This window comes from Aotus nancymaae, unplaced genomic scaffold (genome assembly GCF_030222135.1).
Source record: "Aotus nancymaae isolate 86718 unplaced genomic scaffold, 86718_ANA_hifiasm-v0.15.2.pri h1tg000057l, whole genome shotgun sequence".
NCBI lineage: Eukaryota > Metazoa > Chordata > Mammalia > Primates > Aotidae > Aotus > Aotus nancymaae.
The window spans coordinates 36,168,115-36,240,203 of record NW_026988471.1 but is presented as its reverse complement, the minus strand read 5'-3'; the positions used below and the strand labels follow the sequence as shown (position 1 = coordinate 36,240,203).

General features: G+C 39.8%; 1 protein-coding gene and 1 non-coding gene across 2 annotated transcripts; one reads left to right on the top strand and one right to left on the bottom strand.

Annotated features, from left to right (window-relative positions):
- Positions 1-21,210: 21,210 nt before the first annotated feature.
- Positions 21,211-49,798, bottom strand: QPCT (glutaminyl-peptide cyclotransferase). Its single transcript, XM_012475547.3, has 7 exons — positions 49,439-49,798; positions 42,217-42,363; positions 35,941-36,219; positions 28,083-28,259; positions 25,796-25,895; positions 23,018-23,134; positions 21,211-21,848 (listed from the first exon to the last, which is right to left on the bottom strand). The coding sequence occupies exons 1-7, from the start codon at positions 49,556-49,558 to the stop codon at positions 21,703-21,705; spliced, it is 1,086 nt and encodes a 361-aa protein (XP_012330970.2). The 5' UTR covers positions 49,559-49,798; the 3' UTR covers positions 21,211-21,702.
- A 17,465-nt stretch (positions 49,799-67,263) lies between these two features.
- Positions 67,264-67,366, top strand: LOC135269776 (U6 spliceosomal RNA). Its single transcript, XR_010338035.1, has one exon. It is a non-coding gene; the product is annotated as a U6 spliceosomal RNA (small nuclear RNA).
- The last annotated feature ends 4,723 nt before the right edge of the window (positions 67,367-72,089 follow it).

The window sequence follows — 72,089 nt, the reverse complement described above, 5'->3', positions numbered from 1 at the left end:
GAAGATTTAATATTGTAAAGATGGATATAGTCCATAAATTGATGTACAGACTCAACATACTCCCATCAAGATACCAACAGGCCTTTTTACAGAAATTGATAAGCTAATCCTAAACTTTACACAGAAATCTAAGGGATCCAAACTAGCCAAAGAAATCTTGAAAAAACAACAAATTCAGATAACTTATACTTCCTCATTTCAAATTTCATTAGAAAGCTATAAAATGAAGAGAATGTGGTCTAGCATAGGGAGACACATAAGCAATGGGTCAGAATTAAGAGTCTGAAAATAAATCTTTACATCATGGTCAGATTATTTTCAACAAGAGTTCCCAAACAACTCAACAGAGAAAAAACAGTCTTTTCCACAAATGGTACTGGACCAACTGATATGCACATGTAAAAGAATAAAGCTGGACCCCGTAACATCATACTGCATATACAAATTAATTCTAAATGGATTAAAGATCACTTAATCCAGTTGTTTTAGTAAGAGCTAAAAACAATAAAACTCTTAGAAGAAAATATGGAAGTAATCCTCATGACCTTGGGTTTGGCAATAGATTCTTAGATATGACACTAAAATAAGCAACAAAAGAAAAAAATAGATAAATTGAACTTCACCAAAATTAATAAATTTTCTGCTTCAAAAAATACCATCAAGAAGGTGAAAAGACAACTCATGAAATGGGGAAAAATACTTGGAAGTCATGTATCAGTTGTAGATTTTGTACTCAGAATATATAAGGATCTCCTGTTAACTCAATAGTAAGAAGCCACATAGTGCAATGAAAAAGTAGGTCAAAAAGCTGAATGGACACTTTTCCAAAACAGTTATATATAAATGGTCAATAAGTACACGAAGATACTCATCATTAGTCATTAGTAAAATGCCGATCAAAACCACAGTGAGATTCTATTTCTCGCCTAGTAGGATGGCTATCATCAAAAAGACAGACACTAACAAGTGTTTGTAAGAATATGGAGAAATTGGAACTCTCATACCTTTCTGGTAGGAATGTGAAACAGTACAGCAGCTTTGGAAAACAGTTCGGTTATTTCTCAAAAAATTACATAGAGTTACTATATTACCCAGCAATGCTATTCCTACATATATACCTAAGAGAACTGGAACCATACACTCACATAAAAACTTGTACTTGAATATTCATAATAGCCTTATTTGTAATAGGCAAAAAGTAGAAACAATCCAAATGGCCATCAACAGATGCATGGGTCGACAACATGTATTACAGATACATCCCAATGTATCCATACAATGGAATATTATTTAGCAAAAAGAAAAGAACTAATGATGCATGCTACACCATGAATGAACCTCAAAAATATTATGCTAAGGAAAGAAGCCAGACATTAAAGATTACATACTTTATGATCCCATTTATATGAACTGTCCAGAAATGGAACATCTATAGAGCCAGAAAGCAGGTCAGTGGCTGCCTGAGGCTAGGAGTAAATAATAATTGACTGCAAACAGGCAAGAGGAAGCCTCTGGTATGATGGAAGTGTTCTAAAACTGGGTTGTGGTGATGTTGTGCAACTCAACAAATATACTAAAAATTATCAAACTGTATACTTATGATGGATAATCTTTATGGTATGCATGTGATAAATAGATCTCAATAAAGCTGTTTTTAAGTAACTAGAAAAAAGACAGTTACCTAGGTTTAATATTGCATTTTTTTCTCCCTGCTACTTAATTTTTAAAAATAACTATTCTTTTGTCATTTCCTGAACAGTTACTATGTGATAGGTGCTGGATGTTACCGTTTCACTGTTAGTGTCTTATTTATATTCAACTCAGCCCTATGAAGTGACTATATTTATACCCATTTTTCAGAGGAAGTTGCTGAGCCTTAAAGCTTTGGCAACCTGGCCAGTATCAGAGAGATGGTAAGTAGCAGAATTAGAATTCAAACTCAGGCCTGTTTGACCTTTAAGCACAGGCCTAGTCCCTAAACCACACTGCTGCTCTGCTAAGGAGTGAAAAGGGTTTCAAAGAATCTTTTTAGCCAAAGAAAGAAGAGTAGTTACCAAGGCCACAAAACTCTCCATTTCAAAACATATCACATGCTCTCTCAAAGCCAGTTCTAGATTATTTATTTCAAGACCTTTGTTGCTGACCTAAAATGGAAACTGGACAAGTGACTTCAAGACTCAGACCACCCAAGGTCAACCCAGCCTCTCCCAACCTCTCATGGTTTCTAGTTGATTCAGCTGGTCGCAGAACAAATGAAATGGGTACCTCTGTTTAGTGCACAGACAAATCTCCTAAGATCATTTAAATGGAAAATCTAGGGCCCCATACTGAAATATTCTGGTCCAATAGGCCTGGGACCAGGCCTCAGAATTGGCCTTTTTTTTTTTTTTTTTTGAGAGAGGGTCTCACCCTGTTACCTAGGCTGGAGTGCAGTGGTGCAATCACAGCTCACTGCAACCTCCATCTCTCAGGCTCAACCAATCCTTTCACCTCAGCCTCCCAAGCCAAGTAGCTGGGACCACAGGTGTGCACCACCATGACCAGCTAACTTTTTTTATTTTTGGTAGAGATGGGGTTTTACCATGTTGCCCAGGCTGGTCTGGAACTCCTGAGCTCAGTGATCCTCCTGCCTCGGTCTCCCAAAGTGTGGGATTGCAGGTGTGAGCCACCATGCCCTGCCAGAATGAGCATTTTTAAGAAACATAGGGAAATTGTTAAAATAATAGGCTTTACAGATCAATGTACCCAGGTCTGAATACTGCCTTAAACCATTGGCACCTTAGCATTTAGCATCTCTGAGCCTTAATCCCCTTATCTAGAAAAGAGTGTTGATAATAACTATCTTTTAAAATTGCTCAGAATTCTTTATTACTAGATGCTTTGAGGAAGTCCTCAGTACGCAGCTTTTTTCACGTGTGTGTGTGTGTGTGTGTCTGTGTGTGTGTGTGTTTCCTAGAGAGCCTGAGAGGATGGAGTTTTGCCAGCAGACCAGATTCAATACTTTTTCTCAGAATCAGCTCAGCAGCAAATACTGCTGGGCTGGACGAAATCAACCCCACACAGAAAGCAAAATAACCAGGTCCACAGCCCTCAGGCACTGCTAATTTGTACTCCTTATAAGATACTTTTAATATTTGGAGCTGAATCTTATTGACTCACAAATTTATTCTATTCTTGGCCTTCAAAAAGGATCCTGAAAAAAAAAAAAAAAAGAAAGAAACCATGAGGCGAAGATGACACCTACTGGCAGCGTGGGGGCCCTGCAGAGGCCTTCCCATTGCTCAGCTGCCTCAGAGGGGATTAATCCTCCAAGTATTCACCCTGCTGCCCTCACAGGCAAAATGCTATCAATAAGGAAACGAGCAGAGACATAGCAAAACTTTACAGGCAGAAAGTTTACATCAAGTATTATTTATCAAAGTGAAATATTGGAAAGACTCTTTAGTGTTCAACAGTAGGAAACGGCTTAAATAAATTTTGGTACATCCATACAATGGACTATGAAGCAACCATTAAAAGCTTGTTTTTAAATCATGCTAATAACATGAAGAAATACTCATATTAAAATAAGGGCAAAAAGCAGGTTATAGAACAACACAAACAGGATGATAATAAAGTGAAACTGACATATGTATATGCTCATAGAAAGAAATCTAGAATGAATGTAGAAAGTGATCATCTGTAAGATTAGTGTTTTCTTCTTTACACATTACAGGATTTTTCAATGTTTCTATGACAGACATGTATAGGGAATATAAAGCAAAAGAATAAAAAATAATTCTTGGTTGGGCGTGGTGGCTCATGCCTGTAATCCCAGCACTTTGGGAGGCCAAGATAGGTGGATCACAAGGTCAGGAGATCAAGACCATCCTGGCCAACATAGTGAAACCCCGTCTCTACTAAAATACAAAAAATTAGCTGGGTGTGATGGCATGTGCCTATAGTCCCTGCTACTCGGGGAACTGAGGCAGGGGAATAGCTTGAACCTGGTAGACGGAGGTTGCAGTGAGCCTAGATCTCTCCACTGCACTCCAGCCTGGCGACAGAGCAAGACTCTGTCTCAAAAAATAAATACTTAATTAAAAAAAAGAATTCCTATGACATTTTAAGAGAAAATCAGAACCCCAAAACAGACACTGATAGAACAGTGGTGAAGATCAGAGGTGAAGAGTAAAGACTCAGATCTCAGGGACTATGATCAGAGAGGCCAATGAGAAACAGAGTCTGATCTATGCGATGACATTAGTGGAATCGTATACAGCCACTTTGCAGGACAGTGGAACAAAAGAACAAAAAAACAAGCCATGTCATTGTCCAAGAGGCAGAAAGTTTTTTATTTTCCCTGGCCTAATCATCAGACTCTTACAACAGCCTCTCCTTTAATCTCTAGAGAATTTTCGTACGTAAATAATTGTGATTAAAAGGTCTTCCCTGCTGGGTAAGTGCATACAACCATGTCTGTCTCTTCAACGAATGTCTGATTGATGTACCTCATTTCTTCCATGGTATGAGGCAAGGCCCTGACTCTATCACACACCAACTCTGTGACCAAAGAGATATCACTTGACTTCTCTGAGCTTCACTTTTCTCATCGATAAAAATAAAGATAACAAGAGGCACCAAGTGACCACCCACAATTGAAATTTTTACATGAAATCATATGCTTTGAAAGTAATCCCATGTGAATCACATGCAGGGTCATAGTAGCCAATATCCCTCACTGAACGATTAGGTGCCAGACACTTTCCAAGGTGTTTTCTTATGCATTAGTTCATTTAATCATCATAAAAAGCCTATAAGTGAATATAATCCCCATTTTACACATGAGAAAATTGAACTCATAACCTGACCAAAATTGAACATGTTTTACATTGCAGTCTATCTCCAAAGGCAAGGCTCTTAAGTACTATGCTACACTGCTCCATAGACTCATAGAGCTCAAAGGGACCCAACAAACCATTAGGTTGAATCCCTGTAGTTTGCAGATGAGGACACCAAGGCCCGGAAAGGGAAAATGACTTGCTGTTACAACCAACAAGAAACACCACAAACATCTCTTCACAGTACACTAAGATCCATGCCATAGTCTTCCAGCCAATGTGGTTCCTGGTCACTCAAACTCCAGGGAGTGGGCTGGGGTTTCTGTTCTCATTTAGCACCACTTCTCCATTGCTGGTAACTAGAAACTTCTGAATCCACCCTGTTATTCAATGGCCAAATTACATATTCTGAACTGTACTGGGTGAACCTTTGAACTTCTGTGGAATGTGAACTTCCACACATTCAAGTTTTCACCATCACCAAAGCCAGTGGGAGGGAGTGGAGGGGTGGGGGGCAGAGAGTCCACAAGTTGGAGGAGTCCAAGGTCACCACCAAGCTAAGCCCTAGATATAGGGTACTCCCCAAATTTTATCATCTTAACTTGAACTCTTAAGAGTGAAAGGGGTTGCTACTACTAATCATTAGAGTCACCATCTCCATAAGGTGCTATTGTCAGAAGCACCACCTTGAAGGAGAAACTAGCAAGAAACAGAGGTACCAGAACCTAAGTCAAAGGTTATGAGACCAGAGGCAGAATGATGAAGTTAGGTTTGAGCATCCCTCAGGTTGTGGTCCTGAAAGTGTCAGATGATTTGCTTTTCATCATTACCAAGGTGTCACTTCTCTGGTGCTGTGCCTTAGCACAGGCAGTGATAGCAGTGGTTGTAAATGCCAACATCCGAAACAACTTAAAAGTCAGCATACCCACTGAGTATGCATGGACGTAAGATTCACTACAAAAATGTTCTCCAGTTAGCTCACTCCAGCTGCAATTCTATGAACAAAGCATTTCCCCCTGAAACTTTTCACTTTGCCTACCATTTTTTATGCCCACATAAAAGAAGAAAAACAGAACCAAGTATTCATTCCCCTTTGCATCATGAAATATGATGTAGCCTCCCAACAACCAAGGCAAAGTAAAAGAGAGTAATCCAGAAGTCATGCCTATTCGTGGGGTCTAACTAATTGGATGCCTGGTTTTTCTTTTAATCAGATTGGCTTATTCTCAATGACCACGAAACAGACCCCAGAGGATGTGTGGACTGACAATTCTGGCCCACAGTGTTATCTCCAGTTACAACCAAGAATCTCTCTGGTCCTCAACCATAACTAGCCACAACTTAAACTCTGGTGCTCTGTGGACACTTTCCCACCTTTCATTTGCCCTCCCTTGTGAGACTATCCCTGATTCCATTGCTGTTAATCCAACTCCTTTAACAAACCCACCATTGCCAGCCTCTGTTCAAATAAGCAAAACAAAGATCTCTGCCTTTGTGGCATTTATATTTCAATAAGCAAGAGCAAATAATAAAAAACAAACTTTTTTGTTAAGACAGGATCTCACTCTGTTGCCCAGGCTGGAGTGCAGTGGCATGATCATAGTTTGCTGTAACCTCAAATTTCTGGGCTCAACCAATCCTCTCGGCTCAGCCTCCTGAGTAACTGGGACTACAGGTGCACACCACCACACCTGATTTTTTTTTAGTAGAGACAAGATCTCACTATGTTGCCCAGGCTGGTCTTGAACTCCTGGGCTCAAGTGATCCTCCTACCTCAGCCTCCCAAAATTCTAAGATTACAGGTGTAAGCCACCGAGCCCAGCCAAAAAGCAAATACATTAAACAGGTAAATTTTACCATATGTTAGAGGGTGATACAGAAGTAAGTAGAAAAGAGTAAAAGAGCTCAAGTTTAAAACTTTAAACTGAGGGATCAAGGAAGACATCATTGAAAAATTGCATTTCAGCAAGGACTGGAAGGAGATTTTTAAAAGTAGCCATGGAGGTATCTGGGGAGAAAATATTCCAGGCAGAGAGAACAGCCTGTGCAATGGTCCTAAGGTAGGATTAAGAGTAACATGTTCAAGAAACAGCAAGTAGGCCACTGTGGCTAGAGAAGAGTGAGCAATGTAGGAGACCAGTCAAAGATGAAGTCAGAATGGTGTTCAAGGACAGATCACAGGGGACTAAGCAGACCACTGTAAGGGCATTGGAATTTATTCTGAATGAAACAAGAAACTATTGCAGGGCTTTGAGTAGAGGAGTGACATGGTGGGACCCAATTCTTTAAAGAACCACTCTTCCTACTGCATTAAGAGTAGACTGAAGGGGGTGAGGGTAGAATCAGAAAGCCTTGATGAGATGCTGTTAAAGTAATCAAGGCAAGAGATAATGGTGGCTTGGACCAGTGTGGCAGCAATGGTGTGGTAAAAGGTGATTGGATTCTGGATGTATTTGGAAGATAGACCTGCTCGGGCTATCTTCTGATTAATCGGGTGTAGGATGTGAACTAGAAGAGTCAAGGATGACTCCAAGCTTAGGCGCGGTGGCACATGCCTGTAATCCCAGGACTTTGGGAGGCCAAGGTCGGTGGATCATTTGAGGTCAGAAGTTCAAGACCAGCCTGGTTAACATGGAAAAACCCCGTCTCTACTAAAAATACAAAAATTAGCCGGGTATGGGGGCACACCCCTGTAATCCCAGCTACCAGGGAGGCTGAGGCAGGAGAATTGTTGGGCAGAGGTTGCAATGAGCCGAGATTGCACCACCACACTCCAGCCTGAGCGACAGAGCAAGACTCCATCTCAAAAAAAAAAAAAAAAAAGAATGACTCCAGGAAGGTTGGAGCAACTCTCATCCGAGATGAAGAGAATGTCTGAAGCAGGTTTGTGGGAGCAGACCAGAAGTTCAGTGGGAACTTTCTGAATCTGACCTTCAGGTGAAACTGTTCAGTAGGCAATTGTATATACAAGTCTAGAAAACATTTGAGAGCTCCAGGAGTTACCAACATATATGTGGTATTTAAAGACTTGAAGCTGGATGAGGTCAGCAATGGACTAAGTGAAATGGAGAAACGAAAAGGACCATGAACTGAGCCCTAGAGCCTTTCAACCTTGACAAGTCTGAAGATGAAGAGGAATCAGCAAGAGACTGGAAAGTAGCCACCAGGGTGTTGGAGGAAAATGCTGTACAATTCTAATATCAGTAGGCACACAAGCCAGAACATTCTATTCTCCAATCTTTTTTCTTAAATTCCACACCTCTGAGTGCTTTTTTCTTTATACTTCATGCACAACCATTTCAAGCCCTCTCCCCGGGGTTCCTGTGTAGCTCTGGTAACAGCCAGTGCAGTAGCCATGATATCAGGAAAAGCTCAGATGGGCAGCCTGTTTCCTGCTTTCATACATCCCATGTCCAGAGGGAGAACTGTGGATCAAAACAGAACCCACAGATGGTGCCCTCCCTAACACTATCGAAACACAGAAAGAATGAATGCTGACACAAGCTGCCTGTCATGGTGCTGTGTCGCTTTCAGGAGCCCAGCAGCATGTAGAAGATGATGTGTGGAACTCAGGGAAGAGGATAGATAGACTTGAGGGCCAGAGCATCCTACAACTTGAAACATGTAGCCTACTACCTCTGTATGGATCCTGGCCCTATATCCTTGGGGACCATGTGCCGAAGTTGCCCTAAGGAGGAAGCAATGTCTAGGAATTGACTTCTGAGGTTCTGAGAACACAGAAATATCTTCAAACCTTCATCTCTACAATCAGATTTATATACTGACTCATGTTTGAAATTCCACCATTAACAGAGTTTAATCTCTTGATTTAAAAATGTTTTTAATAAACTCTGCTGTTCCTTACTCTCAGCTTAAAATGGGAGCATAGAGTTTGACAGAGAGGAACAGGGAGAAGACAGAAGGCATGGGATCATGAGGAGGGAGAAAGTCCCCTCCACTTCCGCCTCACCTCCCGGGAAGGAAAATAGTCCATAACAGGGAGGCAGGAAATGTAACCTCCCACCTGGAGGTTCCCCTGTTGACAGATGGGGGAGGAAGTCATGGGATGAGTCAGAAACTCTCTGAGGGAGGCTTTGCTTGAGAGCTGCCTATGCAAATTGTCTTGGGCTTCCTTTTCTGCCACAGAGGAAACGACTAAACCTAAAGGCCTTGCTGGTACACAGAAGCCGAAAGGAGATCAAGTGTCAAAAGGAGATCAAGTGTGATTATTCCGAGGGCAGGTTTCTCGCTCAATGCCTGAAGGAGCCTCAACACCCCCTCCTTCCTCTGCCTACTCCTTCTGGCCTTCTGCCCTCCACCCAGTTCTCTGTCTCACCCACAAATCTTACCCAATGCAGAAAAGTACCCTATACTGTGGTTCTTCATATCACTTTGTTTCATATCCATATTTCTCATCTCTCTTCCCTGGGATGTCTTCAAATGTCCTTCTTTTGAAGGGGAGAGATGAGAGGAGGCAAGAGGCAGACCTAGGGAGTTCTCTGGACCCACTGAAACTTGTTGCAGTTCTGTTTCTAAGTCACCATTTCCCTAAGGGCAGCACTTTCAGAACCTACTGGAAACTGAAGGCTAGATCCCCATCCTGGATCTCAGAGCCTCCCTTTGGCGGGCCCTGGGAAAGAAGGACAGGCAGACAGCTTACACCCAGCATCTGGCTCCTGGCCGCAAGCTTGGATCTCTCCCTGCATCTGTTCCCTTGGTGCCTAATTCCAGCCCTGTGGGTAGATTTGGTCCTCAGTAGTAGTCTGATGCTTGAAGTTTTATCTGTCTAGCTAGAAGCTTCAATTCTGATTTCGTTACTTCAAATAACCATGTACTCCATAACACTTGGAGTACCCATCTGAAAACCCAAAATGAGTCACTTTGATTTGAAATAGAGATACAAGATTAGCATAATAGAGTGAAAAAGCGTTAGACTGGGTGGAAATCCCAAAAGCTGACTTCTGGCCCAATCTTCATTATTGCATAAACTTGAACAACTTGCTGAAGCTCTCTGTATCTCAGTTTGCCCCATCTCCTCCAGGATGAAGCAGGGAAGGCCTTGAATGAGGACAGGGCCCCTGAGAGCTGGAGCTGGGAGGCTTAGATAACCATGGCAGCCAGTAGAGCCAGAGGACAAACCAGGTTCTTAGAGAACACCAAAGGCCCAGACCAAGGATACCAAATCTCTCACCAAAATCAAGTGTCAAAGCCAGGAGATACACTGTTACATTTTATATAGGGTGGTTGGAGAAGGCCTGTGAGAAAGGGACATTTGAGCCAAGTCCTGAAGCCAAAAAAATAGAAGCTGGATCAATTCTTGAATATTTATTTAATCACCATATATGTATTAAACCTCTGCCACACGCAAATCTCCAAGGTGAGAGATCTCCAAGGTGCTGGGAATACAATGATGAAAAACATAGACATAGTCCTTGCCCTCATGAAACCTACAATTTGATCATGAAAACAGGTCCCCCCATAGTGATAAGAATAAAGGAAGGAATGAGCAGAGTGCTGAGATAGAAATATACAGGGAAGGACCTTTTTTGGATAAGGGGATGTGAGAAAAGTCCTCTGTGAGAAGGCCAAGAAAGAGACAGCCATGTGAATCGGGAATAAAGGAGAATCCCATGTGGAGGATAAGGATGTCCAGAAGCCTCCCTATGGCAGGAGAGAGCTTAGCAAGTTCAAGGAACAAAAGAGGGTCGTGGGGTTGTAACCCAGAGAGGGAGGGAAAGAGTGGTAGAATGTTGAGTTTCTGAGTGGAAAGGGCCTTAGTAAGGAGTTCATATTAATTCTCAGTGCAGTAAAAAAACATGAGGAGGTTTTACACAGCATAGCAATGAGATCTGTTAATGTGTTTAAAACATTTCTCTGACTATTACATGAAGTCTAGAATGGAGCAGGATGGAACACTTCAGAGAATCCTGTTGCATACCACAGATGAGAGAGGAGAAAGCAGGAACAAGATCAAGAGCAGATTCAAAGCAAGAGGTGTCAAATGATTGCTACAGATGAGTGGGACTTACCAGGTGACTTACAAGTGAATCATCCAAGCTTAAGTGAATCATCCTGGCTTAAGGGCCAGGATTAGGAAAGACAAGTTTCCTCATGGTGAAGTTCAACAAGTGTCTCATATGCATCTACCATGTGCCAAGTACTAGGTTGGTCATTGAAGATATAGCAGTAAATGAAACAAAGTCCCTGCTCTTCTTCTGGGCTCACATTCTAGAGAGGAGAGAGACTGAACACACAAATAATCTAACAGATAACAGTGCCCTAGAAATCAGAGCCTGAAACAAAAGCTCATGGCTAAGACTTTATGAGAGAAGGTGCAATTTAGGGACAGTAAAAGTGAAGGAAAGTAGGAAGTGAGACAGGAAAGGAAGAATAGCAAATACAAGGGTTATGTTACCAAGATGGCCAGCTTTGCAACAAATACAGCTTGTTTCTCCATCTCCATCTCTTCCAGAGAGGTCAAATAAAATCACTGCAAGGGTTATGTTACCAAGATGGCCAGCTTTGCAACAAATACAGCTTGTTTCTCCATCTCCATCTCTTCCAGAAAGGTCAAATAAAATCACTGCAAGGGTTATGTTACCAAGATGGCCAGCTTTGCAACAAATACAGCTTGTTTCTCCATCTCCATCTCTTCCAGAGAGGTCAAATAAAATCACTGCATCTCAAAACAATACACTGGAGGGAGGAAGGATGAGCAATTAACCCTCAGTCTCTTCCTATCTCCTGCTTTTCATTGATTTGTCTACTGTGCAGGACATTAACTGTATGTATTTCTGGGTTGTGTCACTGGCCCCCTGGGCAGCTGCTGGGGAAGCCAGAGCTTCCCTGGGTTCAGTGGTCAGACTTCAGTGCTGCAGCTGCTGCAGCTCCTATCAAAGATGAGTCTAACCCTCATCTCTGGCGGAAGAGGAAGCAATCTGTGGCATTAGGGCATGAAGTGATTGATGGTGGTGCCTTTACAGCGTAAGTTGTCCCTAAGACCTCTCCAGGATGGAAAATGGACAAGCCCAGGGGACAGGATGAAGGGGATCAGAGAAGGGCCCTCCAATGAAGTATTAGTTAAGCAGAGCTTCAGATGAAATGTGGGCACATGCCACGCAAATATCTATGGGAAGGCATTCCAGGCAGAGGAGCAGCACATAGAAAGGCAATGATTCAGGACTGTGCTCAGCTTGTTTGGGAAAATCCAGAAGAGCAGTGTGGCCAAGGGAAGTGAGGTAGAAAGAGAGACATAGGAGAAGGGACCAGAAAGGTGGAGGAGCCTGGTCACATAGGACTTTGCCAGCCATGGGAATGTCACTGGATCCTATTATGAGAGAAATGAAAAACCATTTCAGAGCTTTAATATGACCTGATTACAATTTTTTTTTCTTTTTGATACAGAGTCTCACTGTGTTGCCCAGGCTGGAATACAGTAGTACAATCTCAGCTCACTGCAACCTCTGCCTCCTGGATTCAAGCGATTCTCCAGCCTCAGCCTCCCAAGTAGCTGGGATTACAGGTGTGCACCACCATGCCCAGCTAATTTTTGTATTTTTAGTAGAAACAGGGTTTTGCCATGTTGGCCAGGCTGGTCTCAAACTCCCGACCTCAGATGATCTGCCCACCTCAGCCTCCCAAAGTGCTAGGATTACAAGAATGAGCCACCACACCCAGCCCAACTGCAATTTAAAAGGATTATTCTGGGCCCTGTAAGAGGAAACTGCAGAAGCAAGGGTGGAACAGGGGGGCCAGGAAGAGATGATGGTGACTTGACCCAGAGTGGAAGCAGTGCTCAATGTAGACAGATTGAGGGTACAAAGGAGAGCCTGCAGAACTTGATAACGTCCTGAACTGAAAAAGAAAAGTCAGTACCTGGCTTAAAAAGTGTCCATTTACTGAGGTAGGAAGAAGATTTGGGAGGATGCATGGACCTGGGAATTCAGTTTTGCATTTCATCATTTGAGGTGTCTTTGGGACACCCCAGAGGAGATGTTTGGAGTTTGGGGAGAGACTGAGACTGGAGATACTAATTTGGAAGTTATCTGAACATCATCTTCGAATCGTGGGGCTGGATGTGATCAGCTGGGTAGTGAGTATAGCTGGAGAAGAGGTCCAAGAACTAAGCCCCAGAAATATTCTGATTTCTAAGAATCAGAAAGACCAAAAAAAATAAAAGACATAGCAAAGGAGACAGAAGGAGAGACTGGTAAGGTAGGAGAACCAGGTGAAAGTGGTGACCTAGAAGCCAAGGAGTGAGTGATCCACCAAGTCATTGCCTCTGAGAACTGACCAAAAGGAGACTGGAGATTAGATCAGAGCTCTAAGCTAAGGTCTGCAGAACACCAGGCTGCAGGGAGGTGCTGAAGAGTCCCTGCTGCAGTGGGTCAGGGTGAGTGTGCTGGGGGTTTGGATAAGATTTTGCCAGTAAAGATCTAGGCCACTCCCCTTGCTTCAACCAGATCTGCACTGCTTTTATCTTTGAGATTTTCATGTGAGGTATCCTTCAAAGAAAGGATACAAAAACTTTCAAAACTGTTAGAGTACATTGAATCACTGGGAAAGAGGCAAAAATGTGGACAGGGACCATCTGTGCAGTGCAGCCCCAAGGAAAATCTAAAGCTGAGGGTGAAAATCATAGAGTAGATCAAGCTTGGACAACTCATAGCCCATGGGTGGCACACGACCCAGGACGGCTTTGAATGCAGCACAACACAAAATTATAAACCTTCTTAAAACATTACAGGGTGGGCACAGTGGCTCACACCTGTAATCCCAGCACCTTGGGCGGCTGAGGTGGGCAGATCATCTGATGTCAGGAACTCGAGACCAGGCTGGCCAATATGGCAAAATCCTATCTCTACTAAAAATACAAAAATTAGCTGGGTGTGGTTGTGCATGCCTGTAATCCCAGCTACTCAGGAGGCTGTGGCAAGAGAATCACTTGAACCAGGAGGCAAAGGTTGCAGTAAGCCGAGATTGCACCACTGCACTCCTGCCTGGGCAACAGAGCAAGAGCACATCTACACACACACACACACACACACACACACACACACGCACACACACATATCATGGGATATTTTTGCAATTAAGTTCATCGGCTATCATTAGTGTTAGTATATTTTATGTGTGGCCCAAGACAACTGTTCATCTTCCATTGCAGCCCAGAGAAGCCAAAAGATTGGACATTCCTGGAGTAGACGGTTTATAAGGCCTGTTTCAACCCTAAAGCACTTGGATTCTACTCTTTTGGTTCCAGCTACTGAACAACCATCTCAGTTCAGACTCCACCCCACGGTGTGGTCTGATGATGGCCTTGATGGAGACCAATGACCTGGCTGGCCCTCACACATTGGCCTGATAACATTTAACAACCTCTGAGGAGTCATGTAAGAAGCTTATATTTGATCAAAGTGCTACCTTGAACTCTGACTTTGAAGAGAACTGCTGGACTGAAACGTTCACGGTGAGTCAACAAACCCTTCCTTCCTTCTGCCGACCTCGTCATCCGCTTCACGGTCAACCTGGCTTCAGGCTCTGTCTGAACAAGGTCTTGTCCATGACTGCCAGCCTCTGGTAGCAGAGAAGTTTACTTGTCCTGGTCAATTCCTAAATAACCTACATTTTTCTTGGTTTCCTACATACTGTAATCCCTCTGCCTCCTGTCAAGGTGAAATGTTAACAAGTTTAAATATCCAAAGATGTTTCTTCCTTCCTTGGATGAAACTTTGTAAGCTCTATCAACTTGTTTGTACATCTGGGGAAATACAATGATCTTGAAGAAAATCTGAGCTTATGTGAAGCAACTTTGTTTTCCTTTAACAAACTCCTATTTCCAACACCAGAGTCCAACTGCAAGGAAATGAAACATGAACGGCTCAATTTACAAATCTTCTAATTCTCATTTTTTTATTTTTGTTTTTGAGACGAAGTATTGTCCTGTGACCCAGACTGGAGTGCAATGGTGTGATTATAGCTCACTGCAGCCTCGAACTCCTGGGCTCAAGTGATCCTCCCACCTCAGCCTCCCAGGTAGCTGGTACTACAGGCTGGAGTCACCATGCACAGCTACTATTTTTATTTTTGTAAAGATGGGATCTTGCTATGCTGCCCAGGCTGTCTCCAACTCCTGGCCTAAGCAATCCTCCCACCTTGGCTTCCCAAAGTGCTGGAATTATAGGCATAAGCCACATTCCCAGCCTAATTCATATTTTTAAGCAGGAAGCATAGTCTATCCTTATAACTCCTATGCTCTTCTTCTAAAACTTTCACACTGTAGTTTATGAACTGTGATGAAGGACCAAGTACATCTCCATTCTAACAGCACATTATAATGTCCACACAGTATATAAATAAAAGAAAGGCAGGCTGGGCACAGTGGCTCATCCCTGTAACTCCAGCACTTTCAGAGGCTGAGGCAGGTGGATCACTTGAGGCCAGGAGTTCAAGACCAGCCTCGCCAACATGGTGAAACTCCATCTCTACTAAAAATACAAAAAATAGCCAGGTGATGGTGGTGCATGCCTGTAATCCCACCTACTTGAGAGGCTGAAGCAGGAGAATCACTTGAACCCAAGAGGTGGAGGTTGCAGTGAGCCGAGATTGCGCCACTGTACTCCAGCTAGACAACAGAGACTCCATCTCAAAAAAATAAAAAATTAAAAAAGAAAGATAACGTGGTACCATGCCTTATATCATGCATAAGTCACCCAACTCACTTACCTACTATAATGGATATTTGTTGCTCTCGCTTGCACAGCACTCTTTTTCTAGATCTTCCTTTGGACAACCACCTCCTCCCTGCCTTCATTCCTGTGGTTTGGTAAAGCTGACACTTCTCCCAGCTATAGGTAGGGGCATGAGCCACAGGCCAAAGTCAATCAGTGCATTCCATCCACCAGCCCAGAGGCTGAATCAGCAAGGGTCCCAGAGCCCCACTTGGGCCAATGGCAGTAAGGCCAAGGACTTTGTGGAACTATTGCTCAGAGGACAGGTAATCTCCTTACACTGAAACTGGAGTTATGGGGCTACGAACTTGGGGATACTAGCAGCCATCTTGCCCCCAGAAGGAAATACTTACCTAAGTTTCATGCCTACCCAGAGGAGGGCAGAGCAGATAGATAAGAGATAGGGTTCTGGGGTCAACTAGGTCTGAAGTCAGAGACATGAAATAAATTTCTCTTTTTGCTCAGGTAAGTTTGAATTTTCTGTCACTTGCAACCAAAGGAATCTTAAATGATCCATCCTCTCTAGATCTTGATAGCTAAACCTTTAAAATGAGAATGTTGAAAACTAGTCAGTGCTGTGGAGGCACCATTGGCATTTGGGGTGAGACGATTCTCTAGTGTGCAAACTGTCCCAAACATTCATTTTTGCCCCGACCACTAAATTTCAGAAGCACCCCTCAGTCTTCATGACAAGCAAACATTCACCACCCATTTCACTACATACACACACACACACACACACACACACACACATTTTCAAATGTCTCCTAGAGGGTAGCTGAAAACCAGTAAGCCAGTGAACTAGAAATCTCTAAAGTCCCTTCTAATCGAGCTGAAATCAGCCATGTCATGTATCAGAAATTAAGTTCCCTAAAGGCTAGTCTTAGCATCAACTGAGAATAATTTAAACTCTCTTTTCACTTATTTGTAAAATGAGGACACTAATATACAGCTCTGTGGGTAAACCTATGAAGGGATGATCACAAGCAGTTAGTTGATATGGAATCATTCTGACATAACCTAAAATGGAGCTTTAACAATTCTCAAGGAAAATATCCTAAGTGGTTTTGAATACCATTGTTGCATATAATTTTCCCTATTAAATAAAGTTTAAAAACTGAAATTTTGAAGTCATTTTTTCGTAGTACTAATTCATCTATTAGTAAAGGATTAAAATCACTCATAAAGCTACTCACTGTAGCAAGCATTTTTCAAGACCTCTCAATAACATCTCCAGCAAGAGCAGTTGGCTTGGAGGAGGGGTTCATTTTTACAAAGAAACAGAGTTTATCAAGTCCCAGGTGTTACTGCAAGGATGACTAGAGAACAGCAGTGAAGTTGATGGCTGGTAGTCAGCTATGCTCATTTACTTCTCCACACCAATCTCTTAGCTCGTGTAATTTACTACATGTCCTTCTTTTTAACCAAAACCACAAATGTTAAATCTGTGAGTGCCAAGGACCACACAGTGCTCAGTAAGTGTAAGAGAATAAAGTTTCCAGTGCTATTTATAATTTATGAGTTTTTAAATCTATTTTTACATCACCTGTGTAACCTTTGTGAATTTGGGGTGTCTGTTTCTTTATTTTTATTTTATTTTTGCTTTAAGCCATGCTATTTTCCCTTCTTAGCAATTTTGTGCTCTTAATGCTAATTCTCAAATGGTCTAAACTCTTCACTGGCAAATTCAGATATGTCAGGAGAGTGGGCTATGTTCCATGTGTTGCCTTTGAAATACGAGCACAGTAAGATGACTTCACACTGCATGCGTACTCCAACCAAATTCCGGCTGAGCCATGACACAAGGCAGTCCTTTCATCCCAGCTTTCTTTAAAACTGTCATAAATTATTGCAGCTGGATGTATTGCCAGGAGCCTGGGGCCAATGTTCATATCTAGGAGCATGTGAGGGGTATCCTATGCCACCCTCCTGGCTCAACCAGCTAACAACCTTTTCTCTCCACCTCGGCACCTTGGAACACAGCAGTAGCTTGACACAATGCTATCTGCCCCTTGCCACAAAGCAGTCATTTCATTATTTGAGAGATGGAAAAGATGTACCATAAAAGACACAGAAGCGACAGACAAAAGGGAAGTAAAGGGAGGCAGTTAAACCACTTCAAAGCTACTTTTAGAATTTCAGGCTGCGTAAAGAGTGGCCCTGAAACTGAGAGTGAAACCTCAATCTTTCGTACATTCATCTTTGAAGCCAGAAGTTAGGGGGAAGGCTGGCTCTGAAAGCACAGCCTCATGACTTCATGAATAGCAAATTTAAGTCATTTCCCCCAAATTTTCTACATTAGCTTTGCTTTAAATTACTGCAGCTGCCCTGAATAGTCTCCCTCATCTTCTCTTTATTTCTTCTATTCCCCTCTCCCATCTTTGTTCCTCAGATTCAAGTCTTGCACAGAAACTGAGACTTGATTTTCAGCAGAATATACGGTGACCAAGCCCCCTGAGGGGCTGTCTGTACATTAAAGAAATGGAAGTGTCTTGAATTTTGTCTGTCATCCCTCCTTGACACAAAGTAATCACCTCCAGCTGGGCCAACTTGATTGAGGAAACGTTCAGTTTTCACATGATTTTGCTGCAGCGCCGCAATGAATGTATTTCTTTGATGGAAGAAAGAAGCTTCATGAAATAAACTGCTTAAAGATTTGGAGTTGGAGCTGAAAACATGAGCTGCTTTGTTCTTATGACAACTGCTTTGCCATCTAAAACACTTCTCCATGTTGAAGGATCTGTCTTTTCTCTTCCAGCCACAACCCTCAAGCTACAATAACAGGCTCATAATTTTTTTTTAGATGCCAAGGTTATGAATACTCTTTTATGAATATTTTCCTTTGAACTCATTTCTCTTGCAGAAGAAAAATAGCCCTTCGTATTGCAGGGTTGACAGTAATAGACAAAACATACAAATTGTTCTCTTAGGGGCAGTAAAATGCTCCAAAATGCACATAGAAAAATTCCAAATGGAACCTGATGTTTATGGAGCACTGTCTTTGCAGCTATAATTTGTAAAAAGTAATATTTCTGACTGGCATGAATTATAGAGAATATATTTCAGAGATTAATATCCGGTTAATGCCTTAAAATGTCTCCATTTATGACATCATGACTGCTTTTCCCATATCAGTGCAAACTCTTAGTGAGTAGAATTTGAGGATATGTCTTTTCAAAGGAAGAAAACCTTCACTGAATTAAGCTGTTTATGGTTTTTTTTTCTTTTATCCCATTTCAACATATCCACCAACCTCCTGTAAAAATAATTAAACTAATGTGAACTCAACAGATTATAGTAGATCTCTTATTAATTTCATTTTGCCTCCAAAGGAGCTTATCATTTAGGCTTATAATTATGTATGCAGTATTGTCAACTAATGTTTAGCTTCCTCCTTAAAACTTCATTTCATTCTGTTTTAATATCTTCAGTCTGTTAGACCATTTCTTTACTTTTTTTTTTTACTGTTAAAAAAATGTGTTTTCTCTGAACTCTTTTCAAATGTTTTCTCTCATCCAAAAAATTAGTCCAGAAAATGTAGCTCCCTTTAATCCTGCTTTGTGTCTTAGATACTTTAGTCCAAAACCACTCGTGTTGATTTCTATATACCCATGCTTATGCAAAAACAGCCTTCACTACAGCAGAGTAATCATTCTGCATGGAAATGATGTGTCTCTGAAGCCTATGTTGTCAGGTGAATCACGGCAGCAATGACCTAAGAATGCATCCCCAGGTTGAAATGACCTATAAAAATTTCAGGCTGGGTGTGGTGGCTCATGCCTGTAATCCCAGCACTTTGGGAGGCCAAGGCCGGTGGATCAGCTGAGGTCGGAAGTTTGAGACCAGCCTGACCAACGTGGAGCAATCCCATCTCTACTAAAAATACAAAATTCCCCGGGCATGGTGGTGCATGCCTGTAAACCCAGATACTCGGGAGGCTGAGGCCTGAGAATCACTTGAACCCAGGAGGTGGAGGTTGCAGCGAGCAGAGATTACGCCATTGCCCTCCAGCCTGGGCAACAAAAGCGAAACTTTGTCTCAAAAAAAAAAAAATTCAAGATACAACTATTGCTTTGCATTTGGCATTAGGAATATTCTGCATAGTTCTTTTCACATAAAGGGCCAATATTCTAGGGTGGTTCCCAAGCATAAGCTTTAGAGCAAGACTGCTTGGGTTCAAATCCCACTATTACTGCTAACTATGTAATCTTGGAAAATACACTTAACTACTCTGAGCTTCATAAAGTAAGCTTACTAGTACCACCAACCTCACACGATTGTTGTGAGGATTAAGTCAGTAAAACATACAAAGCACATGTTACTCTGTCTAGCACAGAGTTAGAACTTAGTATTAGCTCTTAATATCATTAACTCACAAAGGCACGACATCCCTTTACATGACTTTAGAAGGACATTCGTAAAACAAAAAGAAATACTAGAGAAATCTAATTCTGTAAAATTTACTAACATGAAATTGTAGACAGGTAATGTTATATATAAAATATATATTTATATATAGCATAGAATACATCTAAATATATATATATAATTCTGGCTATGTTCTTCTATATAATTTACATAGTTAAACAGATAAAATTATTTTTATCCTTTTCTTACCTGAAAACTTTGTTTTAGCAAGTAAGTTACTTTCCCAATGACTTCCATTGTCATTCAGCACATTAATTCACTGAGTATTTACTAAATATCTTGTCTGAACAAGGAACACACAGAAGACAGTGGCCCCAACTAACTTCATCTGTATGCCAGGATCGATTTCCTCATTATTTAATTGATCAAGTTAGTATTTCTAGATAATTGTTTCCTGTAGCTAAAGACAACTTATGAATGCCTACATATCTTCAAAAAACAATGCTCTAAGTAATTAACCAAACTTGAATACCATATAATCTACCTACTCAAAAATTGTCACAACTACTGCAATACTACCGTGTTACCTTAATATTGACTCTAGAGTTCTGTCCTCACCTCAATCCAAAACTAAAACAGCAAATATATGTCTAGTAATTACATCGTTTAACAGGAAACAACAGGCCAAAAAACTGTAATACAGTTTGATTATACCTTTATAAGAAAAATCTGCAGTTAAGAAATGTGAGAAGGCTAGGTGTAATGGCTCATGCCTGTAATCCCAGCATTTTGGGAGGCCGAGGCAGGAAGATTGCTTGAGCCCAGGAGTTCAAGATCAGCTTAGGCAACATGGAGAAAACAAATCCATACAAAAATACCAAAAAAAAAAAAAAATTAGCTGGGCAAAAAAAAAAAAAAAAAAAAATAGGTAGGTGATACAAGCCTGTAGTCCCAACTACTCATGGGGCAGAGGTGGGAGGATCACTTGAGCCCAGGAGGTCAAGGCTGCAGTGAGTCATGATGATGCCACTGTACTTCAGCCTAGGCAACAGAGTGAGAGAGACCCTGTCTCAAAAAAACAAAAAAGGGCGGGAATATAAAACTAAAGAGCGAACTAATGGTGATTCTATTAATATAATGGGATTATAGTTTTCTTTTCTCCATTTTCCAAAATTTTTGTTCTTCACTACTATTTTTATAATGAGAATGTTAAATTTTCAAAACCCTATAAAAATTGGACTATGTGTTAAATTATATTATTATTCTTTTATATATAAAAAGACATCACAACATAGCATTTAATTCTGATTTTAATTTCCATAAGATTAACCCTACAAAGATTTCTCAAAGAAATGAGAGCCTTCAAACTACATCTTTGTTTTGTATTACATGTAATTGATTCCCACACATGAAAAATCATAAAATGAAGGCTATATTTTGCAACCACCATTTAAGTTGTTTAGAAGACAATGATATTGAATAAATGAACCTGATTTTGCTTCATAGTGTTTATCTAAAAGAATTTTTGAAAGATATTTATTTTCCATTTTCCTTACATGTTCCCTCTTTTTCAACCTGTAAATAAAACTTAATGAGCAATTTAGGATGCAATATCACAATATAAGTATTCTATAATTCATCTGATAACCCAAAAACACCTAAGAATAGGACAATCTATAGGATAGAAGTTTCCACACAGCATTTGTTTGAAATCAGGTTATTTTAAATAATGCCTTGACTTTTGAATTAAATTCTAGAAGCAATTTCCATAAACTAAGTCAGGATTACAAATGAAGATACTCCAGCACAAAGACTTGTAGGATTTTGTTTAGATTGTCAATGGTTGATTCATCCAGATTTTCTTCATTGTCATCCATGGTGTGCCAGACTTCAGGGAAAGGAGATGGTATCAGATGCAGAATTGGAACACCTTAGTAAGAAAGAACCAACTTGTAACTATGTGCATTACTCCAGTGAGTAAACTAGAAAGTGTCATTCTTCAAGCAGAGGGAGATCTGTACCATATAAAGACAGTTGATAATTCATCATCTGTGTACTTTCTCATATCCCACCGTTGTACTCCAAAATCACTCACTCATTAAACAAATATTAAATAATTCAGTAAATAATTTAAAAGCCCCTACTATATACCAGTTCCTGTTCTAGAAGTTGACGTTTCATTAGTGAAAGCGCAAAGCCCTGCCCATATACAGTTTATAATCCAGTAGAAAAAGAATCGAATAAACAAATATAAAACATAATTTTAGGAAGTGATAAGGCTCATTAAGGTAAGTGCTACTCTTCTAGTCTTGCCTTTGTCAGTAAATGGTCTGCGTTTATCCAGGTGCTCAGGTCAGACTTCTGGAAATCATCCTCAACTCTGCCCTTTCCCCATGTCCCACGTACACATCTCACACACAACAAGTTTTAGATTTTCAATGTAACATCTAAATATCATACTGATAAGCAGCGTTGAACCTTAAAGCATTAAATGTTGTGTCTGAATCATACCTGGTGTCAATAAAGATCAAATGAAGGACTTCTTCCCTATCATTCATTTTGGTTTAAGCATCTGACTTCTAGCTTACCAGCACATAATCAAAAGACACATATTGGTGAAAGCTTATTTATAGCACAATATGTATATCTCTTTTTTAAAGATAGGTATTCATTCAAATTAATTTTTATTTTCTGATTCAGGTCATTCAAAATAGTTTTAGATTGGTTCAGATCATTAGTATTTAAACTTAGCATAGTCGATCTTTAAAGAATGATGTTCTTAATGAATCAAAACATATCAATTATTATTCATATTTAATTTACTTCTCAAATATCTGCAGCAATTAAAGACCTGTTAAGTTTCGCTATGCAAGTGAGCTGTCTAATGACACCAGAAAGTTAAATAAGGTTTGGGGATGAGCAAAGATTGAAAATATTGATCTTGATCTCCTCTTGTGAGTGGATAAGTGATATATAGTCTTGGACTTTCAAAATGAACATAAAATACAATAAATACAATAGGTTAAAATATGTGCATGCACACACACGCACATGTACACACACACCACACACACACACACACACACACACAAACATTACCTCTTCTTAAAAATGGAATATGATCATCCTGAATCACACCTCCATAACTGTAATTCTGGAAATACTGCCTCTCCAAAGAGTGATCCTTGAGCAAACCCAATTCATGAAGTTCATGTTCTGTAGATGACAATTAGATGAACTTCTATTTTTATCTGATTGAGACTCATACTGTATCCTTAATAAGTTTGAAATCTTACCATGTGTCCATAATTTTTAAAAGATTATGCAACAGCAAGCATGGCCACACCCATGACAATAAACATCTGGTTGAACACGAGTATATACATTTTGGAGCAGGAGGAAAGAAGAGTCACACATGGCTCTAAACTGACAGATGAGAACCTCCTTAGAGGTAGAAACTCAACAGAACAATGGAGAGATAGAGAATGAAAAAAACAGAAGACAGGTGGCTGAAACGGGGGAACACAGGTGCAAGTGTAGATGCTTATAGGTCCAAGATGCTGCATAACGAATGCCTTAGAGATACAGAGCTTAAAAGGGGAATACTCAAACAGAATAGAGATGAAGTATATCAAGTGACCATTCTATGGAAAGGGATACCTAGTGTGACCTACATCAGTGGTTCTCAAAGTTGTGATACCTGATCAGCAACATCAGCAACATCTAGGAACTTGTTAGAAATGCAAATTATCTGCTCCTACTCAGGCTTACAGAAATTCTGAGGCTGGAGTTTAGCAATCTGTGTGGTAAGAAGTCCTCCAGGTGATTTTGATGCACTTTAAACTTTGAGAACCACTGGCCTGCATAAGTCATGATTCAGGTCATTTAAAATAGTTTTAGATTGGTTCATATCATTAATATCTAAATTTAGATACTAAATGATGAATGATCTGTCATTGATTCAGATCATTAGTATCTAAATTTAGATACTAAGTGATGAATGACAGATCATCTAGGGTCTGGAATTCGAGACCAGCCTGGCCAACTTGGTGAATCCCGCCTCTACTAAAAATACAAAAATCAGCTGGGTGTGGTGGTGGATGCCTGTAATCTCAGCTATTCAGTAGGCTGAGGCATGAGAATCACTTGAACCCAGGAAGCGGAGGTTGCAGATGACAAGAGATCACATGAATATTACAAGAAAACCAAATGAAATTTCCTAGGATAGCTTTTTTTAATTGCTAAATTTAAAGGGTAAAACTAAACCAACTAGTAAGCAACCATATGGAATATGATTCTAGGAGCATTAAGAAAGCCCTAACCACCACCAAAAACAATATTCCTGTCTGTTTATTGGTACTTATAATTCCTTTACCGTGAGACACTTTTTCCTATACAACTAGAGATATGGTTTGAAATGTAAATACCAGTAGGAGGGGCAGCACAATGGGTTAAAATTGCAGGAAGGTGCAAGTCATTGGCATAACTTCATTCTGGTACAGGAAATAATAAAAGTACACAAAATCCTTGAAAGAAAGCCAAACTCAGTTTTTAGAGGCGACCATCAAAGTAAGGAAAACATGCTGCAAGGAAGAAGCCCAAGAAGTTTATATTAATAATACCATCATAGTAATTCCTTCAAACTAGGAAATGAAATTTGCCAACGATGAGTATCTGAAGTTCAGATACAAGTTTCTATAAGAATCTAGACAAATTATTTACCAATGGCAAAAGTGTGAGTTACGATGGCAGTGTTTTTCCCACTGCTTAGAAGTAATGCAAGTCTATCTTGCTCCAAGAAGTTGATGTGGCGAATAAGGAATTTCTAGCATGAAGTTCTTGCCTTCAACACAGCCCCCTGGCCTGGATTCTACAATAAAGATCAATCTCATTTTCATCTTTCCTTGATGTCTGAAGGGTTTGTTTTGTTTTGTTTTGTTTTGCTTTGGGTAGGGTGGAAGCACACAGGTAAGAAGTTATTCTCCTTCTCTTACTCCAAGCCCCAAGCCCCTCTCCTCAGCCATAGATACATACGTTTCCTGGCCTGGCCTGGTCTGGTCTGGTCTGAGCTAGTCTACTCCCATTTATTTGACTCTAAATCTTGAAGGATCTGGCTTTCTCTTCATCCTGATCTCTTACTTCTTTGGAAAATTGGCAGAGATTGTACTAGATTTAAAGGAAAATAATATCTGGATAAGGTAGAAAATAGAAGATGGCAAAGACAGAGATGGAAAAGAAAGAAAACTGAAGAATATCTTTTGGTATCATTGTAAAGACTTCATCTTCATCATTAGCCAACATGCTTTGTTGAGTAAAGTTTCCTCTAGAAATACATTCTACATGCTTCAAACAGGACTCTGGGAAAATATTCTCAAACCATTTTTAAGGATGTGCAAACATAAAATATAGTATTTTAGTTTCCAAGTCAAAATACAGTTTCATGCAGGAAAATAAGCTGGGCTCACTACAAAGATGAAAAGAATAATAAACTAATCAATCAAGCAATTTTTTGAGATGGAGCCTCACTCTGCCGCCAAGACTGGAGTACAGTAGCGCAGTCTTGGCTCACTGCAACCTCCGCTTCCTGGGTTCAAGTGATTCTCACGTCTCAGCCTACCAAGTAGCTGGGATTGAGGGCCCCTGCCACCACACCCACCTAATTTTTGTATTTTCAGTAGAGATAGTTTTTCACCATGTTGGCCAGGCTGGTCTCAAACTCCTGAACCTAGCTGATCTGCCCTTTTGGCCTCCCAAAGTGTTTAAAATTATAGGGATGAGTCACCGCACCCAGCCAAATTATAAATTTTGAATTTTAAAATGTAATATTTGTCAGTAGGAAGAAACTATGTTTTCTTTATTAATAACAGTGGTGCTTACCAATTGCTTGAAGTCTTTCAAACCATCTGGCTGAGTTTAGAAAAAAATTGGGAAATGTTGGGTTTGGAGCGCCAATCAAATCCAATAAGACCAATAAATCCTAAGGGAGAAAAAGTATTGTTTAATCACCATCATCAAAATGTGTTTTATGTTCATCAATAAGGAAATACAATCAGTCAAAATTAACTGCATTTTAGTAATTGAGAATAATATGGAGAGCTATATGAAAAGATTTACTAACATTTTATGCTAATTATTTTGGAGAACTCTTTAAATCTTGCTGATGCAATGTGGACAAATAGCAAAAATTGATTCTTCGTATATGTGACTCCAAAAGGATATCATTAAGGATAAATTAGAAAGAACTTAAAGTATAATGATAAAAAATTTAAAAAAAGAAGAAGACATTTGGATAAATATTTTGTGGACTTTAAAAGCATACATTTACTTTATTTTCAGAAAGGAGTCCAAGCCCGTCTGATCTTCTATTCCACTCTGTTTAGCCATTTTATCCTTAATCTGTAATGATACAACTCCCAAAGGAAGGCACTTGGATATAACTATTTATTAATCAAGCAGTATCTAAGAAAAGTTCCTTGTACAGGAGCTATATAACATCGTGTCTCTGGATCTCCATTTCCTTGTGTATCAAATAAGAAGCTCAAACTAGCTGATCTCTAAGGTTTTCTTCTGGTTATAGCTCTCCATCATCTCATCATGAGGAATCTCCAAAGACTACTCACTAGATTAAGGTCTCCTCCTGATTTATCTAAGTGAAATAATGTGTGGGTAAATATTTAGCATACATTCTAACACATAGTAGACAAATATTTTCAGAGTCTGTGATCCTAAGGACATAGCATGAATAAATTCATAAACAAAAATTCAATATATTCATTGTAAGAAAAATAGGCTTCTTTGGCTTGTTACATAAATAAGTAACTTTGTTCTACTACTGATCAACCAGGCCTCTCCTCTTTGTCTGAATGTTTTTTGGCCACTTGGGGACAAGTGAATAAATGAGATGCTGACCACATTCCCCTGGCCCATTAGGAGCTTCCAATGAACAACAGGAGGAAGCAAATGCCAACATGAGGTATATTAGGGTTATAGAACACACAGAATTTGACCATTTGGACTTTCATAGGGTGAAGGTCAGTGATAGGACAAAAGACAGGAATGAGTATGGGTACTGGGAATAAGCTATCAGTTCATAGATGGAGTGAGGGTCAGGAATGGATGGAGGCACTGGGAAGAGTGAAGTCTCAAAGGTAGCATGAGGTTCCAAGCTGGGGTTAGTGAAGATGTGGGGACAGAATAAAGATCAAATATGGGAAGAGAGCCGGAGTCAGGAGAGGATTCAGGGGTCGGGGGAAGGATCAGGGATGGAGTGTGGGCCCAGGAAATGGGAATGAAAATGAGGCTGTGTGTTGCATCCGTTACTTAGTAATAATAGCAGGGTTTTAAGGCAGCATCAAAATATCCCCACCCCCATGTCAAAAATGCCACATCAAAACCAACACATCAAACTGTCTAGTCACACTGGAGGCATGGTATAGCTTTGAAGCCACCAAGGAAATTCTTCACCCCTACCCCTCTCTTATTCCATTTCCCAAAGCCCCATGTTCTTCAGACTTATAAAGCCCTCAAAGAAAGGGGTTGCCCTCTCCACCTCCATACAGTACTGAGGGAATGTGCTCCCACTGGGCCCAACTGAATCTGATGTTCCTGTAATCCATTACATCATTTTATCATTTTAATTAAGCTCAGTCAAACATGGTTTCTAACCAGGAATTTTTGTTTGTTTTGTTTTGTTTTGTTTTTTTGACAGGGTTTCCCTCTGTTACCTAGGCTGGAGTACAATGGAGCAATCATAACTCACTGCAGCCTCGAACTCCTGGGCTCAAACAATCCTCCTGCCTTAGCCTCCTGAGTAGCTAAGATTACAGGCATACACAACCACACCCAGCTAATTATTTTATTTGTTGTAGAGACAAAGTCCCCTTATGTTGCCCAGTCTGGTCTCGAACTCCTGAGCTCAAGTGATCCTCCCTCCTTGACATTCCAAAGTGCTGGGATTACAGGTATGAGCCACAGTGCCGGCTCAGAATCATTCTTTTTAGCTCTGGGATTCCTCAAAAACCCAATGCCTGCCAAGGAATGTTCTATCATAAACAGTCTGCTCCAAGGATGCTGTGGCATTTTTAGGTCTTAACTTGGCTTTTGCAACCTTTTTCTTAGAGGCAGAGCCTACAGCTACAACGCCATGGAAATTGCCCAGACTAACCATGCCATGCAGTTGGCTGGTGCCTCTCGCTCCAGGTGGGTGTGGGGTTGATGCCATCTTTGCAGCTAAGTGTCGAGATCCATAGAGAGAATCTTGAGGAGACCAGTGAAGAAAAGCCTCTTCCCCATCAAAGAAAATCAGCTGAAGTGACAGATCTGGCTTGGAGTCTGAAACATTCTGGTAAAAACAACAATAAAAAGAGAGCAAAAAAATACTGTGATGATGGGAAAAAACAGCATGATTTTCAATTAATTAGGCAAAAAGATAGATGTGCCACGAAGAAAGGAAGATACCAAAGCAAGTGAAACTATGCCAAAATTTATTCCACACCACTTCCTCTTCAAATGTCAGCACACCTCCCACAGTCTTCACCCATATAAACCACGTTCTTCCACCCCCTCTGAAAATGGAAGTCTTTTATATTTTTTCTTACTCCTCATAGAATTTTGAAACAATGAAAGTGCTGTGATGAACCGTGTGACACACCACCCACTTCCCCTACAGGAGGGTGTGTTGCCTCAGCTGCTGGGAGAGCTGTCAGTCACTTTAGGAATTGCCTCAGCTGCACCTCCTGGGAGTGTCCTACATCCAGTGCTGCGGTACTGGGGGCTCTCTAAGGAGCCATTGTATCTCCAGAGCTCCCCAGGGATTGGCTGAAGCTGTTGTTGAACCTGCATTACAGCTCAACTTCTCCCTCTGTCCAATACCATTTCTTTCCCCTCCTTGATACCCAAGGCCACTCCCTAATAAGTGACCTGAATGTTAAACTCCATATCAGAGGGTGCTTCCTAGGGAATCCAACCTGAAACAACTGTAAATCTTTCTTGCTTCTCACCTTATTTAAGTCTTCAATTTTGTACTGAGTCTAGCTTCAAGAGTCTGCCCCAGGAATGCTACAGAGACGCAAAGAATAATAACTATAGCCCTTCCCTTGAAATAGCCTATACTTTAGTTGGGTTGGGGAGAGATAAAACACGTGAGCATGGCAAAATGTGCCAATAGCCACAAATGTAACATAAAAGTCCTCTGGAAATTGGATAGAATGAGAGGCAAAACGCTGGGGGTGTCAAGGAAGGCTTTATGAAAAAGATAGTATTTGAACAGAACTAAAAAGAGTGAGTAGGATTCTGAATGACTTTACACTTTACTCTGTCTGACAATAACCCCTGTCTTTCAGATTAGTCCTGGTACTCTAAACTCCAAAATCCTTCAATCCCACTAGAACCTCTAATCTATTAGAATGTTTCACCTTTTCACAGTCCTTCACCTTCGTAATGTCCTCACTTGACTCTATATTTGCTTAAATTCCAGTCAATCATTCCAATCACTCCTTAACTCCATTGCCCCTCTCTGCCTTGGTCAAATCTTCATGGCAAAAACATAACATTAAGTCCCACTCTCTACCTACTTTGTGCCAGTACTCATGCAGCTAAACCACGCCAGAGAAAAAATATATAACCACACTGTCTGGCCTTGCTTAAAGTTCATGACCACAAACCTCATGTTGGCCTTTCATGTTGACTGGCAAGTCATACTGTATTTTCTTAGTTCAGTCACTCTAGCACTCTTCTAGTATTTCACATTCCTCCTCTCCCTGCCACCTCACCCAGCTTCATTCCCAACCAATGACCTTCATTTCTTTCTGTCATGCTCATATTAGATGCCAGTCTCTGCTTGTGCACAAAATCTTATCCCCTCTCATCTGCTCAAGGACATTGTTCTAGCAAATACCATTACTCTCCTTCATCATCAACTTTTTTATCTCTGCTGGATAATTCCCATCAGCCAACAAACATGCTGCTGCTTTTCTCATCTTAAAATGTTTGACCTCACTCACTATCTCCACCATCGACTGCCCAATGTTTTAATCCCATTTATAGCAAAACCCTTGAAGGGGTTGTCTATTCACACTGTCTCTAATTCCACTTCTTAAACTTAGCCCGGTTGGGTTTTACCTCTATCGTGTACTGAAACTGCTCTTGTTGAGAACACCAGTGACTCTACATTGCTACATCCAGTGCTCAACGCTAGGTCTTCATCTCTCTTTACTTACTGTCAGCATTCAACATAGTTAACCACTCCCTCCTAGCTACACTCTCTTCATTTGGTTCCTAAAATACTGTATTCCTCCTACCATAGTTAGCACAATGGTTCCCTTCATCTCCCTTCTGTCTTAATGCTAGAGAGCCCTGGGGGCTTGCTCCGTGGTTCTCTTCTCATCTCTGTCCACACTCACTCTCTTGATATCTATTCTTGAGCCTTTAAATCATATATGTGTGGTTGTGTGTGTACTGTCTTGTGTGTGTATGTGTGTATGGTGTTGTGTGTGTGTCATATAATACAGAATTTTTAATATAATTATTTAAAATAATAATAATATTGTAGAGATGGAGCTTTAGTATGTTGCCCAGGCTAATCTCAGTGTATATATTATATATAGTATAATATTATATTATTATAATACACACAACACAACACACACATACACAAAACACAACATACAAACACAACACACACATACACACACAAACACAACACACACAAACACACATACAACACAACACACACATACATGTACATATCAATTCCAGTATCTCCAGCCCTAACTTCACTCCCAATCTCCAGACCACATATTCAGTTGCCAAATGAAGATCTCCACACAGACATTAATAGATACCTTAAACAGCATGTCAAAACTCAACTCCTGAGGTTCCCCCTGAAATCTGTATTACCAACAGTCTCTTCAACCAAATGGATGGCAACACCACCCTTGTGGTTACTCAAACCAAAAATCAGTGGGGATCTCTCTCTTTCTGTCTTTTTTCCATATACACACATACGTCCCCATTGAGTTCATCCTGCCTCTGCAAACTTGTTTTCCACCATTCCTCACCACAGGCCTCTCTTTCATTTGCTTTGTTTTCTCTGAACCTAATATGTCTTCATCATTATGTGGTCAAGCGTTCCCGACACTATCACACCTTTGTTTCTCCTGTGTCTGTCTGGTTTTGTTTTTTAAGAATGGGCCCTTCAGGAGCCCTCTCCTGCCTGTTCCAGTCTGGACTGACCACTAGGTCTTCTGCCCATCTGTTATCTTGGGGCTCCCCTCACCATCACCCTGCAGACTTCTGCCTCTACTACATGGGATCCCCAGTGAGCTGACCTCCAGGACTCCCTCTTCCTTGATTTCTTTCTTGATTTTACTAGAGCACAGCTTTAAGCAACTTCTGAAGGAAAAAAATACAGTACATGGGAGCGAAAATTGTTGAGATTTATCTCTGAAAATGTCTTCATTCTATTTTCCTATTTAATTTGTCTGAGTCTGAAGATTCTGGGTTGCAAATTATTTTTATTTAAAATATTTAAGGCATAATGTTATTGTTTTCTAGCTCCCAAACTTTCCACTGAGAAGACCAATGCTATTCTCATTCACAATACTTTTTATATGAACTACTGGAATTGTTACAGTTATTCTCCAGAGGTCATAATCATCTCCTTTTTTGTCATTCTTCTTTCTAAAAAAAAAAAAATATTTATTCTACTTTAGGATCCAACTATTTTATTGATTCTTTTTTAATTTTGAAAATAGAAATTTTAATTTCCAAAAGCCTTTTCTTATTGACTGATTGTTCTGTTATTGCAGCATTCTGGTTTTATTTCATAGATATAAAGTCTCCTCTTATTTCTGTAATAGTAGAATAGTGTCCTTTAAGTCATTTTCTGCTCTATTTCCTCCAACTTCATTTTTAAATTTGTATTATTTGTTTTGCTTTCTTTCTTTTCTTTTCTTACATTTTTAAGAATTTTTATTTATTTAGACAGGGTCTCACTCTGTTGCCCAGACTGGAGTCCAGTGGTTCAATTATAGTACACTGCAGCCTTGAACTACTGGGCTCAAGCTGTCCTCCTGCCTCAGCCTCCTAAGTAGCTAGGACTACAGGTATGTGCCACCATAACCAGCTAACTTTTTTTTTTTTTTTTTTTTTTGGTAGAGATGAAGCCTCACTATGTTACCCAGGCTGGTCTCAAACTCCTAGCCTCAAGCAATCCTCCCACCTCAGCCTCCCAAAGTGCTAGGATTACAGGCATAAGCCACTGCTCCAGGCCCTTTTTTTCATGCTGGAGTCTGTCTGCAAATGTCTGGGCATCCTTTGTGTTCATTCATGTTAAAGAATAAGATATTGAAATGCTGGTTGGAGACACAAATTGGTTGGCTTCACTGAAGGGCAATCTGGTGCCTAGTCAGTGTTTTCACTGAGGATTACTGAATGTCACCCTCTGGAATTTTTTGGTGAGGTGGTTCACATTCTATAGAGAAGAATCCTCCAGTTTCCTATCTGATGGGTATAAGCTGGCCATTGGCTTTCTGGTGCTGAAGATGGGAGAGAAACTGTAGATCTCACTGTTCGATGTGTAGGCTTTCACCTAGTCTCCCCAGTTTCCATGGGGTACCTCACTGCCACCCTCCTCTATACTTGCTATTCTCAATTCCATAACCTCCATGGTTCAACTTCTCTAGAAAAATATTTTCTCATCTCTGGCAAAGACGCAAGGAGCACTCACCTGCCTGCCTGGTGTGGGGTGGGAATCTCTACATCCACGTACTCCTTAGACAGACTTACAAACGCTCTCCACTCCAGCCCCTTTCTCATCTCTGCCTTCCTCAGCTTGTCACATCTCAAATCTCTGAGCCTTTTTAGGATTCTGTCAGGGAAACCACTGACTTCTTCCATTTCCTTCCTTCTCCAGGACAGTGTGACTTTTCTCCACTCTGATATGGCATCTGCCATTTCTCCATCCAACTTCTGTCTTCATACTGTGGTTCCCATTCACAGATGTTCTCTAGTTTCTTCAAAAAAATGGAGTTTCCACAGGGTGCAGTGACTCACACCTGTAATCCCAGCACTCTGGGAGGCCAAGGCGGGCAATCACAAATTCGAGACCAGCCTGATCAACATGGTGAAACCCCGTCTCTACTAAAAATACAAAAATTAGCTGGGCATGTTGGCGTGCACCTGTAATCCCAGCTACTCAGGAGGCTGAGGCAGGAGAATCGCTTGAACCTGGGAGGCGGAGGTTGCAGTGAGCCGAGATCATGCCACCGCACTCCAGCCTGGGTGACAAAGTGAGAATCAAAAAAAAAAAAAAAAAAAAAAGAGTTGCCTTGATTGTTTTAACAGTGATTTCAAAGGAGAAAAAAATTGTCTTCATCATCTGAAAACTAAGTTAATTTTTTATGCTAATCATTTCATATTGTTCCTTAATTATGCCATGAGGAAAGGACAGTTTATTTTGTTTTGTATCCTCCATAATTCCTGGAGAGCATTAAGCAAAGGACATGTTTGTACAATATAAAGGCACTCAGAGTTTAATAAGCATTAAATAATTAAACAGATTTTCTCATTGGCAAAAATTGTAAGATGCTTACTTTCAGTAGAGACATTCTAAGCCTTCAGTTGTTTAAAGGGCCTTGAAAGTTCTAGTTCCAAATCAGACAACATAATCACAGAACAAGAGGCCAGAATGGGTCGGGTTGGGAAAAGAGGCATTCTGCTCATGCCCAGGGCAGAGGCAAAAGTCAGTAGTTTTTATCTCTTGAAGCTTCACAGTTCAAGTACCTCAGTGAATCTTCAACAGCTGGGTCACTCCAACGATCAGTACAATAATATAGTCTCATTCTGTTCTCCTGATATCCATTCATTTATCCAGCAATAAACTGTTGTGGACATTTATCCTGAGTCCCACAAGGCAACCTGCTTTTTTTGCTTCATTTCAGGATTGACAGAACAATAGCCATGGCCTTCATTTCTAGTAACTCAGCCTAGTACCTTGGAGCTAGGAGAATCTGACTGGCCTGATGTATGAAGGTCTTCATGGTAATCCCTAATTACCAGTGTTAACATAGTGGATTACCTGCAGTCTTTCCCCATTCAAGGCTGTTACCAGTTAGCTAATGCCACAACAACAGAATGGAATAAGCCACCCCAAACACAGTGGCTTACAATACCATTATATATCTTCCTGAGATACATAACCTCTGTTGGTCAGTGAGGGAGCAGCTGATCTAGACTGGGGTTGGCTGGGGCAGCTCTGCTTCATTCTGCAGTCAGCAAGGTTGGTTCTGCTCCAGGTGTCTCATCCTTCTGCTGGGACTGGCAGGCTAGCCAGGGCATGCCATTCTCATGGTTATGGCAAAGACACGGGAGAGCAAGCCCAAAGGCACAAGCATATTTCTAGCCTCTGCTTGTGTCACCTCTACTAACATTCCATTGACCAAGGCAAGTCAAATAACCAAGTCCAGAGTGAGGGGATGAGGAAGTACAACCAACTGCAGTGAGAGAGCATAGCAAAGTTACCAGTCAGAGGATGTGGATGTGTAATTACTGTCCTATTACTGGAGAGAAGAGGGGCTAGGAGGAGTTGGGAATAATCCAGTCTACTTATCCAGTGCTCTTTCAGGTCACTTTCTACCACCATCTACCCAATTCATGACAGCTGAAGAACTTAACTCCTCAATACAAATTTAGTTACAACGTATAACTGGAAGAATAAGTTTGATACTCTCAAACTCTGCATTCAAAATAGCCTCTTAAAAAAATTCCCACCTCACCATTTATCTCTAAAAGAAAGGATTACTATGAGAATGTGTATGTTGATTCAAATTTTTTTAATCATGACACCAATCCAATAACTCATTCAGAGCTTTCTATTAATATTTCTGTTCACCAAAAGCAGGTATGAGCTATCTGGGAAAAAGCAAAGGAGTTCACTCAGAGAAAATATATCCATTACACAGAACAATGTCTTCAAGTCATACTTCATTTTGTGTCCTTATACTAGAAGAGCAAACATGAAAAATTAGACTTTTTCATCAGCTTCTGAACTCACTCATCCAATTGCGTGGGGAAGGAAACTAGTTAAAAGCAGGGCAAAGCATGGGACAAAGGCATTGTAGAAGGTTCAAAAAACAAAACAAACCAAAAAAAAAAGTGAAAAGGAGACTGAGAGGGTATAAACAATTCTTGCTTTCTTCAAGTTCTGCATATACAGCAAAAATAGAACCAAATATCTATTACTTCCATTACAAGATAAACCTTCTACTTCATTACCCGCATTGTATCAAAAGCTGGACCCTCATAAAGCTCTGTCTGAGGAGGGAACAAAGTATTTGTTACCTGTGAACAAAGTTTTTTGTTTTTGCTTTGTTGTGTTGACTTGGTTATGAGTGATATCAGAACAAAATGTCTTCATCTAGCTTAGCACTTTTTTCCAATAGACCCTTAAGAACACCAAGACTAAAATAACATCTGAGAGTCCCAGAAGTATTTTGAGCTGAGAGCATAACAAAAGCTCTGCTATGCTACATAAAATGGAGCTGAGATTCACGGATAATAACAATAATGCATTTCTGCTTCCTGCGTTTCATCTTGATAGGCCTGAATTACCCACTCTCCACTTCAGAACCACTTTGCCGAAACTCCCTCCTCCAACCCAAGAGCCACCATCTCTCAGATCAGAAGGTTGTGATGTCTCATGGCCACAGAAACAAGAACACTTCTCATACCTGAAATAAACTTCCTCCTTCATTTTGCACAAAGAAATGTTGCATTTAATTTAATGTGCGTTCACGGCTGGGAAATCAGGTGCCAATTAATGAATGCATTGCCACGTATCTTAGGTTTATTGCCCATGGTTGATATGTCAAATCATGTAATCTTTCAATTCATATTCATAATAAAAATATACCAAAAGTCTCCATTTCTAAATGGCCTTCTCATTCCTCCAAGGATTCTAGAATTCACTCTGAGTTACTGCTAATATATTTGATCCTAGGAATCAACAAGCGGAAAATAGATACCTTTAAGGAAAGGAGTTGCTTGTCCAAGGCACGAGCAAGTTCCAACATCATTGCACACGGCACCGCTGAATCAGTGGCTCCCACAAACACTGTGTTGTACCAATGGGAAAAATACTTGGAGTCATAGTGGCAGGCAAGGACCAAGTGTCGTTTAGCAGTGGGATTGAGGGTGCTGATGATATTTGAGAAAGACCGGTACCCATATGGTGTCTGACTCAAGAAGGTGTCTATTTCCAAGACCCAGTCAGCCTGAAGCCTCTGAATTCGCTGCATGATGTGCTGATCAAAACAAAAACCAAAAATTTAGATCTAAATGAACAGCTTTCATTTGTTAACTGTGATTTTAAAACTTAAGTAATGCCTTTCAAATTAAAATTGCAATACACACTTATTGTATTAATAGCAATATTGTTGTAATTAATAATTGCTTTGTATTGTTATTGTAATTAATAGCATTTTTCCTGTTTAAAGGAGAAGCTAATCCTCTGCCTCTTCCCTAAACTTCCCCTAACTAATCAATTTCAACCAATTGTTAATATTAACCAATGTTAATACTTTGATGCAGATCCTTTGACATATCTTCTCCTTGCTTATGCAAACCTACAGTAGCATGCAAACACATATCTTTGGCAGAGGAGTATATGTTTTTATAGGAAAAGAATCCTACTTTATATATTACTCTGCCCTTGCTTTTCTCATTTAACAATATATTATGGACATGTCTACAAGTCAGGAGATAGAGATTCAGTTCGGTAGTAGTAAAGTACACTTTTAATATTTCCAGGAGGCTACAAAGGCATGTTTGAAAAATCAAGTAAACCAGCATCCTACAGGTCTCTATCTCTAAGCTCTTCAAGGAGAACTGCAAAGGTAGCTCTTTCTGTCCCAAGTGCATAGCATGTGTCTAACTTCAGCAAATGCTTTATATGTAATGAACACTAATAAAAGACAGCAATGCTCACCTAAGGATAATGTAGAAAGCTCCCATAACTAGGGGGTGGTTGGGGATATTTCAGCTCTCTGCTCACTGTAAGAATTAGTAAGCAACTCTGAACCATAATAACATATCAAGCAGCTTTCCCTCTGCACCCAAGGCAGGTCGAGACACACTGCAAATGCTGGCAAATATAAAAGAGACTCTTTTTCCCCATCTCTGCTGACCACCTTGAGCCTTATAAGGCAACACAGTGACTGACAGAAGAAAGCAACAGGTGGAGAAAGTAGCATCACTTCAGGAACTAGAAGTATTTTTTAAAGAACATATAGAATTTGTGATGTGAGATGTTATAGGTGAGTTCTTTGCTGGTTCACTTGCCTTTTCCCATCCTTATTTTATCTTGGCTTCATTTTCCTATGTTCCTTGTTTTCTGTTTTGTTTTGTTTTGTTTTATAGGGCTTTACTCAGTCACCCAGGCTGGAGTGCAGTGGTGCAATCTCGGCTTACTGCAACCTCTGCCTCCTGGGTTCAAGCAATTCTCTTGCCTCGGCCTCCTGAGTAGCTGGAATAACAAACACATGCCACCACAAACACATGCCACCATGCCTGACTAATTTTTGTATCTTTTTTTTTTTTTTTTTTTTTTTTTTTGTAGAGATGGAGTTTTGCCATATTGCCTAGGCTGGTCTCAAACTTCTGGGCTCAAGTGATCCACCTGCCTCAGCTTCCCAAGGAGCTGGGATTAAAGGTGTGAACCACCATGCCCAGCCTGTTCCTTTTTTTCCCCCCTCAAATATCATATACATCATCATAAATTGCCTTAAATTATTTTTATAAAAAATCAAATGACAAACTAACATCAAAATAACTATTTGTCCCTCAATTAACATCTAACCAAAAACCAAAATTTCAGATCTGAACAAACAGTTTATTTCTGGGATGGACCTTAAGATGATAAATAAATAACTGGAAATCAATGTGAGGCTTTCTTTTTCATCCTCCAAAGAAATACAGGATTTTCTGTCCTAGCCAAGTCCCATGTGGCCTGCGCTCACTAATGACATGACACGTAGGCAAGAACCTCAAAAAAACTGCAGCAGGAAGCTTCCAAGGAGAGGGGAATTTAAATGGGAGAGGACACTGATACTACAGTCAATCCCGCAAAAGCCAACTAAACAAATGATTCCCCAGCTAGTCACTGCTTGCTTTTTACAGTGGGTGGACTTTGTCCTAAATAGCTTTGTGTATGCAGTACCTTACCTTTCCTATTGCAAATTTGCATGCTGTGTTATCAGAGAATCTAAAGAAATGTTTATAACCTTTTTTGAAATCAGCATTCATAACTCTCCGCAATTCTTAGTACTGTGCTTTGCTCACAGTAGGCTATCAGTAAATATGCATTCATTCTAAGAATAAATATGAATTGATTTAATGAGAATATATAAAATTATATGACACAAAGAATTAATAGTTTGAATAGAGAGAAATCACTCTGCATCTAACATAAGTTTTTCTGAAGAATATGAAAATGACTTATCCCTAGACTGTAAAAAAAAATTTTTTTTCCATAAAAAGGGTCATTTAAAAAAAAAAAAAAACATATACTCCAGAACATCTGGTATCCAGATGATGAACTGCTACATAAAATGGCTTCTTCAACACCAATAGCAGATTGCAAGTGTACAAAATGAATTAGAATTTTTAAAAATATATCTGTTAGCATTACTCAGAAGTTATACACAAACTTATTTCTCAACTTGTTACCAGGTCTTGACCATATCTGATGATCATGTTGACACTAAAATCCACAAGAGAATCAGCAAATATCCTCAAAAGAGTTTTTCCTGAAGGAACTTTTTTATTCAGTGTAAATATTTTGTGTTTATCTTAGCAGCTAAGATAAATCATCTTTATAAACAATCAAATTGGCTGCATAACCTAATTAGCTCACCAGTATCCCTTGTTGTTTTGTTTTTGGCTTTCAGACTTACAAGTCCCCACTACAAGTCCCCACTACAAGTCTCTAGGGAAACTCCCCAAACTACCGCTACTATCATTCGAATACCCCAAAGCAGGGAGTGTGTGGCTGTGGCAGAGAATCTAAAGCAGCTGCGCTTCCCAACACCAAAGCAGCCAAGGGCTGGGCCCTCCAGGAGTGCCAAAAGGCAATTTAGAATATAGATCACACTTTGGGTTGCTGTACATCTATGTTTTAAAACAGAGAGGAGAGAAAAAGGGAGAAAGAGAGTGAAAGAGATGAAGATAGAGATGAAGCAGCAATAGATGGAGACAGAGCAGAGAAAGAAAAAAATACAAAGATGAAGACATGAGAGCGAGAGTGGCTATTACATGATATTCTAATTACATGATATGCTATTTCCAACAGGTGGTAGGGGGATTTATTCTAGGTTAACACTAGTAAATGATCCTGGGTCTCATTTAATTAAACGTAAATTCTAGTTTCCAGGTTCTGAGAAACAATGACATCAGTAGACCAGATTTGTTTGGAAGACACCTATTTTCCAGTATTTGCACTAAGTCTGCAAACACATCGTCATCAGCATGCTGACTTCTGCCACTTGAAGATGACTTCAGGTACCTCTTCCCTCTTGAGTGCACCATATGTGAGTCCCTTGGGCTCCTCCTCTTAGGGGGCTGGCCTGAGGGTGCACCTGGGATCTATGTGCCTGATGACGTTCAGTTTCAGTGGCTCAGATGCACTATGCATCTGTGGGGGATTTTACTCCCTGAAGTTTCTAGTTTGCCTCTTTTAGACAAAGGACATTGCTTACCCATTTGTAAGACTTTATCATCCTAATTTTTTAATTTTTTTATTTCTATCTTATAAATCAATGAAATAGCTCCAAATGTAATGCCTTCAAATTATTTATTTTACAAATAAATCATCTCCTCAAAATAAAAATATCCTAATCATCCAATAGGCAGCTTTGGGCTCATTGATCAGAGACCATGAAAATGCATAATACAGGACAGGGTTTCCCCAAAATATTTTCTTTCTGTAAAAGAGAATCTATAGTAATACACATCTTTATTGATAACTACAAAATTTAATTCACAAACCAATTTTATATCAAGTTTACCCTTTTTTAATAGCTGAGGATCTTCTCTAGTTACATCCTTGAAACTCTAAATTATAAAACATCTCATCTAGTGCTCAAACAGGCCTCAGGAGGAAAAAAAAAGGTTCAATCATTTCTGTTTAAATTCAGTTCTGCATGAAAGGATCTAATCCTAGTCAAATTAAGACCATTAGTGTAGTTCCCTCATAATTATACTGTTATCTACCTCACTTTCGAAATGAAAATTCCTTTGTCTTCCACAGTTTAGGAGATAGGTCTCTAAAAATTAATGGTAATTTTCTTCTCAAAAAATTCTAAAACAGAATCTAAGTGAGATATCTAACACAGCCATCAGCCAGACCATGTATAGGCAGCCCAGCAGTAGTTCCCAACACATTCTAAAATACTGTCTACAAATTTCTCATTTGCCTCCACCCTCATGATAATGGAAAATGTTACTGAAACTTCAGTAACACTTTTAAATTAATATGTATCTTTTTAATCACAACAGTATCTATGTATATTATTTATGCTATATACTGTACTGTGTTGAAGGTAAAGATCTACGAGCAATGTTTGTTGTGTTCATGGATTTCCAGAGCCTGCAGGCAAGGAACCTCAGGCCTGAAGTACGCATATCATTTCTGGGTATATACAGCGCTCTGGGCAAATAGTATGGGGAAATAAAAAAGGTTGAGTTGAATGGGAGGAGTAAGCATCGTAGACCTAGAGTTTTTCTAACAAGGAACTGAGGCTTTTGGAAAATGCCAGTTTTAAGAAAATGCTTGAGAGATAAGGCCCAGGGAATATTGTTCAAGTGAATGGTATGTGCCTCACTTTCCAGCTTGGGGGTGAGAAGATGGAGAGCTGGAGACATTTGAGTGCACAAAGCACAGAGCTGATTCCTCCCAACTCTCCAGTGATAGGACAGACACCTCAAGCAGATTCTGGCCTCATCACTGGTATGTGTATAGCCTAAAGCAAGTTAATTCACATACCTCAACCTTGGACCTTTTTAAATTCCTAACATTGAGGTAATAATAGCATCTACACACTGTTGTGAAGACTGAATGAGATGATCTATGCAAAGAACTCAGTAAAGTGCCTGACCCTGAAAAACTGTTCAGTGAAAGTCAGCCATCATTGCTATTATTCCTCACTTGCCTAAAGGTTAGACAGAACTAAGGTGCCTGCAGGGTGTCTACCATCTAATTACTTAGGGAAGCCAGAGCTATTCAGATGGAAAACAGGAGGCTAATGGGGCAACAGATAAAGGATATCTAGGCTAGCCTGAGGGGCAGAGGCTACACACTGGGTAAAAAGGAAGAGGTCAATTGCTAGGCACCTGGGCCTTGCAGTTCTCACTCTGGGCACAGCAGTGGGTGCCAAGGTCTTTTGCGGGAGGAGTTTCAGAAGAGGATGTGAAGGGCCAGTCCCATTTTTCCCAAGCTGCTCCTCAAAATGGGGCTAGTTTGAAAAAAACCAGATATTCAGAGGAGAGGTTTCAGATTGCTTAGAAGACTGACATTAAGGAGGCAAAGATACATTCAAGGTCTGGCCCAGCTTATTCTACCCTCCACAGCAGTAGTAAAATCAATGGGTCTTGAAATCAGTTTAGTGGGTTATGACTAGCATTTTTTAAGGACCAATAAAATAGAATTGACAATATGGTTGTAAAATGCAAGTAATAAGAATATTTTTCGTACAAGTTTTGTTTCAATTAAATATACCAGTACATTTGTGTGTATAAAATGTAAAAGTCATTTTTTTTTTTTTACTGTGTGTCAGAGTCAGAAGTTTGAGAAGCACTGCCCTGGAGAAAGGTAGCTTATCACCAGCCTTAACTCTCCCTCCAGGGACAATACGATTTCCCTAAGGTGAGTGATAACCTGACAGTACAATGATATTCTTGGCCCAGAACCTTAAAGAAGAACTCCCTAAGGCTGTTGCTGTTGATTGTTTAAGATTCAAGAAAACTTGGTTGGGAGCCTCAGGTGTGTGTTATTGAAGGATCAAGAGTTAAGGGCTGTGTAATGTACCCCAAACAGAGATTTCACACCTAAACTATTGACATTAACATGTACCACTTAATTCAAAACAGACATGTACTCTCAGTCGTTTGATTTTTCTTGGTTGCCTATTTGGTGAATAAGGTGATGACAGATCTGAATATTAGACATCTCAGAACTTCAGCCATAACGTTATCCCTCATGGGAACAAAGTATTCACCACCTTGAGGTTTGTGTCCCATGTTCTCACCTGGCGAACAGCATAGCTTCCAGGCGATCCCGGGTATCGCTCTATCAGCAACGGCCGTAAGTCATTTTGCCACATTTCAGAGACACTGGTGCCCTCTGCAATTTGCCGAAGAGCCGATGAATTCAAAATTGCTGGTTGGTGATAATTCTGAGGATTAAATAAAATTGTTTAACTGGCTATCATTTCATAATAAGTTTAAGACTCTGACATATTTGCAATTAATTGCTTAAAGCTTCAAAAAAAGGGAGAATTTTATGTCAAATCAGGTAAATTAAGATACTCAATTTTAAAATTGGGCTCTTAGGGCCAGGCATGGTAGCTCAAGCCTGTAATCCCAAATCTCTGGGAGGCTGAGGCAAGAGGACTGCTTGAGCCCAGGAGTTTGAGACCAGCCCTGGCAACATAATGAGAGTTTGTCTCTACAAAAAATGAAAAAAATAGTTAGGCATGGGGGCACATGGTACATGTCCATAATTCCAGCTACTCAAGAGACTGAGGTGGGAGGATTGCTTGCTTCAGCCCAGGAGGTAGAGGCTGCAGTGAGCAGTGTTGGTGAGCACTACAGCCTGGGCAACAGAAGGAGACAAAAATTTAAAAAATAATTTAAAAACCCGACTGTTACCCTAAGTAAATCTTACACAGTTTAGAGGAAGAGTGGTCATGGAAGACCTTAAAGATTAGCCACAAATTAAGGGGTCCTCAAATTTCAAGTGAGCCTAATTCAAAATTTTATAATAATTACATGTTGAAATGGTAATTTTTAATATATTAGGTTAAAGTATATTATTAAAATTAATTTTACTTTTTTTTTACTTTTTAATGTATCTACTAGAAAAATTAAAATTACATATGTATCTTTTATAATTTTTTTTGAAGTTGGGGTTTCTTCTGTTACCCAGGCTGGGGTACAGTGGCGCAATCTTGGCTCACTGCAATCTCCACTTCCCGGGCTCAAGCAATCCTCCCACCTCAGCTTCCAGAGTAGCTGGGTCATTATTTCTACCAGACACTGCCAACTCAGATGATTGTTGCAATTCCTTTCAGCCCACGTTTGGTGAGTCTATAGCCAACTAAATAGTAAACTTTTCAACTTCAATTAAAATTATTTTAAAATTCCATTAAAGCTCACATAACATTCAAATTTGTATTTTGGATGACTTCACACATACTGTATATTCTTAGGATACTGGTAATGATGAACCGTTCATTCATTACATGTTTATCAGGTACTTAATAATGGAATGTGTTACTTCTCTTCAACAGGAAGAGAGTAATTGATCAGATGACATCCTTTCCTAATGGGAAGGATGAGGATAACATAAGAATATTGAATTATTTGGAAGGCAAAACAGAAATTAGGGGAGGCCTATTTTATAGTTCCTTCCAGGACCAGCATTAGTTGAATATGTTTACGTAGTCATGCAAGTATTTTTATTCCATATGAACCAGTCCATGTGACTGGCGTGAAACTGGGCTTAGAGAATGCTTATTGCCTAATCACATATACTCATTTACACTCTAAGATAGCTGTTTACTTTCTGGTACTACCATGCGAAGAGCATGGGCTGTAGGATCAGACAGACCCTCTCAACTCAGCACCCCACCACCCATTAGCTATAACTCTTTCCAAGTTACTAAACCTCATTAAGACTCAATTTCCTCATCTGTAAAACAAAGGTAATAACATCTGCATCCTAGGTTAACTAGAATTAAGTGAGCTAACATGTAAACTGCTATAGTAAACATTCGATGTGTTATTATTTCCTTCTATCAAACACTAAAGAGGCACAGAATGAATTTTAAAGCTGGAAAAGCCACTTAGAGATGCTCTAGTCTCCAACCTCCTTCATTTATATCAGTGGAAACTGAGATTCATAGAAAACCATTCTTCCTAAGGTTGTAGAAGAGTTACAGGTAAATCCACAAAAAGACCCCCAGTCTGTGGATTTCCAATCCCGTGCTAGTTTTAATCCACCTCACTGTCTCATTTATGCACTTCCAGTTTACTCCTGAATATTGATGCTGTTCCTAAACATCAGAAAATTGGTGTTTGTTTACTGGTAGGACATTTTAAAATATATTTCCTTAGTAAATTTGTCAGCGCAACCTTTAAATCCCTTGGAACCTCCAGGATCTAAGTCCTAGTGCAGCTCCCAAACAGCAGTTGAAAAAAGAAAGCTGAAGCTGGAAGACAAAGCAATAGAAATGTGTGAAGGGAAAAGAAGAAAACGGAGGCAAGAGATCGAAGACTTCCATAGTTAATTATTACTCAACCTGGGCAACAGAAGCCTGTCTGGTCTCCCCTCCACCCTTGCTCACCATGCTTCAGTCACCCTGGCATTTGGCCAGGCCCCAAATGCTCTGAGGTTCTGACCCCATGAGGCTTTGGCTCTGCGCTGCCTTCTGCCTTACAAGCTGTTTGCCTTCCCCTTCACCTGGCTAACTCCTGCTCACTTCAGCTTGTGGCTTGGAGGTCACTTCTTTGTGTGTTTACTTGTTTAATGTCTGTCTTTCATACAAAACATCAGGTCCATAAGGGCTGGAACTCCCTCTCTGTTGTTTACCACTCTCTCCCACACAGGGCACACAGCGCCTGGTTCATCTTGAGCATTTGATAATTATTGGACAAATTAATCAAATAAGTAATCAACAGATGAACTATCTTTCTAAAACTATCTTTGCTAAGACTGTATTTATATAATAATAATGTGGGCATTTTTCTGCCATTGTAAATAGCAAATCTGTTGAATGCAGAAGCAAGCATAAAGACAGAAAAAACAGGTGGCTACCTGCTGCAATGACCAGGAAGTGCTGTGGTTCAATATTATTGGGCTTTGCTCTTTTTGAATTCCTGACAGTGGATGCTTCTGATGATGAAGAGCTGGGTTGACCCAAGTCACTATGACAACCAAAACTGTTGTGTCAAAGGCTGCTTGACCAGTGGCTCCTTGTCTATTTACTGTCCATTACTCTATCCTAAAGCCCACCTGGTCACTGTAGACAGAAGCTTTCACTCCATGTCCACAGTGAAACAAAATCACTTGTGTTTAAATGGGTAGTTTCTAGAAGCTTGAAAGAGCTCTTAAGATATTTAAGAAAAAATAGAAACAAAATAAATGCCCCTCCCCCAAGCATCTCTAACTATAAGAGATACTGTGGATGAAACCTAGTTGGCAAATAGCACTAAAAAATGCTTAATGGATAACTAAAGGGTAAGTCCAGCAGACAGACCAGGCCTATTGATGCTCATGAATCTAGAGAGTTACATGTGTTTGCTCCTCAACCTCCTGGGCTCAACCATTTAATTAACATACTTCAGTAAAGAACCCTGACTCTCTTTGCCCCTCTGGGGGCAAAGATGCCCCTGTGAAATCAGAGTCAAAAGCTTCCCAGTAAGTGAAGGACAGAGAGGAAGAAACTACCAACTACACTAGGTCAGTTACTTAAGGCTTCTATTCATTAAAGCCCTGTATGGAAAAGCATTTGACTTTTTCAACGTAAATAGCATGCATTCAATGTTTAAGGAGTCTTATTCTCAGAACTCAATAAATATGCGGATTTGGGTGGAGACGAGATGAATGAGTAAGAGGAGAAAGCTAGATGCAAAGAGTGAGCTCAGCAGGAGGAAATCCACTCAGGCAAAAACAGTGTTGAGCACAGTGGTAAATGCAAACCCCAATTTATTGTAGGTTTATCTCAGTTAAAAGGCACTTGGACAAATTTTCTATCGGTGCAGGTGTTCTCAGAGGAATGAGGCTCTGTTACAGCCACTGCCTTGTCTTTTCATCCAGACAGAAAGGACAATAAGTCTACTCTGAGTGACAAGAATCTTTCAGCTAAAAGTGTGAACCAGATATCCTGAAGCATGCCCTCTAGGCTAATAATGCAGTGCCAGGCCAAAGAAGGTTTTAATTACATAATTGATAGAGTTGGCCCAGTTTACAAAGGGTTTTGAGGTTCCAAAACATTGAATTAAAGGGAGATAATTACAGAAATGCAGCCAGTGCAAGTCCTGTTTCTATTCTACATGAGTGTCTCCCAGGCAATTCTCAGATTAACACCTCTGTCTGTCTGCAAAGTTAACTCAGTCAGCATTTATTGAACTCCTTCTATGTGTTAGATGCCACTGATATTAAAAATTCAGTGGGGGAATAGTTGGGAACTGAATAAGACAACATTTGTCTTTTTTTTAAATGCAAGCAGCCCTCTACTTAAAAGCAGAGCATTGCAAGCTTTAGCACAGCAACTCAGGGTCAAATCCCAGCTTCCTCACTTATTAGCTGCAAGTAGGAAACAGTCCATATCTGTAAAATGGATCTCATAGTACTTACCTACCAGATTGTAAGCTTCCAAAAATGACATTTTGTCTTTCCCTCTTTACCAACACCCAGCCCCCTGCCTGACTTCCATGTCCCTTCCTTAGAGCCTCCATTTTGTTTCCATTAGAATGCAACAACTCACACACACCTAGACACACACACACACACACACACACAGATGAATAGAAATAAAAACACCATTTTGGTAAATGTTTAATAGCAATTATTTCTTAATAGTGAGATTATGGGTGACATTAGTTTTGTTTCTAGTGTATTTTTCTGTATTTTCCAAGTTTTCTAAAATGAGCACATATCAACTTTATAATTATAGAAGCCATGCTTTTTAGTTTATTGGAGCTAATTTTTTTACAAACATATGATGCCCTTCGAAAGCCATCAGTCATTCATACTTAAGGAGGAATGATTTAATAAGATTCTGTTTAACAGCTGGTTGACAATGTTGTACTAAAGGAATGGGCCTGTATTAAAGGAATAGGGCTGGTGACCAAGAGGTCTGGGGAAGGTTTAGAAGTAACTCTGGAATATGGATCAACACCCAGAATAATGATGACTTCTAAGCTGCATGAAGGAGATCAAGGAAAGGAGACAATAGGGGGTGTCAGAAGAGAAGGCACCAAAAACAAACTACCTGTTTTGGAATGTCATTTAGGGTCTACCCGGACCCAGAAAGGGAGAACAAGCTCTTCATCTGGCCCTCCAACTTTTCTGCTAGCCCCACACTCTGGCACTACCTGGGCACTGTTCTGGTTACATCAGCCAGGACTCACCGCCCATTAGAAAAGCATAGCAGAGGAAAGGAGAGATCAAGGCTTAAGCCAAACCCTAGCTCTTCGATTCACTGGTGTAACAGTGGTCAAGTTTCCTCATCCATTAATTGAGGATGAATGTACCCTCCCCACAGATGGTACTGTAAAGTTTGAGTGTATATATATATATATACCCAGACACCACTGCCTCTAAACACCGTGTGTGCCCACCTGGGAGTTTAACAATTTATAATACTGTTACTATGGAAAAATTGTTTCCAGATTCCAAATATATCATCAAATCATAGTCTTTGAACGCAACCAGAAACTAGAGTTGATCTGCTTTTACATATTCAAAGCCACTGAAAGAGACACATCTTTATTTCAAAATGAAGGAAATGGATTTCAAATTCGATGCTTTCTTTACCACACCTCACCTGTTGCCAGACCAGTGTACCAAGGGCATATTTCATATGATTAAAATAGTCAAACATCATAAAAAATAGGAAGACATGTATTTTAGTGTGGACTGATTCATCAACCATGCTGCAAGACTTCATGAAGGCCTATAGAATAGGGCGAGGAAGCTAGAAATTGGGAAATGTGATGGCTGATTGTCATTTGCTTACAGTGATTTGCAAGCATTCAGTTTCTCAGTGGAACAGTGATCAGAAGCTTCTTAAAATATAAAAGAGATTCACACTTTGAAAGATGTTTCTCAAAAGTTAAATTCTCATTGGTTTAAATTATTTGAAGAATCACAGTACCTTTTCCCACCCACAAATAACCCCTACCTACACACACGGACAAATGATCTTTTCAGAGTGTTTTGTTCAGTTTCCATCTCATTTATTCCCTTCCATTTAGATGTATCACAAAGACACATTTGGTGTGGCTCCATATTCCAGTTTGTAATATTCTCTTCCCAGTTTCTGACAGGGAAGGTATTCACAGTGAAGTGAAGAGGGAGAGGATTTTTTTGTGTAGTTCCATGTTCTTCTTCATGGGCCCCTATGGGAAGTTGTTTTTCTTATAATAAAGTTATTCTTATGTTACAGACTTCCCTCACTCCCACCAAGTTCCCTGTAGCCTGTCGTCTCCATGTCTAAGCAGGGCCTGTTGTGACCCCCGGGTGGTGATTACATTAGATCTGAAGAACTGAAGTGGGAGATTCATATACACATGCATGTAGCTGGGTGAGAGTGGGCATTCACCAGTGTGCCCTATATTTCAAACATTTGAGTAAATGCAAGCATATTCTAGGTGTGTAAAAGATTTGCTCAATAACACTGTCAAACTTTATATCGCTTTACTTCAATGATTTTCTTAGTATCTCTATAACATACTATTTTACTCTAATATCATTAACATTTGCACAATCCCTTAGCAATTTCCTGATTTCAAAACTGTTACCCAAGAAAAGGAAGTAATTGTGAACCCATATATTTCATACGGAGGGAATTTGCAAATCACTTTTTCCTAAGTTCCTGATGGGATTTCTACCTACAACTAGATCCATTTTCTCTGAAAATAGTAGGTATCCTCTTTTCAGAGGGAAAAAAAGGGGGATTTTAAAAGAAAGCGGGACTCCAGTGAAGGTCCTTCCTTCCAAATTGCTCATCTTAAAAATCTAAAACAAACAACACACATCTTTCCTGAGACTCTAGGGACACTTCGGCACCCCAGCAGCATCCTTGGATGAAGCCGCAGGGGAACTGTGGACACACCCCCAGGCGCGCCCCGCACCCTGGCGGCCCCGGAGCGCAGGCTCCACTGGCCTCGCGGGTCCTGAGTGGGCGGTGGCACCGCGATGCACCCTCGCCTCCCCACTCAGCCGCCGCTGACGCGACACACTTCCTGTGCCTATCGGCCCCCTCAATCAGACCGCAGCCCAAGGGAGGCCAGTGACATCACCCAGGCCCCCTGGCGTCTCCAGAGCAGCCCCAGGCTGGTCGAGGCACCCTGGAGAGGACGCAGAGCCACGACTCCTCCAGGCGCCGGGTGGGGCACGGGTACCTGGGCTGGGGACCGCTGCCCTGCCCTGCCCCACCTCCCACTCTGCCTAGGTAGGTTGGCCAGGGTCCCCGCACCAGACCGGAGCCGCTCAAGTACAACTACAAAGAAGCAGCCCCTCACCTTCTCCTCCGGCCAGGCCGCGGCACTCGGACTGACCCACCGGGGTGCCAAGGACAGGGCGGCCACCAGCAGCAGCAGGTGGAAGGTGCCCACGACGCGCCGGTCCCCGCTGCCTGCCATCTCTCCAAGACTGTCTGGGCGCGGGTTCCCGGAGCCGCTGGCGGTCACGAGCCCGGGAACGCGCGTCCTTCGCCTTCCCTCTTCTTCACCCTTGGGTCGACTGCGCCCGCCTTCCCATCGCCTCCGGATCGCCTCCTGCCGCACCGCGCTGGCCGCAGCCCTCCTACCCAGGACCTTCGCAAACCCCAGGGCTGGGCCACCTTGGGTGACAGACACAAGCTTCCGCTTGGCATCCAAGCGAACAAAGGCGTCCACTTCCTTCTTTTGGAGAGGAGGAAAGGAAGGAAGGAAGAGACAAGGAAGAGCCTTTTTACGATCTGCAACGCCAAAACAGGGAATTGAAAGGGAGGAAGAGTTCACCAGACCCTCGGGAGTTATAAAGTGTTTCCCAGGGCTCCCAAAGAAGTGGACAGGGAGTCGACATCTGCTCAATACGGCAGCAGGCACTGTCCTAGGTGCTTTTCCAACCTTCCCGTATTTAACCCACTAATCTCATTTTACAGACAGGGAAACTGAGACCCCCCCCCCGCCCCCGTAGAAAGCCTGGAGTGGAACCCGCAAGGAAAAGTATGACAGCGCATCTTTGCCTTTTCTCTTTTTTCTCACTAATAGTTGCCTTGCCTCACAAGAGACAGACCATCACACTCTCAAATTGAAAAGGATGGTCAAGGTAATTATCTGAAATAATGACATCTGAAATATTCACAGCAGCTCTGAAGGCAGTCATCTTCTCCAGCGCATGCCCCCAAAAGGAAAAGCCAAACACAATTTTATTTACTTTGTAACATCAAAGGTCATTGTTATCCAGATAATCCTAGGGCAGGAAAACATTTCAGTTTTGTCTGTAGGTTTCTGGTCCAAGTTGTCAGGACAATGACTTTCACCTCTTTTAGCCTCTTTTGCTTTCACAGTGAGGATCAGGACTTAGCCTGCCCTGAGTCATCCCGCAGTAACATCTAGTTCCCAGAAAAATCAGAACGAGGACACTGAAGCAGAACTATTTCCCAGAGAGCAAAGATTTGAAGGTAAGGAAGCTGCCAGAAGGCCCACCCACTCACTCTGTCTTCCCAGTCTTGGCTATGAGGGTTTTTTTTTGTTTTTGTTTTTTTTTTTTTTTTTTTTTGAGACGGAGTTTCACTCTTGCTGCCCAGGCTGGAGTGCAGTGGCGCAATCTCGGCTCACTGCAACCTCCGCCTCCTGGGTTCAAGCAATTCTCCTGCCTCAGCCTCCCGAGTAGCTAGGACTACAGGCGCGCCACCATGCCCAGCTAATTTTTGTATTTTTAGTAGAGACGGGGGTTTCACCATGTTGACCAGGATGGTCTCGATCTCTTGACCTCGTGATCCACCCGCCTCGGCCTCCCAAAGTGCTGGGATTATAGGCGTGAGCCACCGCGCCCGGCCAGCTATGAGTTTTTAAAGAGAGGACTTGCCTGGAAATACACTGTTCTGCCCTCCTCTGGAGCTACAGAGGAAGACAGGATGCAAATAACTCCTCTTCTGATGTTCAGATTTGCTAACCCTATTCATGTCTGAGAGTTTTGAGTGACAGTTTAGATCTCCAGGCTTAAATAAAATTAAATACACCTTTATTACATCCACGGACAGTTCTGATCATCAGACCCCTTCAGAATTTTCTATTGGCTCCAGATTCAGAACCAAACCACTGTCACATTCCCCAATATATTTCCTCTCTTGCTGCCTGAGTCAACCTTGAAATAGTGCATTTCCTGAGTGGCTGGGTAATAAAGGGCCTATTTGTTTTTCTTACCCTATTACCTTTGTGTCTTTTCACAATATGGTTCCTATAAAGAAAGAGAACATGGAGCCAAGGCGCAGTGGCTCACGCCTGTAATCCCAGCACTTTGGAAGGCCGAGGCGGGCAGATCACCTGAGGTCAGGAGTTCGAGACCAGCCTGACCAATACGGTAAGAAACCCTGTCTCTACTAAAAATACAAAAATAGCCGGGTGTGGTGGTGCATGCCCGTAATCCCAGCTACTTGGGAGGCTGAGGCAGGAGAATCGCTTGAACTTGGGAGGCAGAGGTTGCAGTGAGCCGAGATCACACCATTGCACTCCAGCCACAGGAGTAAGATATCACCTCAAAAAAAGAGAGGATGTGGAAATAGCAAACCTAAATGAAACAAAATGTGAGAGATACTATCATACTAAGTATAAGAAATTCAAAACAAGAAATATGGAAACAAGCTAAACCATTTGCACATAATGTGATGATGATTTTCTGTTTCCTAAGGTTCTCCAATTTTGGTTATACTGAAGTCAATAAGATGTTCTTACAGTTTGGTATCTACAGGAAGCAGACTCTGAGACAAGAGTTTAACATGCAGGATGTGTATTAGGGAGTGCCCTTGGGACAAACCCCTGTGGGAGGAAGAAGGGGGAACAGGAGAGAACAGAGGGAGAAGTTAGCAGCAAAGTGGGTCCAACGACCTCACCCAACCCCAGGGAGCCCTGAAGCTCAAAAAAGACTGTCAAAGTTCTTCCATAGTGGGCCAGAATGGCTGGGGCCTTATCTCTGGACCTCCATGGAGTGATTTCCTGCAAGCAGCTTTGCAGCCAAAAGAGCTGGACTGCTAGAGGCTGTTAGCCAGCCGGCCTCCAACAGCTGGAGCAGGGTCCTTCCCTGGAGACAGATCTGGGCAGCGCATCTCCTGTATCCACCACAGGCGGGTTCATGTAATGTATCTGATACAAATCTAAAACATTTCACATAGCTAGTGAGACTGATTTCAGTGATTTTTTTTTTTAATATATGTGGGCTTTTCTGACAACTTTCCACAAATCTACAAATCCAACGCCACTATGTATGTATCCCTTCGTTCCTTATTCATATCTTTTCTCGTATCTTACATACAAAATATCTTTTTCCTTTCCTTTGCTCATTCTTTTCTCTCTTCCATTGTTTGGGAAACTTTTAGAAATCCCTTATATCTGCTATTTTTTCCCTACTTCAACTTTTCCTTTCTTCAAACTCTTCCTATGGACTTTTCCATTTTAATTAAAGTTTCAGGCCCTGTTTTTCATCATGGAAAAAATGTGTTGTATATACAGTGATGGTAACACTGTTCTCAAGTGGAGAAATTATCACCTCCATTATAATATAGAGTCTATACTGTGATATGAAGGAAACGAAGGACACAATTGCCAAAACAGATTTTCTCCATGAAGCTGCCATGGCAAGATATTCCTACACCCAGTCCCACCTTTAAAGTGACGCCATTAGACTGAAATAGTAATGACCAGAAGATTCTATTAAAACAATAGTTTTCAAAAGTGTGGTCCACAGACTGGGGATTCCCCAAGATACTCTTGGCTGTCTAAAGTCAAATCAACTTTTATAATAATACCAAAACAAGATTTGCTTTTTCTACCATGTTGACTATCCACTGATGTTGCAAAAGCAATGATGGGTAAAAATGCTGGCACCTTAGCAACTATCAAGACAGGACACAAAACTGTACTATTGGGGAAGAAAATCATAGGTGTAGTCATTGTAGTTTTCACGACCATGCACGAAGACAAAAAAAGAAGAGAAAGACAAAAGAGCCAGTCTCACTTAAGAATGTCATTGACGAAGTAAAAAACTGTTGTTTTACTGCCTTCTGAAGCTCTCTCTCCTCCTCTAATCTGTCCTGCTAGATTTTAAATCTAGCTCCTCAAGTCTGTCTTTTCATCTCATGGAGACCACTAGCTCTATGTGGATTCCTCCTACCTGCACTGCATCCTGGAAACTCTCAAAGCAGTAAGCTGGAGCAAACATCAGGCTTATCTCATTTCTTTCCCCTTTTTTCACCACTTTCCTGTGATACCTCTTTTCCAATAATTGAACATCATTTTTAAAATTTTTATGCATTTAGAGAGTACAGGCGCAGTTTTGGTACATGAATATATTACATAGTGGTGAAGTCTGGGCTTTTAGTGTAAGCATCACCTGAAAATGTAGTATACATTTACCCATCAGGTAATTTCTCATCCCTCCCACCCTTCCAAGTCTCCAATGTCTATTATTCTGCTCTCTATGTCAGTGTGTACACATTATTTAGCTTCCATTTATAAATGACAACATGTGATATTTGAGCTATTTCACTAAAGATGATGGCCTCCAGTTCCATCCATGTTGCTGCAAAAGACATAATTTTATTATTTTTTATTGCTGAGTAGTATTCCAGGGTGTGTGTATGTGTGTGTTTGTGTGTGTATGCGTATGTCACATTTTCTTTATCATCCATTGTGAATATCATTTTTAATATATTTTAGGTGGGATGATAAATCCAGTTCCATCTTAACTGGAAGCATAAATTGAGAGTATGCAGCTTTTTATACTCACATGGGAAAATGGGAGGTAGAAATAAAGCACTTCTGCTGCACACCAAAGGGCAATTGTCTCAAGGAAAAGCATTTGTACTGCTGTTTGAGAAGTATAGTGGGCCGGGCACAGGGTCACCCCTGTAATCCCAACACTTTGGGAGGACAAAGCAGGTGGATCATTTGAGGTCAGGAATTCAAGACCAGCTTGGCCAAAATGATGAAACCCCCATCTCTACTAACAATACAAAAATTAACTGGGCATGGTGGTGGATGCCTGTAGTCCCAGCTACTCCAAAGACTGAGGCAGGAGAATTGCTTGAACTCAGGGGCAGAGTGTGGAGTGAGTGGAGATTGCACCACTGCACTCCAGCCTAGGCAACAGACTGTCTCAAAAAAAGAAAAAGAGAGAGAGAGATAAAGCGGGGGGTGGGGGGCATAGTGAACTCACTACTTTTTTCATGAAATTCCGATTTAATTGAAAGAACAATAACTGATAAATTATGATTATTCAGACTTGGATATTTGGCACACAGTTGAAAATGAATAAAGTATGCCTATGCCTTGAAGGAAAATAACTGATACTGTTTGTTGCCAGTGATAAAATTGGATCTTTCAAGCGAAAAATCGGAATTTCGGATATCTTGTATCTGCTACCATAAGCTTGACAGTTTCCTGATATATAACAACTTTTATGACAAAATTGGTGATTTTAACAAATGTGATTATTTATTATGTGTAATGAAATGCTCAACATTTGGAATATCTGCATAACTCAGTGAAGCAATATTTTCCAAATGCTCAATTCACCATCTCATTTGTGTTACAAAATTTGCTCATTTGTGTTACAAAATCACAAATAAAAATTCCATTCAAAGTATAAGAGGGACTAGTGGATTTTAATGTAATGGAATAAAAATGTGTATTTAGATGCAGACTTTAAGTTGCACCTTTTATGATACTATTATTTGTTATGTTTTGATTTAATAATGAAGAAGATTATCCACAATTATCTGAAGAGGCTTTTAAAATGTTCTTCCTTTTTCCTACTACATGTCTGTGTGAGGTCAAATTTTCTGCATATACTTCAACAAAAATAATATATCACAGCAGATGAAATGCATAAGCAAATATGGAGATCCCGTCGTCATCTAAAAAGTCAGAAATTAGATTTTTAAAATACCATTCTTCTCACTAAACTCTTTTTATTTTAGAAAATATACTTATTTTTTATAAAATGTATTTCTTTACATGCAATGACTTTGTTCTTTTTAAATAAATAAATAAATATTTGTAAAATACCTGTTCTAATTTTCAATACCACAAATACTGATAGACATAGTCCACATAAATGAAAGCTACTCGTGATCCTCAATTACTGTTACTAAGGCAAGGAGTCCTGAGACCAAAACATTTGAGAATCACTATGTTAAAACCATTCTACCTGAGACAGACAGATGATAATACATTAAACCAATGCCTACAACTGTAGCTACACATGGAAATTATCTAGAAAGCCTTTTTTAAAAAATGGTGATGTCTGGCTTCCACCCCCAGAGATTCTGATATGATTAGCCTGGTGCATGGTCTGGGCATCGGATTGCTTCAAAGCTCCCCAGGTGATTCTAACATGCAGCCAGGGCTGAGAATCATTGCATTAAGTCACATACTCTGAGAAATATATTAGCAAAAATCATATAATCAGATTAACAATAACGTTAGTTGTCATGTCGCATTATTTTGTAAGGCCCTGAAGATAACAGGAAAAAAGATTGGGAAAGTGGCCCGGCCTTAGACAAATTATGAAGTAGGCAGCTTAAATTCAAACCCCTCAACTTTCCCATCACTTTTTGGCACCTATGCAAGCCTAGTACTGAAGCACACTGCCTTTTGTTCCTTTCATAGTCAGAGAATGTCGAGTCCTACATTATACCCTTGTTTGAATCTGTCCACCACCTCTTTCAATAGCAGAGTGAAAAATTAAAATATTTGACTCTGCAGTCCAGAGTCAGATTTTTAGTGTTTCTTGGAAATCTCAGGAATCCAGATTTCCTGTAAATATTCCCAACTTCTTTCATCAGATCAGAGGTCGGGTCAAGGTGGCAATAAAAGGAAAAAAAAACGTTCCTCTCCTCTAGTTTTCTGGTCCTCTCACTTCCCAGTCCTATTGAATAACATGCACTGTCCTCTCAAAGAAGAAAAGAGGAACAGTCCCTATAAACCTGATTCCTTTCACCAACACTAATTATGCCCCTTAAACCAAATTTATCACTTTACAAGCTTATCATGCTTTTGATCAGTTTTTCTCTGAGGGCTCTGAAGACCCAGTGTTCCAAGATCCAAAGAAATGAATCTCTAGTAAGAAATTTCGACACACTCAAGGAGAGGAGAAGTAGAATCAAAGATGAGGAGAGCAAAGGTCACCTGGTGACCACCAAGCAAACCATCCAGAGGAAAGAACTCCTTGTCTGAGAAATTCAGAAGTGATTAGACTTCCCCATTATCTAATGCTGGCATCTGGTTCTAAGCTTCTTTCTCAAAAATTTATAAGTAAATAGAATTTCCATATGTCTCCAGGCCTGTATGCATGTTGAAACTCGTTGTGCAACCCTTGCTGACATCAAGGCACCAAAATGCCTACAAATTTAATCATTTATTAAGACCTATGTGGCCAACAGGGTCCAAATTACCATTAAGTTCCGCTTTAAGGTTCATAAACACCCCTAAGGAAAAATCCACCACAATTCCTCTCTTGCTGAGGTGCCCTGCTGCACTCTTCTGCAGCGTTCTTTCTATCTAGAAAAACTTTCCTTTTCAAACCTATACTGTTGTCAGTAAATTCTTCTTACCAATCCGCAAGTCAACCACTTTTCAATGTCAGGGCTCTGAACCAAGCCCAGCAAAAGACAAAATTCATTCTTTACAGCTCACAGAATAGACAGCACTGATCTACACAGTACCAAAACTGACTATGATGTGAAATTACAAACAACTGATTGTTACAGGAAGTAGCTATACATCTAGTGTAAGTCTGTATATTTATAGAAGCATATATGTTGACATTTTATTCAAAAAATTTCATCTATGTTTAATTTTTTTGCATCTTGTGGAATCAAATAAGATAAAGCACCAATTTCATATATATATAATATACATTATATATGTGTGTGTGTGTGTGTATGTATATATATACACACAGGTATGAGTGCAACACCACACCAGGCTAATTTTTGTATTTTTAGTAGAGACAGGGTTTCACCATGTTAGCCAGACTGATCTCGATCTCCTGACCTCAAGCAATCCACCCACCTTGGTCTCCCAAAGTGCTGGGATTACAGGTATGAGCCACTGCATCTGGCCTTCTGCAACATATTAATGATAGAACATGAAAAGTAAAAAGCTGTTAAAGAATTTTTCATTCAGAGTTACTAAATTTTTATGGTGTAAGTTAAAAATATGATCAGAGATGTTAAGTGTGTCAATAACTTAGTGTGTTTTTAAGACCTAATTTTATAAATAAGTATGGTGAGAAATATTATTGTCCTCATTGTTAATGATTAAAAAAAGTTAAGGTACAAGGTTAAGTAATCTGTTCACAGTCATGCAAAGCTGATTCAGTTGCAGGCAGTGTAATTTTACTCTCCCTACAGGCATTTATAGTTTCAGAGGAGAAAATCTAAGTAGCTATTAAAATCTGACTTTCAATAAGCAGAGGAAAGCTTTTACTGAAGGTAAAATCAGATACCATTGAAAGTATTTTATCTCTAGATGTTAAGCACAATATTCATTTTTATATTTTTGTCTCCTTTAATCATGCATCTGATATCATATCTATTAAAGGGGGGAAAGGGAATTAAAAAAAAATTAAATGCCAAAATGTAAAGTAATATAATCTAAAGTCAAGGCAATGGCACTCAGTTGTCTTTTGCTTTGGGGTCATTTGTGGATTTTCTAAGGTGTTATATTCTACTTATCCATATTTTAAAGACATGAAATTGTGAGATTCTCCTACTGATCAGACTACACAGACTGTTATCAGACAACTTAAACAGCACCCTTTCTCTCAATCTTATAATGGTAACTGTGAATTGTGCTTGTTAATTTGTCCCTTTCTAGCTTTTCATGAAAGAACAATCATTCTAAGGTAATTTTCAAGTCATACCAAACAGACAAACAAACAAACTTTGCTTTTAAGACTCAGGATAGGCCCAGCAGTGTCAAATAAGAGGAAGAAAGGCTCTAAAACCTCTTTCTACAGGGTCCCAAAATAGAACATCAAGAAAGCAAATAAAAATGACACAAATTCACAGAAAATAGCAACAATTATTTAAAAAACAAGTTGTCTATGCCACACATCACTAAACAATAATAATAGAAAGTTGCAACATAACACCACAACTCAAATTCCACCCTAAAATCACATATGCTCCTATAAATATCTAATTTTTGCTTAAATTTAGAATGAATTTATGCTGTTTATTTTTATATATGAAAACATTTGCAAAGTATTTTGAATGTTTTAGTAATACTCAGTACAGATTGTGGTCATAGAAAATCCTACCAACATGACAGTTCATAATACTCTGTTGTTCAGATTCTAATAAATTGGATGAACTAATCCATCTTCAATTTTAATGTTTGGAAAAACATTTCTACAGAGCTCATGATTAGCACCAGACCAAGAATATACCTAAATTTCCTTAAAAAAGAAGCTTAAATTACTGAGCATAGAATTTTAGTAAGACTAATCCCGTTCTGTACTGCCCAAACCTTGATCTTTTATGGTTCTCACTCAGTAAATTACATACCTATTATGCAGAACACTAAAGTTTGAATTTAGAGATCTGTGAGAAAGAAAAAGAGATTGATTCATTGCCTTTCATAATATTTTTGTTTAGTCCTCCAAAAAATTTTCTTCTAACAATGTTAGATCTGTATTACAATTAGGAAGAAGCACAGTAGTAATTTTAGAAAGGGAGCCAAGAGGAAATTTCATAAGCAAAAAGGAAGGGCCATAAGGGAACTGTACATCTTCATTCCACTCTAAGGCAAAATGTTCTTCTTTTGATTCTATTCTTCGATGGGAGAAAATGACCATCAATCAGAAAAACAAACTAATGTCTCAGACAGGAAATGAATGACATTCAAGACTAAACCATAGGCCGAGCATGGTGGCTTGTGCCTGTAATCCCAGCACTTTGGGAGGCCTAGGCAGGCGGATCATTTGCGGTCAGGAGTTCGAGATCAGCACTGCCAAAATGGTGAGACCTTCACATCTACTAAAAACACAAAAATTAGCTGGGCATAGTGGCGCATGCCTGTAATCCCAGCTCCTCAGGAGGCTGAGGCAGGAGAATCATTTGAACCCAGGAGACGGAGGCTATAGTGAGCCAAGATTGCACCACTGCACTCCAGCCTGGGCTAGAGTGAGACTCCATCTCAAAAAAAAAAAAAAGATTAAGCCATAGATAAAGGATGCAGTAACAATTATTATTCAAGATTTTTAGGCACTGAAAATATGAGGGAAACCTGGTAAAGTGAATAGAAAATAGCCTAATTATAAAACATCTCTGTGTGCTATAATTACATGTTAATCTTTATTCAATTATGCAGCTAGCTACAGAATACTATTATTTTATAGTACACACATGCATACATCTTTAGCATATCCTTTGAAGGTGTAAAAATTATGATACTGTAATCCTTAAAGAGCAGGCACCTGGTAACAATTTCTTGAAAAATATTAAGTGTCTAAAAACACATACTTTATGATTATTCAACATAGTGCCTGCCACAAATATGGCGAAATATTTGATTCATTACAGTATATAATGTACAGCCTAACCAGCAGGCTAACGACAAGCAATGATCTTCCCTTGACCGGACACCTTCTTTAATTGTTACTCTCTTTCCCTTCCCTTCCATTTTTTAATGTAATCTACACCATTAGTTCCCAAATGCTAGTTCCATATTAATGCCTGTCCATGATTATGCTTGGACAGTTTGTTGCAGAAGGAGAACATTTTTTTAATGTTGTTAATAAGGCAATTATATTTAATCAAAGTCTGATCTTTAATCTTCTTCCTCCATATTTGGGAATCATAGGTTGTAGGTTCTTGGGTTTGTCTTTTATTGTCTTACTCTCTTGTTTCATTGTGGTAAAATATATACAACATAAAATTTGCCATCTTAACATTAAATACAGTAAGTTCATTAAACACATTTACATTTTTGTGCAATGATCACTACTATCCAGCTCTAGAATTATTTTCATCTGGCAAACTGAAACTGTACCCATTAAACAATAACTCTACATTTTTTCTTCCCCCCAACCTCAAGCAACCACCATTATACTTTCTGTCTCCATGAATTTGACTATTTTTTTTTTGTTTTGTTTTGTTTTGTTTATATAGCGTCTCTCTCTGTCACCCAGGCTGGAGTGCAATGGCACCACGTTGGCTCACTGCAACCTCGACTTCCCAGGTTCAAGCAATTATACTCCCTCGGCCTCCTGAGTAACTGAGATTACAGCCATGTGCCACCATGCCCAGCTAGTTTTTATATTCTTAATAGAGATGGGGTTTCACCATGTTGGCCAGACTAGTCTCAAACTCCTGACCTCAGGTGATCAGCCCATCTCGACCTACCAAAGTGCTGGGGTTACAGGCATAAGCCAATGCGCTAGGCCAAATAAAGGTATTTTAAATCTGGAATATAAGTTCCAATTAGCTAGACTCCGAAATTTCAGACTTTAGCCTCAGTCACAGGCCATCAGAACTCTTCCAAAAATACTCAGAATAAATTACCGATGGATCAGCATGTCTTAACTCACTGGTACATGTGTAATTCACAGGAAAGCATCAGCAACAATATTACTACTGATATTAACAGCACATACAGTACCTTTTGATAAACAATGGAGCACACAAGATCCTTGACAGCAGATAAAGACAGTTCCTGGGCTTCAATGGTAACACTCTTCCGTGTGAGGCCAATTTGCAGTAGAAATGAAACTGTATGCACTGAGCCTCTGGAGTTGGTGAGCGATGGTGTACTGAAGCTTCCATTAGACAGTTGGGCAGAGAGTCCCGTCTTAGGACTTGAACATGGAGAAGCAGTTGGAAGCACAGCAGGAATAGCTGAAGATAATACAGACTTCTGGGCTGATGGAGGGGAATTATTTGCAGACATCTGCCTTTCTTTAATCTTTTAAAATAGTTGTCAATTCGTTTTCAACAGTTATGAAGAGGTTTTAAAAATAACAGCAGTAAAGAAAATGACTGCACTTTTGGATTTAGTTGAAAGCTTCTTTATTTCCTCTTTTAAGCCACTCATGCCGATGATGATAAGTTTTATCAATGAGTTGAATGCACAAAAGGTCCTACTTCTCTTAATATCAGTCCCATCAAAAAGCAATCTTGTGTGTAGGAAGACAGCCAGGGATTTGTAAAGGATTTAACATCACTAAGCTATCCTCAGCAGAAGAGAGTTGACGGAGCTTATTTACGAATCTATTTTCCTTTCAGTCTGTTCTGGTCTCTTTAATTTCAGAAAATACATATTGAATACAAGTTGTTTTTCTGTCAAGATGAAATCCTCTTTGTTTAAAAAAACAGTAAGTGTTTTGGATTCATCAATTCAGTACTTTTGCTTTGGTTTACTAATTTCACAGGACACCTTCTCAAACGTCCATACTTAAATCACCTCAAACGTCCACACTTAATTCACCTTCTCAAATGTCCTCAATTTCATTCTGGAGGTGGGGGAGCTTTTGTATGATGAAGTACAAAGCTTTTTAAAATAGTATAGGCATATTTCATTAGATGAAAGCGTCCATCAAGAAAAAGCGATGCTTTCTGATATGTAGACAGCCTGGAAGGAAATTTTTTAAAGGTTTTCAATATTTTATATTCATTTGACATTAAAAATAAGAAGGTAACAATAATTTTTGGTCTGTGCTTATAATTCACTAATAAATCTTAATGGGTAGCCATTTTTGGCTAGTGAGCAAAGACTTTTTGCACTATAGGTATAATTTCACGGAGAAGATGAAAAAAGTATCCTTGGCACTCTACACTGATACCTAAAACTTAAACATTAAACATTTTTTTAAAATCTACTTTATTTTTAAATGATGAAGACCAAACACTTTTATTTTACAATAACATGACTGAATTATATCAAAAATAGAAGGGACAAAAAAGAGTAAAACTGACATTTTCACAGACATACAATATATATCACCCAGCCACACAAAAGATGTACAATACTTTCCTAATATAAGAGTATTATTTTTTCACATTAAAATACTAATCCTGTCAAAATATGACTCCTGACTTGCTTTGTTGAAAAATTCCTTTCAGAAGGCTGAGGCAGCAGGAGGGGATATACTGAACAGTTAAATGATCAACAGGTGTGAAAGCTGACATACTTCTAACAGGAATACAGGAGAAAGGGATCTCAACATAAGGGATTTCTCCTATCCAAGTCCTAACTAGGCCCAACACTGCTTAGCTTCCAAGATCAGACAAAATCAGGCACATTTGGGGTGATGGGGCCATAGACCACAAAGCATTTCTAACAGAAAGAAAGAGAACAGTAGGTATAGTTAAATATATATAATTACCATAATTTTTAGGAAAGCACAGTTCAAAAAGGTAAAAAGAAATAAAAAAGGTATGAGCCCTCATGGCTTAGGCGTGAAACAGCTCGTAACTGATGGCTCCGTTTAAGTTCCATCTATATACCCATAAGTAATTCCAACAGAGAGAAAGAGTTAAGTATCCAGTGTGGCTGCAGAGTAACTATCTGCAGAGTAGTTAATGGGTTAAATTAGGACGAACATGACAGAAGGGCAAAAGCACACAACTATAGTATTAGGAACTGGAAAGCTCAGGAAAAACCTGAGACTTAAAATCTGCTTGAAGATAAAAGCCTTTATAGCTACTTTCACGTAAATCATTATTATTCCATCTTACATAATGCGCAACATTTGATAGTTTATATATGTTTCACATACTTTACCTTGTGATACCTCTTTGAAAGTCGACAGGGTAAATATCTCTTGTAGACAAGAAAATCGAAGCAAAAGGTGGTAACGCAACTTGCCCAGCAGCTCGTGGCTATTAACAGGTGGAGCAGGAATTAGAAGCCAGGTTTCATACTCTCTTACTCAGTGCTGTCTCCACCATAACACACGATTTCTCCAAGAGAACAAGGAACTAAGAATCACTGCTCAGAGGCTGCTGCTAAGGTTGAGGAATCACACAGAAAGACAGACTGCTCAACCTGTATTTTGCTTATCTTCTCCAACAGTTTTAAATGAAAACTGCAGAAAGGCATTGACAACTGAAACCTGAGCCTCATGACCAAGAGACTGTAACAACTTTATGTGAGTTTGAGTCTCTGGGCCCAGATGCAATCCATTCCATACTACTAAAGCAATTTGCAAATGTAATCACAAAGCTGACTCCCATAATCCTGGACAAAGAGCTCAAAAAGACAGATATAATCTTGGCCTGGAGATCTGTAGAGCTGCTTCAAGTTCTGGGGGCTGGAGAAGCAGGAAAGCAAATTTCAGAAATTACAAATATAAAATAATGAAGCAAATGCTTTGTGAATAACTAGAGAAGAATATAACGATCACTAGACGTCAGTAGGAATTCAAACAATAATAATGCCTAGTCAACCACATTTACACCTGGGAAAATAATGATAATAGCTTACATTTACTAAGCTCTTACTATCTGCCAGAGACTGTTCTAAGCACTTTATGTATTACCTCATTTAATCCTCACAGCAACCCATTATATGGTTGAGAAAACAGAGGTTCAGAGATTAAAGTACTTACCCAAGACCACACAATTAGCAAATCCAGAAAAAAAGATAGTTTATTCTGAAAAAAATAGTATCCAAGATGACTGTCTATGCTATCTTTGTAAGTGTGTTACCTGAGTGTGGGTTGGATGTTAGTGTAGTTAAGTTTGCTGCGCTACGTCAGCTTAGATGAGCAAAGTCTTTATGGAACTGCCTTGGAACACTGTCCTCAGCCTTATATTGTTTTTCACTATTTATGAAATAATAAAGACAAAGAATATGCTCATAAAATCCTCCGGTTGAAGGAATCTGGGAGAAATAAACTAACATTAAAGTGAAACTTAAAGATAAGCATAAAGCTTTGCATTTAGTTTCCCCAAAATGTGCAATATGGAAATGGGGAACTGCTAACTTGGAAGCAGTTTATATGAGAGGTGTTTATCAGTGCACACGTTTAATACAAACCGCTAATATAATGGGTGACTAAAAGAGCTAATGCAAACCTAATGCCCTAGGACACAGAGAACACATCAGCATCCACGTGTATACGCCTTATTACTTAGCCTACATCAATATTATGTTTATTTCTATTGTCAACACTTTCAGAGCTATATGATTTTTTTAAAAAATCACACACGCAAAGGTAAAAACAATGTCATGCGATAAAACTGTGCTTAACAAAACCAAGTAGAATAAGTGGTTTTCATATACTTGAATAAGCGTTAATAAGAGAATTGGTTTTATTCAGCATTGCTGCAGAGGGCAGACATAAAATGAGGATGACAGCATTTCTTACTTAACCTTACAGGTTGCAAGGATTGAGCTACAGGGTATAAACTATCTGTAACGACACCTGGCTAACAGTAAGTGCTCAGTAAGTTTTAGCAATTTTCATAGCAATTCATTGAAGGAATTAACAACTAGGCCTTTATTTTATGCTAAACACATAAAGTGAGATATGATACTTTATTAAATTCTTGCAACAATCCTAGGAGATCTGTTTAACTCTATTTTCCAGAAAAGAACCCAGAATTTTAGAGAAGTTGTTGCTTGCCCATGACTATATAGCTGCAAAGTGATAGAAATAGGATTCAAACTAGTTTCCCTGACTCCAAAGCCCAAATTCTTTCTTTTACTTTATTCCATATCCAGCAACCTAACAATGGAACAGGTTGTCTCACGAGGTGATGAACTCCATAACATATCTGACTGAAGTAGTTTTTAAAAGCTGAACTATCACAATAAATGGTAAAATATCTATGAATAATACTGTATGCAAATTAACAACTTCTTTTTTTTTTTTTTTTTGAGACAGAGACTCACTTTGTTACCTAGGCTGGAGTGCAGTGGCACGATCTTGACTAACTGCAACCTCTGCCTCCTGGGTTCAAACGATTTTCATGCCTCAGCCTCTCCAGTAGCTGGGAATACAGGTGCTCACCACCATACCTGGCTCATTTTTGCAATTTTAGTAGAGACGGGGTTTCAACATATTGGCCAGGCTGGTCTCAAACTCCCGACCTCAAGTGATCCACCCACCTCAGCCTCCCAAAGTGCTAGGATTACAGATGTGAGCTGCCATGCCTAGCCAAATTTGACTATTCTAAGTACATACCTCACATAAGTGGAATTATACAGTATTTGTCTTTCTGAAACTGTCTTATTTCACTTAACATAACGTTTTCAAGATTCACTCATGGTATAGCATGTCTCAGAATTTCCTTCCTTCTTAAGGCTGAAAAATAGTCTGTTTTATGTGTATACCACATTTTCCTTATCCACCCATCCACTGATGGACACTTGGGTTGCTTCCATCTTTTGGCTATTCCTAACAATGCTGCTATGGACATTTCTGTATAAACATCTCTTCAAGACCCTGCTTTCAATTCTTTTATATATATACCCAGAAGTAGAATTGCTGAATCATATGGTAATTCTACTTTTGATTTTCTGAGGAACCACCATACCATAGCAGCTGCCATTTCACATTCTCACCAACAGTGCCTACATTTCAATTTCCCTACATCTTCGCTAACACCTGTTGTTTTGTGTCTTTTTTTCACAGTAGCTATCCTTATGAATGTGAGGAGATATCTCACTATGGTTTTGATTTGCATTTCCCTAATGATTAGTGATGCTGAAGTGTTGCTTGGCTTCAACATTTTTAATTGGTAAAACAAGAAGTTGGCAACTTGATTAGTCTCCGGTTTTTCAACAAATTTATTGGTTATTGGTATCTGAAACTCTGAAAACCAGCAGTGTGCTCTCTCTGTCCTCTTCTCATCTAAAAATTGCCCCATCAATTCACTGCAGTCTGGCTTTGGCCCTCAATCTTCTCCTGACTTCTCTCACCAGAGTTAACAAATTAACTTGTAATTGCCAAATAGAATGGACCTTCTTCAGTCCTTATATAATTAGTGAAAAGCACAGAGTATCTGGAATCAAACCTAAAGTCCCACTTGCTTCAGCACAGTAGGACCTCGATAAATGTAATCCTACTCCTGGACTTCCCTAAGGGAAATTTCATCCCTTCCCATAGTTTCATTCTCTACCCTATGCAATGACTCCCAAACCTCTAGTACTCAGCCATGTCAGTGGACCATTAATATTATGCAAGGCATTCTGCAATGGATATATGGATAAATTAACTATGGCCTTGGCTCTCCAGGAGCATGTGGTTTAGTAAGATATATACTTGTGCAATACAGTGTCACAGGTGCTATGAAGGAGCATGCTGAGAGCACAAAGAAAGGAATAATGATTCCCATATGACCTGAAATAGACAGGAAAGGTCTCATAGAAGAGAAACTTGAAGTGAATGAATATCAGAAGTACTTACCAGGTAGCAGAGGGGAGACAGCTATCAGATCATTTATCAATTCTTAAAATTAACGAAGAGAATATTTGAGGTAGGAAACCTTAGATCATCCTTTCAGAGGACCAGGTGAGGGCTGGTGAACTAAGAGTATCAGTGGAAAAGAAGAAAGGAGATACCACACAAGAAACATGATGGTATGAAATTGATGGGACTTGGTCACCAGTTAGATTTGAAGAACAAGGGAAAAGAGCTTAGGCTAACTTAGTAGGTTCTGTCTTGGATGAATAAATGGATGGTGGTAGCATGCACTAAGATTGGAAATGTAGGAAGAGGAACAGGTTACAAGGAAAAGATTAATTCAATTAGGGACACTTTGAATTTGTGGTCTTTCTATGGCACATTCAGGTGCTTATAGAAAGAGATTAAGGATAGAGATGTAGATCTGTAAGACAGACATCGAAGCTATATGTAGCAAATGCATCAGGTGCCCTGCCAATATCCCTTCATACTCACCATTCCCATGCATGCCCTTTTAGGGGATTCCAACAGCAAGCACCTGAGAGCCTTTGCCTGAGGGCTCGCAGCAGAACCCACAGGGTGGGTCTGCCGCCTCTGATACTAATGGCAATAACGAGGAGTGTCTGTTTAATAGTTTTCTTTTTGGAGGTGAGGAAGATGTTCCGAAATTAGATAGTGGAGATGTGGCAAACTTTGTGAATATACTAAAAACCAGTCAATTCTACACTTTTAAAAGGTGAATTTTAGTGCTCACTGAAACGATACAGAGAAGACTAACATGGCCCCTGTGCAAGGATGACACGCAAATTCGTGAAGTGTTCCATATGAAAATTTAAAAAATAAAATAATAAAATAAATAAAAGGTGAATTTTATAGTGTTTTATTTAGTATCTCCATTTGTAACAATTGCATGAGAAAAAAACATGTGGGCCGGACGCAGTGGCTTATTCCTGTAATCCTAGCATTTTGGGAGGCTGAGGTGGATGGATCACAAGGTCAGGAGTTCGAGACCAGTCTGGCCAATATGGCAAAACTTGTCTCTACTAAAAATACAAAAAAAATTAGCTGAGTGTGGTGGCGGGCGCCTGTAATCCCAGCTACTCAGGAGGCTGAGGCAGGAGAATTGCTTGAACTTGGGAGGCAGAGGTTGCAGTGAGCCAAGATCGCACCACTGCACTCCAGCCTGGGCAGCAGAGCAAGACTCTGTCTTGGAGATATATATAGATATATAGATTCACCATGGCTCAGCCCAACTCAACTATTTGGTCCACAAATATGCCAGATGTGTTCACATCTGTGTGCCTTTGCTTGCTCTATTGCTTCCACCTAGAATTTTGAATATCTGTTTTCTCACACTCTTCTCTCCCATGTTTCCCAATCCTATTTTTTCTTCCAGGCTGAGCAAAAATCCTCCTTTTACATGCATTCAACCTTCCCCAGGTCAGGAATTTACCTTATACCAGGTCAGGAATTTACCTTGTACTTCCCTGAAATCTTCTAACCCTTTATTTTATGTCCTGCTTTTTTTTTAAACTCTCTTCTCTGTATTATAGATTTTCACATAGATTAGCTAATAAACTTCAGATTCCTGAGAACATGAGATGTTTTACCTATATATACTATCAAATGTCTTGTACCTGGTAGCCTCTCAAAAATGTTTAGTGAATCAATATATCAAGGACTATAAAGTCTTGAGGGGAGTCTAGGAAAAAAAACAAGCAAATTAATTAAAATCAATTAGCCTTCAGCTAAATTAGTCATCATCATTAAAGAACATGTAAAGAAACAGTTTAAAATCTAGGGGAATATAATCAGAATTCTTTCTGGAACTACTTAAGGTTTTGAAATTTGAGCTGTCATGATAAGAGTACAGATTATAGTAAAATGTTCAGGTCATTACATTCTGACTAACTATATTAAAAATAAGCAAATATAAATCTATTTATTTTACCCTTACTAGAATACTTCAAGCTTTTAGTACAAAAAAAGGTCACAGTGACAGCTTCTGGTCATTTGAGGACCTGTGCAGTAAGATCTTTCTTTGATGATGTAAAAAGGAACTCGTTTTATGATCATAGCGGTTCCTGTTTCTTTTCAGTTCGTTATTATCTTTCTAAATTTCCCTCCATAGAATTCTCTGTGCTGCCAAAGGACAGAAGATACAGAGATGTGAAAAGCTCTAATCTTTAGCATGAATAACAATATTAATAGTTAACCCTTATTGACCATTCTCTGTGTGCCAAACTTTTAAAAAAGTGTTTTTCATGTATTATCTCATTTAATCCTTAGAATAGTTTATGGAGGAAGAATTATTATCATCCTAGTTAACTGATGATGAAGAGACTGAAGCACATAGAGGCTAATTTGCCCCTGGTCACACAGCTTGTTAAATGGCGGAATCCTGGTGTATAACAAGACAGATGACATTATGTGCATAATACATTACATGTTTTTTTATTTATTTCTCACAAACACTGTGAGGTAATTATTTCCCCTCATTTTACATATAAGGGAATTGATTCTTAGTGAGATTAAGTAGCTTGAAACTACTAAATGGCAGAGCCCAGATTGTATTCTGTCTTTGAAATCCCATCCCCACCCTTTTCTTCTAACTGGTTCCTCTGGGCTGGGTAGTTTCCACGCTCCAGGAAGGGAGTCTCAACTCCTCTGTTTCAGTCAGTCCTGGTAGGATAATTTTGAGGCAGGGTCTCCCTCTGTTGCCCAGGCTGGAGTGTAGAGGCACAATACCAGCTTACTGCAACCTCCACCTCTTCGATTCAAGCAATTCTCCTGCCTCAGCCTCCTGAGTAGCTGGGATTTACAGGCGCGTGCCACCATGCCTGGCTAATTTTTGTATTTTTAATAGAGATGGGGTTTCACCGTTGGCCAGGCTGATCTCTAACTCCTAGGCTAAAGACACCTGGGCTCAAGCAATTTGTCCACCTCAGCCTCCCAAAGTGCCAGGATTCCAGGTGTGAGCTACCACACCTGGCTAGGTAATTAACTTTAACACTGACTTCCTATTCAGACCTGTAGCACCTTTGTTCTCTTCCTCAGTTGGCTTTTTAAATATGTTATAACCAATTTACAGTATTTTAAGAGTTTGTTGTTGTTGTTGTTGTTGTTGGAAAAAGAGTCTCGTTCTGTCGCCAGGCTGGAGAGCAGTGGCGGGATCTCGGCTTACTGCAACCTCTGCCTCCGGGATTCAAGCTATTCTCCTGTCTCATCCTCCTGAGTAGCTGGGACTACAGGTGCATGCTACTGCATCCAGCTAATTTTTTTTTTTTTTTTTTTTTTTTTTTTTGAGATAGTGTCTTGCCCAGGCTGGAGTGGAATGGCAGGATCTCTGCTCACTGCAACCTCCACCTCCTAGGTTCAAGCAATTCTCCTGCCTCAGCCTCCTGAGTAGCTGCAATTACAGGTACCTGCTATCACGCCCACCTAGTTTTTTGTATTTTTAGTAGAGATGGGGTTTCGTCATGTTTACCAGGCTGGTCTCAAACTCCTGACCTCAGGTAATCCACCCTTCTTGGACTCCCAAAGTGCTGAAATTACAGGCATGAGCCACCATGCCCAGCCTGCATCCAGCTAATTTTTTTTTTATAAAAGAGATTTTTTAAAATTAATACTCAGTTGAATAAAATCTAGAATAAAGCAATAATGCATAACTCAAGGGAATTTAATGTAAATTTCATTTTAAAATTGAGGAACACATTTATGCATTACCTACTCTTTCCTGGAGAAACTTATTTTGCAGCCACAAAGATAAACAGACATTATTGGAGGTGGTTAAGGTAATTGGTTTTTTTACTGCAAATTATCTGAATATTCATATTTTTGTTTGTTTTTGTTTTTGCAATAGGGTCTTGATCTGTTGTCTAGTGGTGCAATCTCAGCTCATTGCAACCTCCACCTCCCGGGTTCAGCGATCCTCGGGATCCTCCCACCTCAGCCTGTGGTTTAGCTGGGATTACAGGCACATGCCACCACGCCCAGCTAATTTTTTTTTTTTTTTTTTGTATTTTTAGTAGAGACAGGGTTTGCCATGTTGGCCAGGCCGGTCTCAAACTCCTAACCTCAAGTGATCTGCCCATCTTGGCCTCCCAAAGTGCTGGGATTACAGGAGTGAGCCACCACACCTGGCCTGAATATCCACTTTTAAGAACTGCGTATGAAATCCTAGGTGGAACATATGCAGTAACCATTCCCTTTAGTTGCCAGATTTTCTTAATCTTTTTAGTGAAGCTATCCTTATCACACCTCTTTTTGATTATATACTATGTTGTAAATATATAGATATATTTAGCTTTATACAATTTTATACTTGTTATATTACTATGTTCATATATCTGCATGTATATTTCCTATATTTCCAGTCTTTGTGCATAGTACTACCATCTATTTAGTCATTAAAGACACAAGCTACTTGGTCAGCCTAAACTCCATTCCCTTGTTCTCCGTATCTAATTGGTGACCAAGTCCCATCAATTTCATATCATCATGTTTCTTGCATGCTCTCTGTAAATATGTATCTGTGTGTATATATATATAAGTGCAAATAAAGAAAAGGGAAGAGTTATATGAAATAGAGAAAGTTTCATAAAAACAAATGAATGTGCCTAGCCCAGAGTTGGTGTTCAATAAATAATAGATATTACTAATAACCTTTATACCCAAACAGAAGAATTTGGACGTGGTAAGGCAGGTGATAGGGAAGAATTGCAGAGTTTATCATGTGGTACTTTAGGACTATTAGCCTAACTACTATCATCGAGATAAATCGAAAAAATTCACTGATTTCATCAACATAATTTATTGAGTACTGTGCTAAATGATGAAGAGATAAAAATAATGGATAGGGGCACAGTGGTTCATGCCTGTAATTCCAGCACTTTGGGAGGCTGTGGAGGGCAGATCATTTTCCCCCTGCATTTAGGTTTCTAAATCAGATGCCTCTGTTATCTCAAGTCACAAGAGTGTTGACTTTCTTTGCTTGTATTAGGTAACATATTTGAATGGCTATGTGGGTTTTATTAAGTCCACGGGCCCATTAACATGGGACAAGACCTGGAACTGCAGCCGTAGAAGAGCAAAATTTTAAGCTCATTTCATGAAACACCACCAAGAAGAAAAATCCTTTCCATTTTGAGCATTCAGATATTTTCTCTCAAGAATTAAAACATTTCACATGATAATACACTTACTTATTAAATCCAATCTTTATCTCTGTAATGCTGTTAGAACAGAAATGGAACACCTTGAGGAAACTGTAGTTCACGTCAAGCAAAAAAATTAGATACAAAGATAGTTCTTTGCTCAAAGGTGCTGAAAGATTTATTCAAAGTGGAGGAGACCATTTTATTTTTAAAAAGAGAAGCAGAACAGTGGAAATAAAATGAAATATATACATTATATATCTTTATTTTCAACACTTGCACACAAATACTTTAATTTCTGTATAACAGCAGTTTGATTTGTCTGGAAAAATTACTTCTAGGAAGAGTAACTTCTGTCTCTTTAAGGACTACAACAGAAAATGGAAGTTAATAGTGA

Bases quoted from the DNA above. Each gene is read 5' to 3' on its own strand.
- QPCT (XM_012475547.3), bottom strand. From the start codon at position 49,558: ATGGCAGGCAGCGGGGACCGGCGCGTCGTGGGCACCTTCCACCTGCTG. The intron at 42,364-49,438 runs GTGAGGGGCTGC...TTTAATCCTCAG, and splicing joins CGGCCTGGCCGGAGGAGAAG to AATTATCACCAACCAGCAAT. The intron at 23,135-25,795 runs GTAAGCACCACT...TGTCATCTACAG, and splicing joins TGAAAGACTTCAAGCAATTG to AACATGAACTTCATGAATTG.